Source organism: Platalea leucorodia (assembly GCF_965183815.1).
Source record: "Platalea leucorodia genome assembly, chromosome: 3".
Classification (NCBI taxonomy): Eukaryota; Metazoa; Chordata; class Aves; order Pelecaniformes; family Threskiornithidae; genus Platalea; species Platalea leucorodia.
In genome coordinates, this window is record NC_138825.1 from 88,696,776 (window position 1) to 88,768,864 (window position 72,089).

General features: G+C 42.3%; 2 protein-coding genes across 2 annotated transcripts; both read right to left on the bottom strand.

Moving 5' to 3' along the window:
• Nucleotides 1-3,721: 3,721 nt before the first annotated feature.
• Nucleotides 3,722-4,408, bottom strand: LOC309587366 (uncharacterized protein; the record flags this gene model as incomplete). The annotated part of the gene is made up of 1 exon (XM_082305482.1): nt 3,722-4,408. The coding sequence occupies one exon, from the start codon at nt 4,406-4,408 to the stop codon at nt 3,722-3,724; it is 687 nt and encodes a 228-aa protein (XP_082161608.1).
• Nucleotides 4,409-5,072: 664 nt separating this feature from the next.
• Nucleotides 5,073-27,732, bottom strand: LOC309587367 (hormonally up-regulated neu tumor-associated kinase-like; the record flags this gene model as incomplete). Its single annotated transcript, XM_082305483.1, has 8 exons — nt 5,073-5,303; nt 11,926-12,103; nt 13,659-13,794; nt 15,842-15,969; nt 20,395-20,533; nt 21,674-21,729; nt 26,237-26,529; nt 27,481-27,732. 8 exons carry the CDS (start codon nt 27,730-27,732, stop codon nt 5,073-5,075), a joined length of 1,413 nt encoding a protein of 470 aa, XP_082161609.1.
• Between the last annotated feature and the right edge of the window lie 44,357 nt (nt 27,733-72,089).

Sequence of the window (72,089 nt, forward strand, 5' to 3'; positions counted from 1 at the left end):
CCAGATGTGAGAGAGGAGGTGTGAAAGCCTTGCCATCCCACTTCACCTTGCCTTGCATCTTATTAGCATTGGCTTTTTATCAGGGTTGTAATAAGACTCTAGTGTTAGATATTTTCAACAACCCTTCCTGAAGTAGGATGCTGTGGGATTCCTGTGCAAGGCATTCAGCTCCCTCCTCTCCCCCCACATGAATTGCACTGGTTGAACGCTACTCTGCATGACTCAGTGCATTTCTCGCCAAGTGCATCTTAATGTGTGTTTTCTTGCCAAGCAGCGATGTCCCCTTCCTTAGTTAGAAGGATATTTTTTTCTTTACATTGTTAAATAAAAGGGTGGATTCCAGAGCCACTCACTTCTTTCTGCAGACATCACATCCCCAAAGCATAAATTTATCACCTGCTGAAGGGAAACGTTTTTGTGGGAGCCACTTGTTAAAATACTGGCACCATCTCCCTGCCTAGGCCACCCATGCAGTCTGGCTGCCTGGAGGTGTTTCCATCATCATGCGCTACGTTATCGGCTATACCGCACTGTGCTCCCTGCCCCTTCCCAGCTCAGCACGTGATCCGGGACCCGCGTTTATGGCACTGACCCGTTAACTGCACTCCTCCCATCTCCCCTTCAGGAACGAGGTGGCTTTTATTTCAAAGTGTTAATATATGTGCTAGATGAGAGTTCCTGCTCAGACATTGCTGCTCTGTGCTAGCAGCAGATATGTGGTTCAGTGGTGTTGGAACAGCTCAGGAGAAGGCCAGGTTGAAGTTAGCCCTTAAATAAGTGCATGGAAAGCATAGGTAGAAAAGCTCTTTTCTATCTACATGATGTCTATAAAGCAATACTCAGCTGTGGCATGTTGAAGAAACATTTATTTCAGCACTGTGACCTTTAGGCTGCCAGACAGGGCAGAAGAAGGGGTATTCTCTTGCTTTTTAGTAAACCACTCCTAGAAATAAGAAACCATATTACCTTGAAGATTGAAAGAATAAACAGATGGCAGGGACCCTGCAAAGACTTGATGTTTTCTCCAACCTCTGAGAAGTGTCTCACCCCTTGGAAACCCCCATTCTCTGCCGCAGCCAGAGCAGAGGCTGGGCTGGAGGCAGCTGAGGCCACGGGAGGATGAAGGCATCACAATTCAGAGCTCCTCCAGAAAGAGATGCCTCTTCTGCACTTGGGTCATGGTGCACAGTCACTTAACACTGATCTTTCCAGGCTTCTTTTTAGTGGGGAACAGGTATTCTCCTATGGCTGTCATCTACTTGACACCTACATAGACACACCTGCATTGAGTTGGTAAAGTAGAAGTGTAAGCTCCCCTTGCTCTCTGCTCTCCGAGGGCTTGTGAAGGAGCTAGAAGATGGTGGTAGAGCTGTTTGGAAAATGGAGTTTTGACTCGGTGAAACAAGTTAGAGCATTTTGATGTTATTGTCATCTGGAATTGTGGAGTACAAAGTCAAAATATTAAAAAGTGTCAAGGAAAGAAATTTTTCTCGGAAAAAAATGATGTGGAAGAAAAAGCTTTTAGACATTTATGGTCAGAATGAAGCATTTCAGTATTGTGAAAGGAAACAGTAAATTGAAATGTCAACTTACAGCTGAAACCATTTGTTTCAAACCGTATATTCAAACAAAAAGTGTTTTGTAAGGGCGATTCAAAGCTAAAAATGTTTTTGAGACATAAACATTTTCTCAATTCTAAGGAAATCAGATTTTCCGAGAAAAACATTATCTGGAAATCACTCAGCTACCTCTAGGTTCTGAATTGCATGATGCCAGAATCATAAGCACAGCAAATGGCCCCTGGGCTTCTCATTAGCTCGGGTGTGCATAAGGGAAACTGCTGGGTTTCCGCTTCCTTGCCACCTGCCCGTGTCCAGAGACCAGTGGTCCTTCCTTCCCCTCTGAATGGAAGGGTACAGATGCCGCATGTGTGTCTGCTTCCTGGCTACGTTCTGCCAAATCATGCCAGGGTCACCAAGCATTTTTAATAGTAAGTCTCTTTCCAACCTGGATCGTTCTGACCAACAAGATTTTGAAGTGTGCTGTTATGTTTTGGGGAGACCTCAAGCTTTGAAGAAAAGCAATGGGCAGAGGCACTAGCCTTTCCATGTAGCTCAGCTGCAATCCCAGGTGGCACATCTGACTTGCAGCCACACGCTCACAGGATAAAGTTTCACAGCATGTTTTCTTCGGTGGCAAAGCTGGCGTAATAAATTCCTGCCCATGCGCCCCAGCCTTCATCTCCAGCTCTTCAGCTGCAGCTGTGGACTTGCCCTGTAAGCCTGGTCAGCAAAGATGTACTGAGTTAAAAACAGCTCTATTATTCAGAGGTTGTTTCAGGGCTGGCTGAGAGTAGGGCTCTGCAATAGCTGTTTCAGCCCAGCTGAGGAGACAGCGGAGTGGCTGGCATCCGTATGGGTCTGCATAAGCTGCCCTCACTGAGGCGGCGTGGCAAGCTTGTGCAGGACCTGCATGGACCACGAAGAGCTCACCCTCTGTATGTCATCCCGGCGTGGTGGGGGAGGGTGAGACAGAGTAAAATGGGACTGCAGGTTTGGTCCTGCTCAGTGTGACTAAATGCTTACCGTGGGGCTTGTCAGATAAAAGCTCATAGGATTATCCCTTCTTCTGCTTCGGCTTTTTCTTACTGCTATTCTTTGTATATCTATCTAGTATTACTTAGAAACCCTTTGCACATCTTTTACTTCTGCATGTGAGCTTACAGAGCGTCAAATATGAAGACTCCCATTGTACTCTGTTGAAGTCAATCATCAAGTTCAAATCTGTTGAGATTAAGGGATTTCATAGAATCATAGAATAATAGAATAGTTTGGGTTGGAAGGGACCTTTAAAAGTCATTTCGTCCAGCACCCCTGCAATAAGCAGGGACATGTTCATCTAGATCAGGTTGCTCAGAGCTCCATCCAACTGATATAAAACTGGTTTGAAGACAGAATCAGGCTCAAAGCTTAGTACTATGAAAATCTAGCTAAGAAGCACAAATCATTGAACCTGAAAGCAAATGCATGTTTTCAATAGTAAGGGACAAATGTTGCAAATGCACACAGTTACAAATAAGCAGTCCTAATTAAGCTGTTAAATTTACAAGGAAAATGTGCTGATTTGCTCCTTTCAGGGGAGTTAGGTTTCATGGTCTCCATTAATTAGAATACACACAGTTAAAACTAATAAATAAATAAAGGTCAATGCGATGAGTATTTCATTTATGATGACAATCCCCCAAAATTGATTATTCCATCATTATTACTGCTTGTTTACGTTCTGCATTATGTTCACAGCTTAATGAAAATTGCCTGACCAGGTTTATTTCCCGAATGAAATGCATAAGTACAAGTGACACAAGTTTGGGATAATACATGTATTGATACAAAATATTTAAAATCATGTCTTCTGCCCCCATTGTCCACTCTTTTGCCTAAATATGCTTGATATTGTTCTGTTACAGTGGCATCTGTTTTTCTGCATCTTTGGTGCACTCCACAAAATTTGTAGCCCAATGTTTAATGGATATCAGAGGATACACAGCTTAAATCTTATAATCCTTCTTTGTGTTTGGAGGTGTCTCATTTTAAGATGGGATTAATCTCTTCTGCATTCCTTTTCTCACTCTCTGTTCCTGTCCACTCTCTGTTCCTGTCCATCTTTGTTTCTTTCCTGCCCCTTTGTCCTATTTTCTTCTGATGCTTTGTGGGTGTTTTATTTATGCAAAATTTAATCTTAGAATCTCTGCTTTTTTCCCCAACCTGGTTTGGTGTGGTGGAGATAAAACTGGAAGATTTAGATCTGTAGTTTTAGGTGTGTGTCTGAGTTGGATAAAGTTTTTCTTGGTTTTCTTGTTGAAAAAATGGGTTGGGTTTTCTTTAGGCTGCCTCATACTTCTTATGGTAAATGTTTGCTGTGGGGACATGGGGAAGGCTGGTGGTTTTGAAGCATTGACTAAAACCAGAGGGCAGATATTTGTATGTTGCTGTGATGTCCCCAGCCAGGAAATCTTTCTACCTAGGGCTTCTCTCAGGGCAGCTTGTCGCAGCCTGGGAAAAGGTGACAGCTGGGGACAGTCAGTCATGAGATCAGTGCCCTCTTTTTCAAGGTGCCACCGTGTTGGGATGTAAATATTGTCATCTACTGCCTTCAGAAGGTCTTTAAACCTCATGTCCTGATGAGGCAAAGGACTCTTGGTAATAATTCTGTTTTCCATGAGGGACCGGGGAGGCGCTTTGCTTGTACATGTCATTGCTTGGACGTTTGAAGAGGGAGGTTGGTTATTTGCTAGTGTGGATGGTGATTTCTCATGAAGAAATGGTTTTCCAACTTCAGCCAAGTCTTCAAAATCATTCAGATTCTCCGGAAAGTCCAAAAGTGGCTGATATATAGGCTCACATGGCATAATTTTGCTTGATGACTTAGGAGGTCCAAGGTGGGCCAACTCTCTGCCTACAAACTTGGAAACTAAATAGAATATAGAATAAATCAGATCAGTTTCTGCTGGAATGGTATTTTCAAGAAAAATAACATGTTAATATCAAAACAGCTTCATCCCATAACAAAAAAGTCAGTCCTTGTAAAGGCATAAATAAAAGGAGATCTTGACATAGAATGAAATTTTGCACCGAGGATTGAAAGCAAATGGTGATCTGGAGGTAGGCAATCGGCAATTTTTTTGGTTGGGTGAACAGTCTTAAATGAGCATCTCAGCATGAAGTTACCTGGCTTAATTTTAGTGACTATTATTCATTTATGCTTCTAGGGCTATATATCACATTAATGTAACCATGCCATATATGTGAATAGCTGTGGGTGTGCAATAACTGGAGCAGAAATAAGTCTAAATTCAGATCTGGAGTTTGATTATCCAGTACTGTGTATCTTCTATATTTTTGAAACTATGGAAAAATGACCAAACTTGGGGCTGGGAAACAATTGCTCAAAATACTCGTAATTTCAAAACAAAGTGGAAGGTTATTTCTATAGCATTTTCAGGAATTGTGTTCCCTTTCTTTCCCAGACAGATACCCTAGTACACTTTCAGACTAAGATGCCAAGACTATATTTCAGTACAGTACCTCTGGGAAGTCTTCTTGGTTTTCCAATGTAATTGCGATCTCATCTTCTTGAATAGCACCTGGCACTGCCAGGGCTAGTACAGAAGGAAATGACTTATTGCCATAATTCCTGAGGTTTTCCAGAGTGTCCATTTCAGCCTTCTGAGAAATCTGAATTTCTGAGTCCTTACTCAAATGTTTATCAGGATTAATATTGTGTTTTTCTACTTCATTTTCCCTCTGCAAAATGATCAGACACCATTCGATTAGTATGGAACAAAAAGGCACCTTGAACTTTAAAGGAAATCACAGTATAACATGTGCAATGGGAAATCTTTCCACACAAGCCTTAGTTACACACGTCAACTTTTCATCTGAGCAGACCCCATGCCAGAGGTTCTTCCTGAAACCCAGCTGCACATGGGCTGGCAGACCCTGCCTTTTACCACACAGGCCACAGGGAGCAAGTTTTCATGAAAACCCACTGGAGACTAGAATGCCATCATTGGAGAGCCTGTAGCACTTCCTTTGAGGTTTATGGCTCACAGAGTCTGCTAACAGATGTCTAAGGGAGACCAGGGTACCACAGAGCTCATGCTGCAATGCAAAAACATTACAGGATGCTGTGAACTAACCCCCAATTCAGGAGGAAGATTATCGTGGGACTGTTGCTGTTTGCTGTGAGGGTGGGCAGTCAGCACAGTGCTAGAGCAGTCCTGGGAAGGTTTTACAGTGGCATTGCAGCAGGGAGATGTCCATGGAGCTGTGGTAACAGGACTGAGCATCCTGACACGAACATGGGCTCCAGGACTCCCTCCTGCTGCAGTGCCATCATCCTTACTCCTACATGCATCCTACATGCATGTGGGGGTGTGTTCTCGTATGTAGGACACTTTTCTATCCCATGATTCAAGTTTTCAGAGTCCTCACTGTGGTAGCCTCATGCACGCTGAGTTTCAGGTATCAAAACCTTGTGAAAATGCAAGGGCTGCACAGTGAAATAAATCCCCTTCTACAATACCAAGTCCCATAATGAGCTATCTGTGCTGTGTGCTGCTTCTGGCAAAGACCGTCTTCTCTCAGGTCTGGCGCTCCTGAAAATGAAATTTCTGAAATGTATTGACTATCTGCGTGGATGTTCCAGTTCAATACCAAGCTTTTTTGCATGTTCTCTACATCGTCTTTGACAGACCCACTTTGTCATTATGCAGCTACCACTTCAAGGATTATCTATAGTAAGTTTTGTTCTTTTCACTGCCATCCCCACATAATACAAACTTCTTGCTTCCAGAATCAGAGAAGTCATTCGTTTTACTATGGTATATTTATCTTTCATGGTTTTCTTCTATTCTTTGCATTGCGAAGTACTCCCCTTGTGAAAAGTATGTTTTTAATCTAACATGCCATTATAAAAAGTGGGTGTAATTTGTGGAGAAAAGGCAGTTTTGAAAGCTTACATGTATTTTGTGAGTTAGCAAAAATGTTTGGAAAAGTTTGGAGGGCCCCAAACCTCAAACTTGTGGGGTTATTCCATCCTTCCTACATATTTGCAGTACCCAATCACAATTAAGGAAATTATTTTTAAAGTATTTATAAAAAGAAACACAGTATGTTTAAGTTGACAACATATTGCTAAAACCACACTAGATCAATTGGGAATTTGAGATGTCATAAGCATTTTAGGCTATGCAATCAAATAGTCTCCCAGGATTTTACACACTGCTAGTTAAGAAAACAAATTTTCATCTTACATTTTGCAAGCTGTCACCTTATATACAGTATCTCAGAAAACTTGCCATGACTGGTTTTACTGCCAGACCTCTTAAGAGCTAATTGGTTAAGCACCTGGGCAGGAAGCTTTTTGGCAGAAATGCTATTTTCTGCAAGGACTAGCTATAAAGTTCTGGATGGCAAATTGTAATCATTAAGGCTCCCTCTTCTACAACAGAACACATAAAATGTAAATACATTGCTTGGAGAAATTACGATGCATAAAAGGACAGGCTGTGTTTTAAGTTTATCCAATGACTTATGGCTCAAATTTGAACATGGAAAGGATCTTATACTTTTTTCAGGGTCAAGCTTTCAGCAGACTTCTCTAATTGCACCCAGAAAAATGAGAATCACATCTGTTTGCATCCACCAAAACTATTATTTGCATGTACAAATGTTAACTTGTCTATACAAGGAGGAGTTGCAAATACAATGACTTGCACTGGTCTTTCAAACACAGGGGGTTTTGTACATGAAAAATAATTTCCACAGACTTTTTTGCAGTTGTAGATTAGAAGTTCTGCTGAAAATTTATCTCCAGGAAATTGTATGTTTCTTCGGTATTGTGCGAAAAATCATAGCGTAGTCTGCTGATTGGAATGAGTTGAATGCAGTGGTTTGTGAATATGTGTTTGAATTCCAAACAATGTTTTGGGCTGATTGTGTTGGTGGAATTTTTTATTGCGTATTTTTCATGAGCATTGTCATGAATGCAAATACTTTTTCGTATGTGTTGATATTGGATATGTTTGGTTCTTTTTGGACAGAATTTTCAGAAAGGCTAGATGCCAACTTTCTCTACAATTCAGTGAGGGGAGGTTTTTAGTTTGCTCAAAAATACTGGAGTATTTTTTTACCAGAAATTTACTCCTTTATAACTATTAGCTGTCTGTAAATATCTCTTTTCATAGGCAGACAAGTATATGCAATATCCTTTATGATCCTAGACAGAAATAATGTAAATGAATGGCAATTTGTTTTCAGGGTACTTCATTTTACCTGTGACTGTTACTTGTTACTTATTTGTTTTGCTCATTTAGATTTCAATTTGCACTCATTTAGATGAAAATGCTAATTTTTGTGCTTTAATTTTATGCACACAAGTTGCCTTGTAGAGCTCAGTGAAACTATTCATTAAGTTAAAGCTGATGCATCCATTTGCACGATCTGGAGAGCTAAAAGGAAATTATGTGATTTAATGACGAAACACACACTGCTAGTAATAAACTGCGAATAGTTGGCATGATACAGAATAGAAAGAACATCTATCTATGCATTTTGAAATATCCTTGGCATAATTTGTAATACAAATATCAAATACCCATGCTGTTGTAATTAAGCTCCAGTAACATTATCAAGATCTCAACAAGAAGATGAAGAAAAAGTAGAAAATTTCCCCTTGCACTCTGTTAACAATCTTTAGGCTTCTTCCTCAGTTTCAACTCTCTGTGGCCGGGTGGTTGGAGGAGTGCATTGCAGCCTGCCAAAGAGGTGCTTGAATTTGGCCTCTTTTAGACCAAAGCAGAGAATCTTCCCCCCAAGATAATGCCCTGCCGGCTGCCTCCTCTGAGAGCCACCAGCGCAGCGTGGGCTAGGCTCCAGGGGAGCTGGGGGCTGCTCTCAGCTCTGCCTCTGCCCAAAAACGTCATGCCACCCGTGTGGGGCTCCGCCTTGGGATCCAAGAGATGTATTATTTTCTTTTCCCTATATACTTTGCATACGCTTAGGGCTAAGTTTTGCCATTGTGTAAGCATGTGCATAAAGTAGCTTTTGCTGAAGAATAGGTCAGAGGATACTGGAAAAATAAGGGCATTGAGTAAGAATGCTCAACTTGATTTCTTAGCCAGCCTTCCCCTCTCTCTCCCCTCTTTTTGCCCGAACCCCAGTCTTTCTCCACAATACGAATATTATTGAATATTGAAGAAACTGGCATAAGGTGGTAGCGCTGATAGCGATGATTTAAAAGAGCTCCTGGGGAGGAGTGATTGCACAGGTTAATTGTGTATAAGGCTCAAATAAGAAACAACAAAGATGTGATCATTATTAACTACAAATAGTTGCAGAGCCTAACCACTAGCAAGGGAGAAATAGTAATTTTCATAATACAGAAGAATATAAGAGGGAATAGAGGGACAAAATTAAGAAACAAATGATGTAGAGTGACTATCTGGGGAAAAACCTATGAGTTTCACAAACACTCTTTGATAACAGAATAATCTCTAAATGGTACTATTAGCAGGCTTTGTGTTTATGAGTTCAAAAGTAGCATTTACAAACCTTATGCTAACAAACAAGAGGAAACAAACTTTTAACGACATGGAAAGGTGGTATGAATTGGTCTTTTCTAATTTCCCAATTTCTATGTCTTAGTAACAGATATTAGAAGGTATTATTTATGATAGAAACCACTCTGCCAAATTTAGGCACCTCGCTTGTACCTGTATTTCAGGTTCTCAGCAAAGATGTCCTCTTAAAAGCAAGTCATTTCCCTGCAAAGCCATCAAAGGGAGATTCTGTCTGTCTAAATGCAAATTTAAGAAATCCCCACATTGAACATGTGAAGATTTGCAGATCAGCATTGTTTTGTGGTACAGAAGAAAGAACTGCACACCTGGGAGCTACGTGGAAGGGGACATAGGGAAGGTGTAGAAATGGGGAGCTGTGATATGACACAACCAAACAGACTCCAGAGTGCGTATCCAGTTCCCATGCTAGACATGTCCCCGCCAGGTTTAGTTCAGCAAGACGAAGTGCGAAGTCCTGCACCTGGGGAGGAACAACCCCAGGCACCAGCACATGCCAGGGCCACCCAGCTGGAAAGCAGCTTGGCAGAAAAGGACCTGGGGGTCCTGGTGGACACCAAGTTGATCATGAGCCAGCAATGTGCCCTTGCTGCAAAGAAAACAAATGGTATCCTGGGCAGCATTAGGAGGAGTGTTGCCAGCAGGTAGAGGGAGGTGATCCTTCCCCTCTACTCAGCACTGGTAAGGCCACACCTGGAGTTCTGTGTCCAGGTCTGGGCTCCTCAGTACAAGAAAGACATGGACGTACTGGAGAGAGTCCAGTGAAGGGCCAAAAAGGTGATTAAGGGACAGGAGCATCTCTCCTATGAGGAAAGGCTGAGAGACCTGGGACTGTTCAGCCTGGAGAAGAGAAGGCTCAGGGGGATCTCATCAATATATACAAATAGCTGAAGAGAGGGTGCAAAGAGGACAGAGCCAGGCTCTTTTCAGTGGTGCCCAGTGTCAGGACCAGAGGCAATGGGCACAAACTGAAAGACAGAAGGTTCCCTCTGAACATCAGGAAACACTTTTTCACTGTGAGGGTGACTGAGTACTGGCACAGGTTCCCCAGGGAGGCTGTGGAGTCTCCATCCTTGGAGATACTCAAAAGCCATCTGGGCATGGTCCTGGGAAACCAGCTCTACGTGCCCCTGCTTGAGCAGGGGCGTTGGACCAGATGACCTCCAGAGGTGCCTGCCAACCTCAACTGTTCTGTGTTTCTGTGATTCTGTGAAAGTCACCACTGTTTTGAGCTGGAAGCTGGCTAGGTTATTTTGGGTCAGTACTGGCTTGGGTTTAAACCTTTGACTGGAAAAATATCAACACAGAGAAAGAAAATGTCAGTTATTCCTTTGTTAAACTTCCCCTCTTTTTCTCCTTGCTCTACCCTACCTGGGAAATATATATATACTAAGACTTCAAAAAAATAATTTGTAGTGTTATTACCTTACAATCAAGGCCATTTTTGGGGGTCTGTGCTTGTATTCAGCTTGACTCTCTGCCTTAAGAGGGCATTTTGGATGCCAGGAGTGGCAGGAAGCAACGCAGCCCCTTAATCAGCTTGTAACTTACTTTATGCACACGATCGCTTCCTTCTTCCACCCGGGTAGGATGTTGAAAGAGGTCATAGAGGACGTGAAACACTACCACTTGCCTGGAAGGCTAGATCTCTAGGGGCTGTAAATCAGCTTGATATCCAGAAGAAAGCTGGTCAATAGCCTTCACAATACGGCTCTTTTTGAGTGACTTACGATTTAGCAGATCCAATTTAAAATTATAATATGAAAAAAATCACATATGTGAAGCAAAGCCTCCTCCCACTAAGCATGCACACACACACACACACACTCTCCCCAACTCATATTTTTGAGTTATGGCTCTGCCTGCGAACACTGCACAGGCTGTTGCGACCTTGGGGCTGTGCGCTGGGATGGAGATCTGGATCTGCTCAAGCTCATCTGAATAATTTCTAGAGGAGTCAACTGGACCTTCTCAAAATACAGCTTCTCCGGGGCAAAGGCTTTGAATGGGAGGCTAATCACTGATGTGTGTTGTTTTGTAGCTGAAACTTTTCCCGTTGCACTTGTGTGTTAGAAGCTGGAATTTGGCTTCCTGTCTGCCTAGTTTCTGCCTGAAGCAAAATTTTTATGACTGAGCTGTGAACCCCTTAGTGGAGACGGTTGTAAAAGAAAAGCTTACAGCCTTTTTAACTAATTGTGGCCTTACCAGCGATTACCATAATTTTCTGAATTTATTTTTAAAATTTTTGTCCCCTCTGATCTCACTACATGTCCCTGAGTGAGTCGGAGCTGGAGTGTGAGCATAAGATACAGTGGTAAAAATACAAAAAGATGCTGGGAAAAGATTTTACAACGTTCACAGCTTCCCACTCACCTCCCCAAACTTTGGATCAGGCCCTCACAGACCCATCAGAAAGGGAAGGGATGGCGAGGTCACTGAGATGCTAATCCTCCTTTTCCCAATGGAAAAGTAATCTTTTATGTAAAGCAAAATAATTCTCAATCCCATTACAACCAGCAGCCCGTTTTTTAAATTCATTAGTCATAAAAAAAGGTTAAACTTATCTCTGGGAAAAAGATCTCTTAAAATAATCACCTCTGAGAATGCCAGAACGTAGGTTTCCTGAGACTGCATGCAGATCTGCAATTTCATTACTATTTTTGGTGAGTTTTATCTCCATTCCATGGACAACCACCTTTTTCACATGTGCTGTGTGGCTGTTGCAATGATGTTCCTCATAAGAATCCAGGGAGCACTTTATGCCTGTCATGATCATGATATCTTACCTGGGCTCTTTTGCGGTCTTTCTGGTACCTGAGCAGTTTCTTCAGCAATAAGCAATAAGAAGCCATGGCAGGAGAGGGTCTGTTATTTATTAAAATGTTGATAACTTCTGAAAGACTGAACTCCATCATTTCTGTCATGTAGTTTAAAACAACAGGATTCAATTCACTGGGACAAAGTCTGAAATATTAGGAAAAAGTATTTAAATAAAAGTGATGCGTCCAGGTACAATGTCAGAATTTACAGTAAGTGGACAACACACTTTTCGTGATGTAGCTGGAGTAGGCTAAGTTGATTGTACTGGCAAATTACGATACACAGTTGTGCAAAAATCCTGTCTGGCTATGCTAACTTCACTGCTGGGCTCAGGCTCTCTTACTGCATTATTACATATCCTATTGTTGATATAATTGATTACTCTGCAAGGACACCCAGCAAGATTACGCTTGAAAAATTAAAAGATGGAAAACAGCATTTTCTTGTTTTAATCGAGCGTCCATATTTTCGTTCTTAGTACAGTAGTCTCAAATGGATTAACAGAGAGATAGTGTGTGTGCATATGCATGAGATGACAGGAAGAGCCCCAAAGGCAGGAATACCCCAAAGGACAAAAAAAGAACTAAGGAAAGTACAGGAGGATTTTTATTTCTGTATAAATCAGATTGTGAAATAAAACTGGCTATGTTATAATGATAATTATTTTACTCACAGGCTTCTGTGAGTAGAAAAGTCTAGTAAAGGCATTTTAGAAATATGACAGCCTTGGATTCTGAGACTCCTAATTCATTTTTTCAAACTTGTCGAATTTCAGTATGAATGGGCACAGACACATCTGAGGGGAGGGAAGGACGGCAAAGGTAGGAACGGTCGGCAATTCTCAGAGAAATGAACAAAATGAGCCTAGATTTCTAATAGCCCTGGCTGTGACTGGCAGTGGATCACCTGGATTGTGGTAGGAAAACCTGCCATGTGTCCTGTAGACACCATTGCAGATGGTGCAGATTACATAGGCCAGATTACTCTCTTTTTTGATTAGTGTAAAATGTTGACTTTTACAGAATGATCTGGGCACAAAATGTTTGACCCATGACTAGCTACTTTCAGCTGTGAGGAAGATGTAAAAGGTCCATCACTGAAATTAGGTATTTAAAGACATGCAAAATATACTTTGCAGCCTCTCGATATGAAAGATGAATAACATCTTCAAAGCTGGCAATATTTATATGAAGTGTCATATTGCATATATCTATTTCAAACTTCTATAATAATCTTAAACCGTAAAGTGCCTTGCTAAGAAAAAATGGAGACTGGTTAAGGCCAGTTACAGAGATGCATGAGAATAAAAATTATTAGAATAACAAGAACTTCAGTGTAATATAAAAATGTCATTCCCTCAGTAGGCATATGAAACCTAGTTTTGCAGGAAAGGATTAGAAGCACACTGTCTAGAAATTAGTGGCACCAGTGAGGGATGTTGAGAACAAAATTATTGATACAATGGATATAAGCAGTTCTGTAAGGATGTTTCCTCTTACATAAAATTTATCCATGGTTAGAAAAGTTGATGTAGTGTTTTCTGAAATAAAATTCTGTCATTTTGGAATAGCCCTGAGCAGATAAAAAAAATCTTCTAAAGCAAACAAAACAAAAAAAATTCCTAAAACCCCCAACATTTCCCCCCCCAAATCCCAAATCCTGAAATCCCAAGCTAGAAGAGAGATGTGAAATTTGTTACCTGTTCTCATAGGTAGCAGCATTCAGTATTTTCCTGGTGAAGCCTTCATTCAACCATTTGTCTTTTATTGCTTCTTTGACTCCAGGCCTCTTAGCAGGGTCAGGCTCAAGTAAGGACTGCATGAAGTGTACAGCTCCTGTGCAGCATTCAGATGAAATGGCTTCTTTACTAGCAATATCTGATTATTTGAGCAGTGCAAAATTTTCCTTTTTCAGAAATGTGGCACTTGCCCTGGCTGAGCAGGGTGGGCAGCATGGGGCAAACCATTCCGGGAGGCATGCGATGGACCTATGGATGCTGTTATAGATACAGCACTGGACCTTGCTTCCTAATTTGCTTGATTTACTCAGTGAACACAGCCTGTGGCATCAATAGCAATCTCAGCATTGTGCTCACTCACACACAAGCATTTGTTCAAGGCTCTGAGAAGGGGCACTTCTGTGCCAGCTGACTACCCAGGAGTTACGTTCCTCACACAAAGAAGCTAATCTCATTGATAAAACTCTCTGTATCGAGGGAGGGAGATGGACCCTTGTGCTCAGATGACGTGGTGTGCTTTGGCTTCCTGGATTTGGGACAGAGAAAGCTCAAACATTCCCATATGTCTATTGCTCAGCTCCAACACTGCATAAAGTCCCACTCTTTTTTTTTCTTCTTGGGAAAACTCAACCAAATTCTTCCATATTCCTTGGGGATGTTTTGAAATGAGCAAAATGGCAAGTGAGCATTAAACTGGGAACTTACTGCTCCTTTCACTTGTAATCTCCTTCAGAAGAACTGAGATCTAAAGTATGCAAAGCTTGTTTACTACTGCTCTCTCACTAAATTCCCAATGGGCAAGGAAACAATGGAGTTATCTGCAATCTTCCACTAACTGTGTGGGCTTTGTAGAAAAGCAGAGATAATGCGTTTATTAGTAGAAGCTATAACAATAGCATAAATAAGACAAATTAGAAATATAATAATTGCATCTATGGAGGGCTTGTAGAAAAAATGGAGCTGCTGTCTGGCAACCAATCTCCAAAGAAAGATGAGAGACTAATGTACAAACATTCTGGATATCTATGGTAGATATCCTCACACCATTTACTGGGGGAGAAAAAGGAATTGAATCATCATATTATCTTAATACTGTAACTCCAGACTAGATCCAGCTAGCTTAGTCTGGAACTGTCTGCTGCTTCCCAGCACTTGGCTGCAGGCAGCCACTGCAGCTAATCTTGGTTCCTAGGCTCATTCTTGCCTAATGTCAGAGCAAAGCTGCTCAAAACGACGGGGAGATCTGAACTCATGCTGGTAGATAGCTAGGCAAAACATGTCTCATTCTGCTCTGCTTTCTGACTTGGTCAGTGAAGCTGCACGATAATGGCTGTGAGAAGGGGCCCAAGCCTGTGACGGTCAACAGAGAAGATGCTAGTCCAGGTGGAGAGAAAATAGGGACTAAAGCCAGAGGTGTATAGGAATCATTGTAAAGCAGCAGAATTTTGAGCTTTGAGGAAGTAAATTTTGGACTGCTAACCCAGAGTGTATATACACCAACATGCTGGGTTTTTGAGCCATGGGCTCTACTTCAGGCTAGAGCTTTTGAGAACTATCTTTCCCAGTTGTCCTAAAAGACCGCATAGACTGTACCTCATTAAAGATTGTCAGTAAAATTCATTGAAAAATGTTATATTTCAGTTCTTTCTCATGAAAAATATGAACAGACTTTTCACAAAAATACCCCTCCCATTTCTTTAATTATCTCAATGTCATGTGTTCTGTCTGTAGCCAAAAGATAAGCTCTTCGGGAAAAATTATCTAAGGTTTTGATAACTGATTTTGGGAAAAACAGGAAAGAATGTCTGGCTATGACACGTAGCATGGGACATACTACACATGACAGTATTCTCATTTACTGCACAGCTGCTCCACTTATGTAAAAGTAATGTACATTTTATTCCCCCTGTAAATAAGAACCAAGAATAGTGGTCTTTTGAAGAGACAACAATGTTGTTTTCCTACTAGCCTGAGATAAAGAGATCTTGCCTACAGCACACAAAAGTTATTTGTAAACACAAACAAAGCAACTGGAAAAGGTACCTCTTATTTTCCAGAAGATTACATTATTGCTAAATTCACTTTATTACATGGCATAGGCCTTTTATTTATCAGTATTCTTTATAAAAATTGGAGTGCTTTACCAGGGGAGATATCTGATGGAATAGGGCTGATTTCTCCAATTATCATCTTTTGATGTAGTTGCTTGATATTAAAAGGTTCCACCGTGAAGGGTAATGTGCCCGTTAGCATAGCAAACATGCTTACACCTCTGTCAAAGAAAAAGACAAACATTAGAGCTCCATATAATGCTAATATATATTTTTTTAAAAATCCCACAAAGCTATGAGTCAGGTTTCAGAGATTTGCCTTCAGTATCAAGAACGAGGTTACAAATTACCTGTAAGCAGCAATTTGTACTGAATACACATCTTACGCCTTTTTCCCTCGTGTAAATGCCATTTTATCTAGAAAAGAATGTTGTGGGAAGTGTGTATAAAATAGACTGTACAGTGAGTGACTGGAAAGCCTGCAGTGTTGAAAGTGGAAACCTGCTGTTTATTTTTAATATAAGCTGATTGGAGTGTCGGTATAGTGTACCCAGCCCATCAGAATAAAGCATTTCGGTTTGGAGGCTGAGTGACAACACAGAGCTGGGACTGATGCGATAGATCTTGTTCCAAATAGTAATTCAGTTCTTCTTGCTTTGCTCAGATTGCTAAATTAGGTGTGACTTATGCCTAGAAGGCATTTGTTTGGTAACAGCTTGCTGTTGGCCGAAGACTTAAAACTTTAACTGTTGCGAAAGGCTAACAGTCTGCTAGCAGTGATCAGCAAACTTTGTGAAGGTTTGCCATTCAGTTTGGAGAAGTACCAATGTTTGGAAAACTTGCTTAGCTGTCCCGAGTTTGCGAATGGGGAGGTTTCCTTGAACACTCTCCATGGTACTTCCTTGCTCCAGCTGAGCTGCGCCACCACAACAGCACTTAGCCATCCTTTGCCATTTCTCTATTCAACTCAGTTGAGGCAGTGATTTTAAGAATTCAGGCAATTCTAATTTAATTGATCTGGTTGGTACATTAGTGAAGATGATGATGATGTTATCTGTGAAACAGACTGTTCATGGTGTGCACAACTACAATCTTTTTTTAATGTTGTCAAACAGTTGATGGCACCATTGAAAAACCACGAGAAGATGGTGGCACCTTTTTCTAAATGTTGTATTGGATTGCATTTGAACCAAAGACCTATGGATAAATGCTTTTTATTACTCTCAACTAGGACTTACCTTGTCTCACTTTAACCGTCTAAAACCTAGGTACCAGTAGGTATCAATGGAAAGAGACAGGCCTCTCCAAGAGAGATTAATCACAGCTATGTTATACAGCTCTTTTAGACTACAGTTAAGTGTCTCAGGAGATGAGCTATGTCCCTGCACTAACTATAACAGGACACTAACTGCCTGGTATAACCCAGATGCCTGGTTGTTAAATGGCTAAATTTAGGTGAGATCAATCTCTTCTCACTTTACCAAACCTTCTGATAAATCTAGTCCTTGAATGTAATGCTTTCCAAAACTTTCCTGATGAATCCTTTGAGTAAAAAAAAAAACAAACAGAGATACAAAGGAAACATGCTGCAATGAAATGACATTGAGTTGACTGAAGTAGCAATGATTGTCATTCTGTAATACATAATAGCATGTGGATTAAATGTAGCTGGAGTTGAAGTGAGAGAAGGGCCCCTGAATATTCTCTGGTGAGTGGGAGTAACATGCAGTGCAAATGGATCTCTAATGTCATTACAACATTAAATACATTTTTCTTTTCAACACTGCAAACACTACCTTGCACTTTAAATTGCTGGTGCATGATTGCTTTTGCATGATTGGTGCTTTAAACTGGCACTAGTTCTTTTCATCAGCCTACTGGATGGGGAAATCCCCAAGGTACTGGAATTTGGCGAACGGATGGAGCTGCCATCCTAAAAACCTCTTTTAAAATCTTATGCACAAAATGTAGCTAGTTAACAGTAACACACTTAGTAGTTAATTGTAGCTGGAATCTGATCGCATGTTAAACTTGAAGGTTTATTAGCTATAACAGACTGCTTCTCCTCTGTCCCACTGAACTATCTGGATTTGTTTGAATACAGCAGCTGTTTCCTCAATTCAGCTGGTGCGCGAAAGATAATCACTTTCCAGTCCTCCAAAGAATCTTTAAAATCTTATGCACAAAAGTCATGATTAGGCAAAACAGGCACTGCTGTTCGCTGTTGCCTCATAGGAGCCTTAGCTGTATTGTAGTTGAATCTGGTTCGTTTTCTGAATGTGCTTCTGACTGAATATGGCTTTCTGGTTCCCATTGTAACGTCTTCTTGTCAGTCCTGCTGCATAAAGTCAGTATTTCTCCACCACGCTGGAATCTTTTGCCAGAGTCCAGTCGATCTGTAATCCTATATATATATCTGTAATATTTTGTGACAATAGAAGTAACTTATCTTTCTAATTAATATTTTAGTTCATCAGAATTCCCTTTTCCATGACAATAATGTGAACAATTCAGGTTAAACTGTAAATATGTTTTATGCCTAAAATGTAGAATATGTCTATATTAAATACCAAGGGCCTTATGTAAGTTTTATATAGCCCTTGACTTGTTATGTGATGTTTATTAACAGAGTGAGCTCAGTAAATGGTTCTAAGGTTACTGCTTTGCCCTCATTCAGACATCTGAAATGTGAAATAAGAATAATCCTATTTAAGTGCTGACAGCATCCTCTAGACCTGATTCGTCTGTGTTATGTCTACATAAATTCAGAGTAGCACTCCTGAAACCCAGACTTATACTGAAGTAATTTGGTAGAATTTGTCCCTTCATCCTTAGCTTTGTGTACCATTCATATCCTGTAACTTTAGAGGAAGCTGAGGTATAAGAATCATAGTTAGGTCAAAACCCTAATACATAGTATGATGTCTGCCAGAAGCAGGTCTTGAGAGGAATAATGTGCATTATATATTTATGTGTATATAAATCCTTCTTCTCTTTTGAGCATATAGGAATGCTAAGCTTCTACTTTAGACATCTGAATCAGATGCCTGTATGTAAGTAGGTACCAGCAACCTTGTAGATCAAACTAAACCACTTTGTCCTCTGTAGATACACAGTTTAGTAAAGACTGCTGAGAACTCCTCAAGGAGACTCTGTATCCTTGCAGCTGGATGAGCGGGTGGGACATCCCAGTTCAGAGCAGTTCTGTACATCCAGACCTCCTGTTCCTTCTGGCAGGTGACCAGAGTGAGGTGGCTTGGGTTTGGATCAAATGCAGCATTGTGTGTTGAACAGAAGAAGAACACTAAGATCTGTTAGATCAATACAGTTGTGGGATGGGATGAGATGGGAAGTGGCACTTCTAAGCCCAAAAGTCCAAATACTCTTACAAGCCTTCTGAGCTGTTTGAAATCCATAGGCTTTTATCATTGGCTTCAATAGCACCCTGATTTTTACCCTACCACTTGTTAGTTAAGATACTGCAGGGAATTATGGTTGCAATTGTAAATAGGTGGGAGGAGTCTGGACAAAGGCGCATTTGACCAGCCACTGGGTTTTTGAATCGTAATGCTCTAGATGAAGATTTAGCTTAGTCTATATACACATACTCATCTTCTATGCCCTGAATCATACCTGCTAGAAATGGGCTTAAAACCACGTTCTAGACAGAACACTCAGACCCAGGCATATGGTCACTGTCAAAACAGCTGAGGAGAAGCTGATACATGGGCACATATACTTATAGATAAACATGAACTGCCTTTGGACAAATGATAGACATGGAGAGCCGCTTTCCTATCCGAATCCATGAAGACCAAAGAATACAAAAATGGACTTAGTATACTATCATTTTCTCAGATCCATCGAGAAAAACTGTCAGCTGACTGCTAGAATTGCAAACTGCAAATGCAGTTGAGAAGTCTGAGATGATTTACGTGAAAAATTACTCTTCTGATGGCACCTTCTTTGTTATTCTTTATTATAAGAGACATATCCTATAGATGTGCTGAACAAAGAAAATGGAGTCCATTCAGGTTTGTGCCACCTATGAAGTAAACAACTCCACTTTTTAATCATAATCTGATATAAGGGCCTAGCCAAGGTATGGATGAAGGTCTCCTGGCTCTGCTGTATCCCCATCTTTGTTCTGTGTGTTCCTGAGACTCAATTTTTCTGTTTAGATTTCTTCTTTTAGCAAAGTGGACAGAAATGCCCGTTTGTCAGCCCAGGGTTTCCAGGGCTTCTGATTTTGACAGAAGTTACTCAGATGTCAGCTGTACCTGTGTGCCAGAAGGACAGGAGGGTGGGGGGTTCATCTGACGGGGCTGGTACGTCCAAGCTCTTTCTCTGCCTTTTCAGAACAGGCTCCTAGAGCTGGATACCCTACCTTGCCACAGGCTTACTCCAGAACAGCACATGCATTGCTCATTCAGTTTTTTCTCCAGTGTTCTGCAATGGATACATATTTCAAGATATATTTTTCACAGCCATAATTTTATTTTTTCTGGCAACCCTTCTCTGATATATCTCTGCTTTCCCCACTGATACCCCAAAGCAGAGTGTTGCCAAGCTATTTATATGAGAGTCTTGTCTAAACCATTCAGTGCTGAGAGTGTTTGGATAAGTATATTTTTAGATCTACTTACATGGACCAGACATCCACCTTTGGACCGTATTTCCTATGAGCAAGGAGTTCTGGGGCAGCATAAGCTGGGCTTCCACACTGGGTATGTAACAGCTCCTGAGAGAGACCCTTGAACTTTGCAGTATTGCTCAGTCCGAAATCTGATGGTAACAAAAGAAAGATGAAGAAGTTTTAGTCTCTTCTCAGAATAGTTTAACTTTATGAATTGGTTGAAGATAGGAGAAAGATGAAAACGGCAACTGGCTTTACCATCTGGTGATGTCTCAGCTGTGGATGCCAATTTGGGTTCGAATAAATGTGCCATGAATTAGCAGAGGTAACAGTGAAGTTACCCAGTCATGGGGCTGTATGCCTGGTTTGGTTGATTTTGCTTTAGCTATTTTAGTTTGCCTCAGTTGACTGTATGCTAGTACAAGAGCTTAGCTACACAGCTGCATTAGCATGGCTTAATGAGCTACAGCATTCAGCTCAGCTGGGTGTGCTTTAGCCGGTTGTAAATGTGGGGTAAAATGTGCTAACTTAAGCCTTTTTCTCTGTATATGTCCATGTGTGCAAGGGGGAGGGAAAAGAAAGGTGTGATTGTAAAGGACTGGCTGGCTATAAAACAGGGGTGAGGAGTTGGTACCTTTTTTCTCAGAGGTGTTAAGCTTTTAAAAGTTTGGGAAACACTGGGTTAAACATGTGGCGTCTCTAAGAGTGAGCTTCCCTTGCGGGGATTTTTCTGTGCGGTTTCCATAGAATAAAATTAATGTTTCTCTGAGCTGTGTTAACTGCTTGGTGCAAATTCCCTCATTTTTATAAATGTTTGCTTCACAATCCTAGCAAGGTTTCTGTTAGTGACCAAAAAGTATCTTTTTTTTTACACATACCAAATGAGGAGGTTTCTAGTTGGAGTAATGAATCGACAGAAGCTAATGTGTCTATACCTGCGTTTCACCCCAGAAGATATATTTCTTTGTCTACAAATCACTTCTGCTAGGAACAGCTTTCTACACATAAAAGCTGTAATTGTTTCTTGCTTCTCCAGCAATACACAAGGGAAAACAATAGGCAAAATTGTTTTCCTTGTTCTCTTAAAAATATGTTTTAGTTAAAGCTCAAATAAACAAGCTGTTAAGTTATACTTCATAAGTTTTATTTATTCTAAAAGCTCGAATATGTTTATCAAATAATCACAACCTCACTCATAAAATGTGCTGTTTAAATAGTAGCTGAACTGTCATTGAAAGCCACACAAAATAAAAAGCTGAAAACAAGCTTCACAGATAATGCACACTTACCAACAATTTTGATGTTGTTGTTCTCATCAAGAAGAAAATTTTCAATTTTTAGATCCCTGAAATGAAGACAGAAAGCAAGTTTTAAGATGCCTGATGTCCCAGCTAACCATTTGCAGATAGTTTTTAGCAAAGTTTAATTGAAATAATAACAATAGTTCTGCACAGCTCTGCCTACAATTGTAACGAGATCCTTATTCCTTCCTAAAGTTTTCAGTTGTGAAAATGGAAACGTTCTGTATTTCAGGGAATATTTTATGAGTGCATATTTTAAATAGACCGTTCATTTTAGGAATAATCCATTCTACTTATGTACTTTTTAAAAAAAATGAACAGCATTTATTTCTTCTTTTGAGTAAAAAAGTAAGTTATGCGTACTTGGACGCGGAATGTTTTTGTCTTTGATTGAAGTACTGAGCACTGTTGAGTATTTCTGCTTGCTTTGTGAGTAAATTGTGCCTGAGAGATATGAAGGATGAGAGGGGAACTTGAAATTAAGATCTTACGGAGGAGGGGAGATGCACCAAAGCTGGGTCAGGGACAGATACCCTGAAGGTGGAGACATCTCTGCAGTGATGTTTATGTAAAGAGGGTCAACCAGTATCAGCCGCCCCCACAGGAGGACGTAATTCAGAGCTGCAGGAAAAATGCTGTTAGCTGGGTCTAAGCAAGCAGGCGCTGACTTGCTTACTGTGGAAACATTTATATCCTTACAAATTCAAACCAAAAACCAGAATATTGCTCCATTGTGGGCAGCGCCTGAAGAGGCAGCTGAAATCTTTCGCAGCACGGGGGAATCCTCAGCCAGTGTAATTTGGGTGTTGGGAGGCAGTCCAGGAGCCTGCAATGCTTTGCTGACTCCCATCACGGCCTCCTGCGTGCTGCTGGGGGCTTCCCTCAGCTCTGCAGGGAGCATGGGGGACAGAACAAGTTTCAGAAGTGGCTCTAAGTACGTGGATTTCCCTCCCACCCTCTCTGAAGTTGTGAAGCGCTTTCATCAGCCCAAAGACCTTGGAGAGTACAGGAGGGCAAACCAGAAGGAGGGACAGGAACAAGGACAGGAGCAAGGAGCAAGGGCTGGGAGGACCGGTGCTGCACGAACAGCACTGCACTGCTGCAGGGGATTAGGTCCGGAGGTGTACCCGGTGGTCCCGACGGGTGGTTTTATGGGAGCGTCCTTTAATCTCCGTGGTTCTGGATGGGACACCATTGCACTCAAAACCCTCTGCCACCCCAGGCTGAGAATGGGATGGAGATGGTTTTAATGATAACTTTTTAATCGGTTTTAATTTGAATAGCATGTTTTCTGGAGTGGGAAATAAGCCAGTGCCCAAAAGCTGGGAGGTAGATTTAAGATAACTTTGTTCATAGCCTGTCTCTGTGACATAACTGAGCACTAAAACTGTGTGGTTTAAAACTAGTTGTGTTTCAGGCCACTGCAAATCTGACATTTCTATCAGATTTAGCACCCCACAGTGCACTCTGATGACTTTTACTACACTACAATTAAATAATGTTACATTGGATTGCCACAACTGCTGTTCTATAGGCTGAGTTGAGTGCTCACACAGTTAATAAATATGTATGCTATCTTGCCTGAGAAACCTGATAATGGTCACTATTAAAGTTTACATAGTGTCAGAAGTTATTTTGCATCAAATATACATCTTTTTTATTTTCTTCCAAAGGAAACTTTCCCAGAAATGTCGTAAGTTTAAGCAACATCAAGAATTTTTTCTCATTCCCATGGGGACTTCAGAGAGAGTGCCTAGGGGGCAGCTTGTGATGCTTCTCCAGGTCTTTGGTCCAGTAGTGATTCAAAAGGATATATGACATTTTTATATGGGAGAAGGGAAAATATCCAGGAAAAATTAGGAACTGTATGTACAAGCAAGTTACTGTCACTTAGCGAGCGCCAGCTTTAGGAGTTGGTAGCTGACTGTGTGCATGCGCTAGCCCAATCCAATTGCGAGGTAATGTGATTTAGTTTACATATCTCTATTTGAGGTTTTTAAGCTCAGATGCATTACCTCACCACTTGGCCATGTCTAGAGCAGGCATAGGGATAGTTAGCAGAGCTCAGTTGATGAGTGTTAGCTTGTGAAGCTGTTGAACCTAATCTTGTGCCTGAGCCTTCTTATATTTGGCACAGTAAAATGCTGTGTGCTGCATGAATAGGCAAGTGAGTCAATCCTCCAACTTCTTGATCATTTTGGCAACTGTGGCATCAAAATCAGCCGTGATCTTGTGTGGACAAGAAAGGTACTACCTTTACTGTGAAAAGTAGACTCAACCTTAATTTAAGCCATAAGGATTTGTTGGATCAGTGCTGATTTTAGTGCTGAATAGGAAAAGTAAAGCTCGGGAAACAAAATAGCTGTCAAAACATAGCACAGGGTTTCTGATGAGCGGTATTAATTTGGACTAAAAATAGTTACAAAACTGGCCAGTTTTTCATCAAGTATATTATTAAGACAATAGAAAATACCATTTTTCCAAGGTATATCCCAGGGTTAAAAATCAGGAATGCCCATAAGACACTTTTGAGCAATAGGAAATTAGATTAGCAAATTCTTAAGCTCATCACTTAGGAATGAGACCTTGCAATCACCAGGCACCTCCATTCTAGTAAAATAAAGAAGCCCAGGGCATAGACCCAAACGTTGACTCACAATTATCCATCTCATGAAATTATTACCGTGATACCTGGTGTGATTTTACCAGCACCCTCCACAGCAATGCCCTGACACCCGTGGGGTGCTGGGATAGCGTGGAGCAGCAGCCGTTCCCACCAGGCAGCTTGGGAACCCTCCTTTCCTTGTGTTAAAGCAATGTGAAGAGTTGAGCTTTGCTCAGTGCTTAGATGAGAAAATCAGATTGACTTTGTGAGGTAACTTTCCTATTGCTGTGCTCATCTTTCTGGAAACATTGATGCCTTCTTTTCAGAAGAGGATACACCCACAATTATCCTCATCAGTTTAACCTCCACGGTGAGTTGCTGTAAATCACTGCAGCTGGAGCTGAGTGGGGAAGCCCTTCCAGATCCTTCCCAGTCTGCTTCTGGTATGAGGTCAAGCTCTGAATCTCAAAGCTAGCAGCAGGTCGTGAGTTGAGGTGCTGCTGACCGAACCTATGCCCACAACCCAGCAAGACAACTGGGCTCCTGCTGGACCATGCAATTTCATAAACCCTATCACAAGGTGCTTGAGAGCCAAGGATGAATTTTCCTTTGGTTAAGTGGGGTTTAATAGTAAAGCAAGTCTCTGAAGACACTCACACCACTTTGTACGTGGCTGCTCTCAGGGCGTGCTGCAAAATTCTTCTCTCTCACAAAGCTCTCCCAGCAAAACAATATGAAAAAGAAGAAGAAGAGAAAAGTAGGAGAAGAAGTCAGGCTACTCCCCTCCTCACTGGGAAGAGTTGTTTCCAAACAAAAAGAAGGGAAGAGGGCTTGAGAAATTCATGAGGAATGTTGTCATGGGAAGAACATAAATGTTATGATCATGGGCACTGAAGAAATGCAGTAAAATACATTAGTTAGGGAACCAGCAAGGCAGGGATGTCAGCCTGGACTAAATGTGTGAAGACCCTTGGGTTTATTTTCTGGTGGGTTTTTTTTGTTTGTTTAAATTCTCTAAGTCTGATACTGACTATTTCTTTCTTGTCCATTCCTTACTAATTAACATATCCAATATAATTAAGTGCTGGATTGCAAGCATTTCAAGTCACAAAGCACTTGTAAATGCTGAGCCATCACATTCACAGCTTATTTGTTTCATGGTTGCTGTAACGATACAGTCAACTGGATTACTTGCTAGGTCCTGGGAGCTTTCTTGATGAGTGCATTTACCATTTAAAATTAAGGATCTGATTGACTGTGAATTATTAAGTAAAACAGAATACCAGTGGGAAAAACTGCTTCTTGCCTATTCTCCCACCTAAAATGGAAGTCTTTATTCTACTGCTCTTGGAATATGTGCTGAGATCCCTGGTGGGGTAAGAAGATCAGTTTTCCTTGCATGGGCTGCTCAGGTTCCTCTAGCAGTGGCTGAAGTCATGATCTGTCCCCGTAATGCAAAAGCCAACATGGAAGGTCAGTGACCTGCCACAGACCTGGACCCTCAGGACCATGTCCTCTGCACAGCCAGTGAGCTGTGATTCCTCAATCTTCTGTCCTGAATGATGTGTGGCTATTTCAATATGTTGTGGCTAACCAAATGAAATCAATATTTATATGCATATAGCCAGACTGAAGTATTGGGATTAGATACACGTTTGTCACCAGCTAATTCTGAGATAATCATGGTAAAGTATTAATTTGTTGTGCTTATCAGCTCTTATCCTTGGACTTTGTTACTTTACTCCCCAAGGAATGTGTAACAGCTTATCTTCTATCACCACTGAGAATAAAATGCTTTATTAAGATGGGCTGAGAGAACATAGTCTTCTTTGCAATCCCTGTTTTTAAAAGGGAAAATTAAAGAAATGCTCTTGGTGAAGAATAGCACTCTATGTTCTTGCACACTTGCTTTTCTTACTGTTCTTTGGAAGGGCTGAACATCTTACCTGTGAACAATCCCCTGGCAATGCAGGTGCTCTACTGCAGACAGAATTTGTCTGGTGTATCTCCTTACTTCCCTTTCCGCCAGCCTCTTTTTGTCACAAATTCTGTCCAGGAGGTCCCCGCCGAGGCACAGCTCCATCACCATGTAATAGGAGTTGTCAGTCTCCAAGGTCTCATATAGCCGAACAACATTGGGGTGCTTAATCATCTGGTGTATCCGTGGCTCACGCTTCATATTTTTTAAAACGTAGGAATCCTGCTTGGCTTTTCTCTTGTCGATGACCTTTATGGCTACCTAAATTGCAGGATATATGCAAATTGGCAACAAGCTTTGCAACCTAGATTAATTTTCAAAAGGATGGGGAGAAAGCTGACATGTAGGAGAAGCTGTTTTTGACGTGGTGTTGATAATCAGTATCACAGAGGGAGACATTCTCAATGGAAGAATACACTTTTTCTTTCTCTTGAAAGCCAAAACAAGAAGGCTGAACTGTCATATCTATCCATCTGATTACATTAATAAATACACATATATGAAATGTTCTCAAGTTCAAAAAATCCCTACATGACTGTTAACTGCATCTGTACTGTACCACATTTTTTTTCTAGCATGCTCCCTTCTGACTTGGTCTAAAAGCCATTCAAGATACTGGCTATAATGGACTGGGATTAGGCCCTTTGCAGTTTGGGCAGCTAGTCAGCTGGTGAAGCTACGGAAGCCATAAGAAAAATAAAAGTAAAACAGCCACTTGATAGTAATCCATATTTCCACAGTTACATCTAGTGGTGCATTATTTTAGCCCAACTGAGCTAGAGATAACAGATGTTATCTGTATCCTGCCATATGAACGATTGCTGTTGGAGTGGCTTTTCAATAAGTGTTGGCCATAGCTTTAAAGGCCAGATATGTGGCACTAATTACTCAATAAGGATTATCGGGGAAAGCAGATTTGAAATTGTCCTTATGCCATTATCCTATTCTCTTTCAGTGGGAGGATATCTTTGTTGTCTATATTGTTTTATAATTGTGAAAACAGTTGCACTCAGTATATATTCACACATGTGACTGATTATACATGAGCAATAAACTCAATTTATGAGGTTAATTTATGAGGATAAGGTTCAGAGGATAATTCACTGAGTAGATTGTGGTTTGTGGATTAAATGGTCTGAAATTCTCTGACATAAGTTAGTGTGAGGTTACTTGTGATTCCTAGTGCGTGGTAGCCTCTCATTAGGAGCTTACCTTCTCCCCCGTGGGGATGTGCAGCCCCTCCATCACCTTGGCAAAGGAGCCCTTGTTGATCATTTTGCCTACTAGGTAATTCCCAACTTGTTTGGAGTGAGGGAAAGTCTTCCCAGTCTCTTGGGGCATCTTGCTAAAACAAGCAGGTATTTTTATATCCTTTAAGTTTTTCTCCCATTCTGGTAACATCCCATCCAAGTTGCCAGTGTCTGTCATTTTGTCATCCAAGCCTGCTTTCATTGCTGTGGGCATCCCTGGAGAGTCAGGTTTGGATTGCTACTTTCCAGATGTAGCTTCTGATTCACAGCAGATCCAGGCATTAAGTCCGTACATCTTGTGGTGCAAGTGCCATCCCGCTGATCACACAGCAACTAATCCTTTCCCTCCGAGACTCCGTGTTTTCACTGATCTCTATCCTGGGCACACAGATCTGCTCAAGCAGAACCAAGTGGTAGATTATTAACCTAACCTGATACGCGATGTCAGTTAATGCCCCAGAGCTGCAGAGTCAGATGACACATAATCCCAGCATTAGCCTGGAATATGCGGCTCTCTTCCTCCTACAATAGTTCCCTGAACAAGTTGCACCAAACTAAACTGAGCCCCAGTTTTCCTTGCATGCATATTGCTGGTGTGCAAGGACACAATTTGTTCTAAAAACACCATGCACGCATGAATGCAGAGCTGAGTTATGTAGCTGATGCTGTGCAAGCATTTACACATTTGCTGTGTAAAGCATATAAATATAGATGCACATTTAAGTCCCAGGGTCCTGGCCTGATTCCAGGTCAGGTATCTTGCATTTTCTGGGACTTTATTCCTGTTCCATAAAATGTAGCAGTGGGGACACAGAGAGAGAGTGTTTGTATGTGAGCTTTTTCCTCCTTACAGCAATGACTGTTAAAAAGAAGAAAAGAGGGTTTTTTCTACAGCTGTTGTCTATCTGTATCTGTCTTCATTATCTGGGTTCTTTCCAAAGTCACAGAGAGAGAAAAGAGCCTTTCCAGAGAGTGCTTTCACATACCTGCAATTTGAGCTGGGAGTTGCCATCTCTCTCCGCTGACTACAGTGGAATCTTAGGGAATCAAAGCCCTTCCCATAACTTAGTGCAATGACGAATCCTTTCTCCACCCTTTGTCCCTTGGAGTTGAACAATAAGTGGCACCCTCCTTGCCTCATTTGACTTGTGAAGCTCACGAAGGGTAAAAATTTGCCAGGATGAGTGAAAATGAGAAGGCATTTTTTAAAAAAGTGTTTAAAATTCAAAATGGATTTACTGTATGCTTTACAGTTCAAACTCTTGTGGGCAAGTTCAATGCATGACCATCTGCATGCAGCTGCTTGCAGGCACAGGGCAACCCCTTGGTTTTACTGTCTAAGTAAAAGATAAAGTCCCACTAAGCTGAGCAGGTTTCATCTTCATATCATACTCAGTTGTCACACTTTGAGCTATATCAGTTGCCCAGCTGGAATAGGACTTCGTTTGCTAACTTAAGTGTCTTTTTTCTGTTCCTTACAGAAAGCCAAAAACAAAGGAGACATGGTTTTCTGAGCAAAGAATGAGGCAATGCTCATTGGCTTGTGCTTACTGTTTGTTCTGCCTCCTTCCCATCTTCCTAAACCACTGTTCATCAACTTTCCCACTAAAAACAAGAAAATAAAAGTGAGGGGAACAACTGTATGGAACAGAAACCCCATATTTCTGGCACATTTCAGAAGAAAGGAAAAACCTTCTTTAAAAATATAACAAATATTTAAAATGGGCTGATACAGTTGGGATTGATCAGCCTGGAGAAGAGAAGGCTCTGGGGAGACCTGAAGGGGGCCTACAATAAAGCTGGAGAGGGACTTTTTATGAGGGCATGAAGTGATAGGACAAGGGGTAATGGCTTTAAACTGAAAGAGGGTAGATTTAGATTAGATATTAGGAAGAAATTCTTCACTCTGAGGGTGGTGAGGCCCTGGAACAGGTTGCCCAGAGAAGCTGTGGATGCGCCATCCCTGGAAGTGTTCAAGGCCAGTTTGCATGGGGCTTTGAGCAACCTGGTCTAGTGGAAGGTGTCCCTGCCCATGGCAGGGGGGGTGGAACTAGATGATCTCTAAGGTCCCTTCCAACCCAAACCATTCTATGATTCTATGATAGCTAGCTAAGTTAACTATTGCTATTTTTGGGGAAAGTCCCAGCCTCACACCTTGAAAAATGTCGACGTCGAAAAGCTTCCAAATACCTTTCAAAGTAATTTTTTTGGCACAGTGGAGGATTAAAAAAAGGAGACAGGGCAAAGGAGCAAAAGAAAATCTACCTCTGTGTTAGGGAGTCGATGGCTACTGATCACAAGCCAAATGAAGCTGAAATCCTGTATGATAAGGGAGCCGTTTGCCAGTGCTAGTAGTGTCTCTGCTCTGCGATATGGCTGCTATGTGATGTGCTGCATTGCAATGTGAAAAAAGTGTGAGAAGAGACCTAATAAAGCAGATCTTTGATAGAAGAGAGATGCCAATAAGCAATAATCTCTGGCAAGGAGGAAGGGTTAGCACCATAGAAGGAATGACCACCTTAATTGCTTCAAAAAACTAACAGCCCTCTTCCCAAACAAGCCCTGGGCTAAACCATGACATATTTTTACCACTTTGCACTCATTTGGTGGGGTGGGAGGTGAGGCGGTTCTGCTGCCTTGAGAAATAAAAAAACTCAAACCAACAAAACCCCAGATCTGAAGAAGGTATATAGTTTTCCTATTAGCAAGTGAAAAGAAGGTTTTTATATAAATTGGAGACTAACTCCTGGTTTGAGAAGACAAATTTTGCTTTATCGCTCCCTTTTCTTAGTACCCTTCTAGGGAAACTGAAATGAAAAGTGTTTCTCACGATATCCGCGCTACCGATCCAGAAAATATGAGGCTGTGTGTATGTGGGAATTAACTTTATGCAAAGGCCAGGCTAGTTAAACAACCCCATTATGTCCAGCAGATATAAAACAGCACGAGCAGGAATTTGTCACTTCGCAGCCACCATCTTGGATTTCCTCCTGTGAAGCAAAATCCTGACTGTAGCTGTATCCAAAGCTTTTCTTGTCTCACATTAGAGATGAGGCAACGTGGTCCTGGTTTCTGGGTTTTGCCATTGCAGGATGAAGCCTTTGCTTAATGAAAGGCTGGGTTTTGCTCCTTGGACTAATTCTTTTTGAAGTCCTGATTTATACTCCTGTGAATACTGCCAGTTTTGTAAGATCTAGTGTGAGATTTTTCAAAAGGGCCAAAAAGTCAGATTCTTAGAGCTGTGAAGTCCGACTGATTTGACTCAAGCGTTCCCCTGAAGCCTGGCTCTTTGTGGTCGCAGCACACATGCCCTATCTAAAGATGTGCTTTCCACAGGCACCAAATGCATGCTGACCTGGTGGGGGGCCGTGTTGCTGTGTGGGAGCAATGCTGCGGTGGGCTGGGAGACAAGGCTTGTTAGTCAGGAGGCAGCATCCTACCAGAGACAGGTCTTGTTAGTTGGGAGGCAGCATCCTACTCTCAGGACAAAAGTCAGCCTCTCCTCCTGCATTGACATTGTCGTTGTCATAGGGATGTACCGGCACACACAGAACAAGTGCAAACATCTCTTTTCCAAGAGTAGTGCTTTAATGCACACATATTCTTAGGTGTTTTGGCAACTCTGCCCACTCCCTTGACTTTTGACTTTCCCACTAACTGCTGCTGTCTGCTGCTTGAGGTACTAATGATGCTGGCTTAGGTCCTGAGCTTGGCCCGCTTTGGAGGACTTGAAGGTTGTGAACAGCTCATATTTCCACATGGCTTAGGTTACCTGGGTGTAGGATGTAGGCTCAGCAGCTCCTTTTAAGACTGAAAGCTTTTCAAGTTTCATGCTGAGAAGTGGGGATTTCCTTTTCAGAGAAGGAAATCCAAGATGGTGGCATCTAAATGTGGTGAACAGAGCAAATAAGGGGAAAAAATGGTTTGAAGACATGGTAGGAGGAATTTCATCTATATAGCAACCTCACAGTCTGTGTTGTAATAACTCTCAGATCCTGGAACCACTTCAGTCTGTGTTTTATAATGTACGTAAGACATGCCCTTATTGCACTGTAACACCTGCCATATTGTAAGTTATTTCTGACTTCTCATACACTTTTTGGCAGCTATGGAGTTTACTTTAGAAGGTACTGCATGTGCAAGGTCAGCAGCTTTTCTGCAGGATTTACTTACTGCCATGTGTTAAGGGGTTAAGAAGGCATGCACTCAAGGGTGGGTCAGACTCTTCTCCCAGAATGGTGTAAATCAGGGATTGCTCTCTTTTGAAAGTCGTAGTACTTCCTTAGCCACAGAGGTGACTATGCTTTATCACCAAGAGACCAGTGGAATCAGAAGCATATGGGTTGTTATTTTCTTGGTATTGATCTGGTCCAGCACTCACACAAGTGAATGGGAATATTTCTTTTGTCTTCATAAAGAGTTGGATCAGGCTGTAAAAGCGCAAAAGACTTTGTTCTCCATAATATATTAAATTTTAATTCATGTAAGTGTGTTTCCAAGATGTCACTCATGAACATGTTTTACTCACACCATCCATATCACCACTAAATTTATATCTGATTCTGCACTGATTCCTTAGGCTACCTGTTAAATTAAAAGAAAGATGAATAGGTTTACTTTGCAGATAGTCTTTGTCTTTCTGCCATGCAATATATGCTTATCAGGTTTGCAAAAATTTTCTCATGCATGTGGATATTTATTTTCAGATTATTTTCCATTTCTAGAAAAGAAATCTTGCACCTTTATTAATTGTCCATGAGTACTGATTCATGCTATATTTTAGTGGAGTATTTATGTCAGACCTGTATTTCCTTCAAATGAGGGTCTTTGTTTCTAATGCATATTGGCAACTTTGATCTACTAACCCTTACTTGACTCCTTGAGGTAGCCTATATAGTTTCTTTCATGTTTCAATTTTGTGTCTGGCTCTTGAATGTATATAAGAATATCAAAACCAAAAATCATCCACATTGGGTCAGACTGAAAGTCTGTCTAGCCAGTGTCCAGTCTTTGAGCGTGGCCAAAATGAGATACCTGGAGTCAAGCATGTCAGGTGAAGCCTATATGATACCTCCCAGTAATACATTCCAGCTCCAACCGCTTGCTACTCAAGGGTTTCATAAGCTTCATAAGGTGGCTTCTGTGGACTCCATAAATTTCCAACAATATCTTTCAAACCCTATAGATACGCATAACTTTTATCTTTAAACCCAACATATTCTTAACTGTTATGCTATGATGAGATGTAATAGTCCTTCATGTATGTGTGGACCAGACACAGGAATGGCAGAAGTATCTCAGTAACCTATTTCCAATTTGGCTTGAATGAAACAGTGATGGAAGAAGCAACAGTAATTTCCACAACCCAAATCATATTTGGCATCTACCCCCAAAACCGCCCACAGATTATGTTTATACTCATCTTTTGGAAACTGAGCTCAAATGTTCAGCTCATTACATAAAGGCACTAAGGATATATGGTCAGAAATGTGAGGTGGATTCAGATTTCTGATAAAAGTGGAGAGTTTCAAAGCTTTTTGCTGCAACTGGAGTTCTTTTTCTCTTATACCACTTTACTTTTTTCTGTTTAAAAATTGCTCTAAATATTTTGCATTAAAAAAACATACATGCTGGGCAGCAAATCTGTAAATATCTGAACTTGCATTGTCACAACAAGACTGATCTGTTACTGGATTGTTAAAGGAGAACAATTGCAAGCAGAAAAAATTACAAATCTGCAGGGGATAGACAAAAGTTATTTCAGAAAAGAAAAAAATGGAGTAGCTGCATGGACCATCATAGTTCAAGAGAGCGTGGAAATTATTGAGCTGGTTAGTATCATATAGAAAGCAGTAAGGAACAGATAGTCAGAAATAAACAATGCAGTAAACCAAAACATTTTGCATTGCCACATATGGAAAAACGTGGACAGACAAAAGGTATTGTGCTTCATCACCTCCGGGATGGATGAGGGTGCAAATGGAGAGAAAGAAGGGAAGCAGACCTCTAGGAATGCACCACTAGACAATGCCATGCTGATTTCCAACATTACCTGACTTTGCCCAGCTTAACTTTCAAGGCCAAAAATAACACCTTCAGCTTTACTCCCCAAACCTTAAGCATCCAGTGCAGATTGTGAAGAGTTGGATTTGGTTTTCTTTTTCTTGTGACTGGGGCAAGATACTCATCAAGGTGACTGCAAAGACCACATCATCTGGATTGTTTTATTTGTTTACCTATAGCCTGATGAAGGACCCAACTGTTATGCATTCATGAAAGGGGGCATTGCTATGGGTATTTATTTACTTTTTGACCTCTTTGGCATCTCCAGCTGTCTTTGGTGGGGTTAAGTTCAAAAATAAGACACCTTAACTTAGTAATTTACAATTAGGTGTCCTCATGTGGGACAGTAAAGGGGCTCAGTTGCCTAAACTTAGGCACCGAGTGGCATTTGAACTGCTCACAGGTATCCTGTCAGCTTTCAGCTTCTGCTCAAGACAGTCACGGGTATTCCCAGGGTCCCATGGCAGATCTGCCAACCCCATGAGGGTGTCTTGGATACCATGGAGCATCTCAAATGGCACTAGACATCTACGTTAGTTAATTGGACTGAGCTCTCAGTGGCAAGCTAAGGACGAGATGAATCACTGCCAAGGCTTCTCCAGCTGTACTAGGAGTGGGAGTACAGTGGGAGCTTTGACCCTTCTCTTGCCCATAGACACTGGCATGTAGATCCTTCCATGTAGGAGTTTTGATCTTAGACAGAAACCACTCCTAAGTGTGCTGAGCGTGTGTGTGTAGATAATTCTGTGCCCTTGATAACCTGTTGATTTAGAAACAGCTTTTATCACTGCATCATCATAAAGTTTTACATGTAACACTGATTCTCAGCAGCTTGATGACTTCAGGAGACAAAGTTGTATTGCTGGAGCTATTCATTGATTAGATAAAGTCAGATCTCATTATTACCTTTCTTCATTAATGCCTTTTGGAAAAGGAGAGATATGCTTGTTTTTTTGTGAGTTTGTCTTTATTGAACTCAGGGGAAATCAACAGTATCAAACTGTAATTCTTAATGGACTGAACTTAGAATGAACTCCCTTTTTTGACAATTTTTTGTTGTTTGTTTTATATTTGCTTTACTGCTCTGAATATAAGAAAGCGATACTGTTATTGTTTGGAGCCAGTTGTAATAGGCAATTTTTTTCTCCCCTAAAACTCTCAGTATAGGCCTAACACTGTCCTTGCTCAAGTCAATGAAAAACTACCTCTCACTGAAATGGGAGCAGAATCATGCCGATAAATAGTCCTGAAATCCCACTGAAGATGGGTGGAGACCATACCATTTCCTAATACACTTTAATGCAAACATATGTTGGACCTTCAATTAGTAATGATCACTGGAGACCAAAAGAAGGGTGGACAATTACAGAAAAAATAGTTTCTTAGACATTTTTCTTGTGTTCACAGGTTTAATATACTGCTGGTGGCAAAGAGGCAAATGGGAGCCGTTAGTTTGTATGATTATGAGATTTCTCCTTATTTTAATTCTCTCTTTCAGCCCTCACCATCCAGAGTTTCCAAGCATGCAGTACCATGTAGGAGTGGTACGCTCTGTCCAGCACCCAGGATCACTGACATACTGAACACATAAAGGTCCCAAATTGTACAAGATCAATGCTTGTTTTTGTTAAGTCAAGAATATAAATCATTACTTTATATTACAGTATCCATGTTCTTGCTTGTCCATCTACCAGCTGAAGTACTAGAGTTCTGTATTGAATTGCATCTACTGTTTGCTGAATTATCTTTTGCAAACAATGTAATATGCTGTTTACAGGTTATTTTTTTACAGTGGCATTGTTTTGAGGCCAGCTGGCCACCGTGTGTATGGTCATTTACCACAGAGAAAAATGAAAGCTGAAGAGATCTTTATCTTTGCAAGCCCCACAATTTCTGAGTGGGTGAATTCCCTGTTGCGGTCTTGCAAATTGATAGCCAGGGCTTTGGTGATAGCCAAGCTTCTCCAGTGGTACGATTGTTCAGGCAAGCTGGAGTCTAGTCACTTGTACCTGGCTGAAGTATAAGAAGGCAGGAGAAAGCATGAATCCTTGATCTTACTGACACCTGGTTCCTGCAGTGGGAAAAGAGTGTGCACCTTTGGGATTTCCTTCTTATTGAGGGGTTAATCAGCCTTGAGGGAGACAGCTCTTCTTGTCCTTCCTCCCAGATGAGAAAAGGAGAGATGTCAATACTGTCTGGGTGATTTAGTGAAAACATAATACCCCAAATAAGCAGCATGCAACTTTCATAGCATAAACTAAGTTCTCTATGAAAGTTGTGGAGGAATTTATATAACATGTTTTTTTTCCACCCCCAAAAGCTAGAGTTTAATAGTCTGCTCTTGACTATCCCTGTTTTCCACTGCTTTCTTGATGACAAGTTTACAGATGTGAATCTTTTGCACAGCCGCGCTTTCCTTCCCTTGGGATGCTCAGCGTGGTTTGCCCAAAGCTGCAGTGTCAGCTGAGAATCCAGTGTCATATATCACAGAATCATGAAATATATGAGTTTGGAAGGGACCTCTGAAGGTCATCTCATCCAACCTCCCTGGTCAAGCAGGGTCAGCCAGAGCAGGTTGCTGAGGATTGTGTTCAGTGGGGTTTTGAATATCTCCAAGGATGGAAACTCCACAAGCTTGCTGGGCAACCTGTGCCAGTGCTCAGTCACCTTCACAGTAAAAGAGCGTTTCCTGATGCTCAGAGGGAACCTCCTGTGTTTCAGTTTGTGCCCATTTGCTTTGTCACTGGATACCACTGGGAAGAGTCTGGGGACCCCAGAACTTGAGTCAGCACTCCAGATGTGCCTCACCAGAGCTGAGCAGAGAGGAAGGATCACCTCCCTCGACCTGCTGGTAACGCTCCGACTCACGCAGCCCAGGAGGCTGTTGGCAGTCCTTGCTTCAAAGGTGCATTGCTGGCTCATGGTCAAATATACATCATGGCTGCCTCAAGGGTAGGATCAAGAGGCACCATTCTGGTTTTGTCTTCATTGCTTTTGTAAATATTTTTTCAGTGTCCTAAAAAGGGATGAGGTAGGCAAAGAGGATAAAAAACAACATCAGAGGAGTAAGTGTGCAACCCCAGTTTACTCTGAGCTGTAGACGCGCAAGGATAGCTTTGACGCTACTGATTCTGAGTGCCGATAAAGGAAGGCACTCATTGCCAACTCTCCGCTCAATTGCCACTTGAGGAATAACTCCATTAAGGGACTAAACCAGAACAAAAATTGTGCTTGACCATTTAAAAAGGAAATGAAAGGCATTAAAAAATGTAAACTCCCACAGCAGACATGTGAAGACCAGTAAATAGGTTAGGAAACACTGTAGGATGCATGGTCATGACTTTAATAATAATAAGCTGAAGAATCTAGACAAGAATTTAAACAGGGTATATTCAAGAAACATACCCTTCTACTTGTGTATTTGGGGGATTTTATAGTTTTGCTTATATAGTTTCTTAAGGCAGTCACAAAATCTAATGTGGTAAATCTGAGAGAAAAATTCCTTTGGTAGGAAATAAGGTAAACAAAAATAATGGGGCTCTTTCAGTGGGTAGCAACTTTTAAGAAGTATTTCTACTTTTTAATTCGTTAGCCAGTATTTTTATTACTAAAGAGTTCAAGTTTTTGAGCAGTACTGTGGAAAGAAGTTCTAGACCTGTCAGAACTGCAAATGTTTGGCATAATTTCTTCAGCCTTCATATTAATTTCTCAGCAGCTGCTAAATCAAGGATATCCACATGATATCTAGACAATGTGAAAGCAGTAAATCTCTGATCAAATGGAGCCCCAATTGGAAGACTTTGAACTGAGGAAAGAAATGTCTTGCAGGGTAGTGCTGATGACATCCCACTGTCTGATAGCATGTATTCCTACAGGGGGAGTTGCTGAAATTAAGGAGGGTGAAATAGGGGTCACAAGCTTCAGTATGGTGGAACCCTGCACAACACGTAAGAGCTGGGAGCACTGTGAGCCCCCAGAATAAACCTGAAATCCTGGTCCTACTGTGCCAATAACTGAAATGGGCATTAAGAAGAATGTAAATAGCAGCAGACTTGATGCAAATAGTAATCCGGTGCAACGTGTCCGAGACTGTGCAATTCTTCTTTCTTGGTTATTGTGTGAGATTTCTTTGTGTCTTGGTTATTATGTGAGATTTCACCAAACCAACTGCAGTTAGCAGTTCCCAACAGCAGTTACAGATCCCAACCTGAGTAGCCACCATCAGCTGTCATTTGTAAGACTGGAACGAGCTGGGATTTTCTAAATGAAACAATTTTTCACTAGTAAATACTAAACTGTTGTTTCCTGGGAATGTACCAATTGCAATGAAAATAACTCCTCTGCTCCAAGGTAGAATTTGATTTGAAAATGAAAGAGAGATTACAGGACCAAGCAAATAACAATTTGGTGGCTAAAGCTTTCCTATGGATTGTTGGAGACACCTACCTCTCGAGCCCTCCAAAGTCCTCTGGCACCTAGATAAATGCTTTAACAGCAACCATGGGGAAGCTGTCCCACTTCTGTAAATGAAGGAAGGTTCATTAAGGCAGAAAAGGTGAAACTGGACTACTGACTCATAGACTAAAGCATTGTCTTGGCTATAAAAGTAGCTGGAAATGGAAGTATTTGAACTTCAGTTTCTCTTGTCCCAGCCCAACTAGTGGCTATTGTGTTGGTCTTCTCCTTGAGCTCCATTCTTGTCATGGACAAGATTGCAGGGATTTGGTGGCATTCTAATGAGAGACTTTTGTTTTCCACTGTCTTGAAAAAGTCTTATGAGGTGAGAAAAAACATCGCCTGCTCAGTTCTGATGACCCCAAGCCCAATATTGGCAAGATCTTACTCCTCTGAAATTAGACATAAGCCTCCCATTGACTCCACTGGGAGAGGGTAATTTCTTAGGAATCTACTGCTCTGTAGAAAAATTACATTATTTTATTTTTTTCTAATTATCTGGGGTTCAGGAAAGCAGGCTGTTCTAGGGTGATGTGCCTTCCTGAAAAGAGATTCCACAAATGCATCAAGAAATGCAACTGGAGTGAAAGGGATACAAACGTTAGATGTCAGGGAAAGGGTCCCGCTGCATTGAGGCTAAGTCAGGCTGTGCTGTCCTTCACTCCTTCCTAACCAAGGTCTGTAGAATGTGGCCTCAGTAGAGCCTTTACCCTCTCTTGGTATGTCTTTTTTACAGGCTCCTTTGTAGCCTACTGTAGCTTTCACATGCATGCTGAAATCTCTGAGCAGCACTAAAATGGTAAAAAAATAAATGGGAAAATATTAACCCATTCTCTGTGTATCTTATTTGGGCTGCCTCCTTACCACCTTTCCATTAAACTGAATGCTTTTTGAATTTGAAAGGAAGAATAAGGATTAAAGAGCATGTTTCCATACAAGTTATTTTATTTATTTATTTTATTTATTTATTTAAATTGACAGCTGCAGAGTTTGTACTGACAAAGTGAGCAACGGGAATGAACTGGAGAGCAAGGCCTATTGTGCAGCCCTATTGACAAGCTGTCAGATTTAACTGACCTGAATTTTTTTGTACCATGACAATATACTGAGACCATGACAGGGGTGTCGATTTTCAGAAATAATTATAAGAAGGAAGAGGAGATAAAACCTTTTTCTCCCTAAGAACCTATGCGGAATGCAGTTTGTACTGCCTTTGGATTCTCATTCCTCTCTGGATCAATAAATTGAGTAACACATCAATACCAGATAGCGAATGAATCTCTGCAAAAGAGAGCTCCCCCCTGTGGGTTTCTCTATTGCCATGGAAAGTGTTTGATCTGGTTGTGCTGTCACAAAAGATAAGAGCTACTTCTTCATCTTTGCAGATTTTGATTGACTAACTAAAACTGATGAGGTACCTGTTTCTCAGCGTTAATCTGAGATGGTATGTTTTTATTTGTTTATTCCTTTGTTAAAGGGTTTGCTTCTTGGTGAAGAACAACAAACTGAGAAGTAAATAGTTGGAGCGTTTGTAGCGACTGGTCTTTGAACAAGCACTGCGATGGGCAGTGCTATGCTAGCAGGCAAAAGGCAAAGGAGGGCAGAACAATCACTCCTGAAAGCCTTCCTTGTGCTAACAGAGTTTGCCAGGGCCAGACTTTGTTAAATCAATACCAAATGCAGGATTTTGGAAATGGTTAATGCTCCTCATCCCCCATCAAACGAACCCCTGTGCACGGCCTCCAGAAAGAGCCGGGGAGTTCTGCCGGGTGCGTGCGGGGCTGCCTGTGGAGCGATGGGCAGCAGTGTCTCCTCCGTTAAACTACAGCGTGGGATTTCTTACACTCAGCAAGGTAATTCCCTGCTGATTTATATTAGGAATACAGTTTGGGAAATATCTGGTGCGGGTTGGGGGTGCCCAGACTTTTGTGCATATGCAAGTGGTTTTGCCTCCTGAAACGCTTTCTCTCAGTATAGCTGGAGCTGCATATTATTCCCGGCCCTTCACGGGGAATAAATCCCCTGCGCTCCGGGGTTTCCTCGGGGTCGGTGCTGCCACGAGAGGGAGCGCAGCTGCTGGGAGGGCGCGGGGACACCGCCGGGCGCCCACAGCCCCGCGGCCTCGGCGGCAGGCGTCCTTCGAAAACCGCCCAGCAGCGAAGGCAAACCATTCGGCAGGTTTGTGAAAACGTGAAGGCCTGCTTGAGAAGAGGATGAGGCAGGAATATGTTTTGTTTTTACAGTGGGAAAGGAATTTTTTCCCCTATTCACCGACTCAAGGGTGAGGCAGGGGTAGGTTAAGCCCACAACCCTTTCTAGAAGGATAATTTTGCACACTACATCTGCCAGGTAAACAGCATGTGTGTGTAACACATGCAACAGTGCTGGCGAGTTGCTTATAAATCAGATAATTAAAGATGTAGCTGACTATAATGTCTTGAAGGAGGCTCAGCATTGGGCAGTGACTTTTATTTACATTTTAACAGTCAAACATATTATACTGCATAAACCTTGAAATGGCTTGATTATAAAATGTGTTTTGGAAAGTCCGTGTGCCTTCCCCACAGAGTGCTAAACCTGGTGAAAAATGGGTAGCATCAATAAACACCAAACCTTGTACCAATAAATGTGTTCCCTTCATTACTCAAAGAGCCCAGAGCTATGGAGGTATAAAAGGCCCCATTCTCCCCTACAGGGGAATAACACATGTAGGGTAGAGGAAACTCAATGAATTTCAGCATGCAGTTTCCTGCTCATTTCTCCATGGGAGGGGGATGGTTAAGGGCTTAGGGCTTGCTTTCTCCACAGGACAAAAAAAATAGCTGCCTCCCTAATTTACAGATGCGGGGAAACCCAGAGAGTTAGGAACATCTTTTCTAGTTAACTGTCCTACAGACTGCTTTTGCAGTGGTCATTAGGTATCCCTCACAAGTGCATTTTTAAAAAAAGTCAGGGAAATAAGTTGTGTGTCCCAGTCCTGTCATTTGCACGAGAGGGGTGGGAGCTGTGTGTCCATGCAGCACTCCAGGCACCCTGACAGACCTTCACACTGGCACAGTGTTTGCCCAAAAATTGCAGCCTTTGAGTTGCTGCAGTCCTAACAGGCAGTGGGAGACCTGCTGTGTTTTTAGAATAAATTAAAATTGCACTGTTGTCATGAAATTATGCAGGATGTTTATAATGCTCCCTATATTACCTGTGGTTTATGTATATATGTATATAAATATACAAAGAGAGGGCATGTGTAATTTCTCTTAAGTCTCTAAAGAAACCCCTTCATCTGATGCAGATGGTGTATAGTAGCATTTGTTGATTCATGTCACTACAGCAGCCTTTTCATCAGCCCAGGAACTGAACCTGGGGACTGCCCGAGACCCAACTCTGTGCACATGAAGGTGTCTGGTGGGAGGCAGATGCTGGCCCTGTGGGGGACACGGAGAAGACTTTGACAATCTGGTGCACGGTTTTCTCTCCTGGTTGGGGGGGTGGTTGGGTCTTTTCCACCCTCTCCTCCTTCCTCTTGCACTCTGCAGAGCTGGATTCCAGTCAGATCAGGGTAAAATTGGGGTACACTGCAGTGACTGAGTTCCCAAAATGTCATTTTTTTGCAGTAAGATTTCTCCCTTCAGTTGGCCCAGATCTCAGTTTGAGCCTAAAGGACGTCTTTTCCCAGACTTTGAATCAGATCCAGGGATGGGTCTATACATTGTCTGTGTATGCGTGTTGTATGCTTTTAAGTATCTGCGAAGTTATGACAACCTTAGTCTTTGTAGAAGATTATTCTCTTAGTCTTAAGTGACTTTTTTACCTGAATTGTAACTTGAATAAGGATTCTTCCATGCAGCTTTACCCTTGGTCTGGAAAAAAAGGTTGAATTTGCTTCATTTTTTTTTTAATAAGCTTTCTCTTTTTCACCTGACTTTCTCAAACATAAATCCTAAACAAAGCGTGTTGGCAGAAGTGTCCCCCACCATGCCTCTGTGCAATCTCTGAAAACGCGAAGCAGGAGCCTCCCCAAACATGATAGTTGTTGCAGATGCATTGCCCCTGTGTGGCAGATGAGAGAATAAACAACATATGGGAGATGCTAAGTGCTGCTCCAATGCTATAGCAAAGAGCGCAGGATAAGAGCCCCTGTAAAAAAAATAGACTTTTTGCCTTAAACTGTTTTAAAGTGCCATAAAATTACATTTATTTCAGGCACATTTCCTTAGCCCTTGTTTTCATTATGTAGTTCTCAAAGATGTAAGTTGGTGTATCTGAGCACAGACCCCATGCAGTTCCTTGGATAATCAGAAAGATGCTTATCCTGAAAATTCCCTTGCACTGCTGAATTTCACAAATCAGCTTTTCCTTTTCCATACCAGGGATTGCTTTCCCTGTACCTCAGCAGCAGCCTGCAACTCCTAGCCATAGCTCATATTTGCCCCCAAATATGCTAGGAGCTGCTCTGCAGACCCCTGCACTGACAGTGCACTGACACACACCCCCCCCGCCCCCCCGCCCAGGCCTGGAGGCTGCTCAGTCCAGGGCACGTCATGGTGGCTGTTTTACCCAGGCAGGAGAGACCCTCTCCTGTAAACCCTTCAGCACCAGTGTGTTACCTTCAGGAAAGGTGCTTTTGTTGCTAAATATCTGACAAAGTTTTAAGAACTTGTTATTTTGGACTCCTAACTCACTCTGGTAGTGAATGCATGAGTCAGTAGTGGGGATATTTATTTGTTATTTGCCCATCGCTGTAGACAGTTGTAACAGTTACAATAACTTTGATCTTCTGTTTTCCCCACTTGGAGAAGTCCTTATTACCAAAACGTCACCTCTGACCTTCTTTTATATTTTCAGCGTGTGTTTTATTAACTCCTTTTTCATATGGGACATGTGGTGTCTGCCACTTGGTACAAAGGAGACAAAGTGTGCATTTCTGATGCAAAGAGCAGCAGTGAGGAAGCTGGCTCCTTGCCAACAATTTATGCAAAAAATATCTATATGTTATGGGGAAGGGCGAATTAAATCTGTGCATATAGGGTCAGACTTTCTTTAGGCTCAGTGCTGGGACAAGCCTATTGCACTTAACAGGGTTCAGCTAGGGAAAGCGGAGCGCATCCTTATCCCACCCTGTTGCATGCACTTTACGCAAAGATGATAAATTTCAACCAATTGCCCGAGGAATTTATTTCCACAGCACCTCTTTCTTTACTTCCCAGGCTAAGAAACAAGGCATCCAGCCCTTCCCTGCCAGTAACACTGGAGGTTTTGCACTTATACATTTGGTGAAACAGTATGCAACAGTGAAAATTTACTAGATGTTGCAGAAAGCAGCAAGGGAAAGTTAAAGCACAGCCTAGAAAAATAAAATGAGTACTGTTTGCATGTACTTTTATTGATTTCTGACAGCCATGTTATTTTCAGGGACAACAGAAGGGAAAAGAATTTCAGTCTTTGAATGGATGAGTGATATACTAACCCCCCCTTTTTAACTAGTCTTTTTTTTTTTTTTTTTTTTTTTTTTTTTTGTGCTGGTGTGTGCATGTGCAGAAGGGTGTCTACCTAATTGGCCTCAAGAGGGGATTAAACCAAATAAAATCACGGTCCACAGGGGGCCTTTAAATATGGCTTTTTAATTTGAAAATTTTTGTGGGTTCCAGTGTAATTCAAGCTTTTCAAGCTTTATTAGTGCACAGTCGTTCGTGCAGCTTGCAAAGCTCCCATCTCGGCAAGTTTGATATGCCCGCCCCTGCTCAAGTAGAAGACAGAGCGCTCTCTTCAGCTGCAAAACACACTCTGTGACATAACAAAAGCCCTACTGTAAATAAAACACATGTTAATAACAGTGACAGGAGGCGGCAGAAACCAGCCACGCGCATCCAGGCAGCGACGCTGCTTGAAAGTGGTACTAAACGGAGGTAATGACAGTCAGCAAGCATCTCTCTGCTCTGCCTGCGACAGAGGCGCTGGGAACAGATAGGAGTAAATACCAGCAATTTTACATGTTCGCTTGTAATAAAAGTCAAAATATGCAGCTTGGTGTAACTAATTGCTGTGGAAGGAGAATGAACCAATAGTGCTCGTTGCTGTGAAACTGTTAATGGAGAACTTATGGAGAGAAAGTCCAAGTTCTCTTGTCCAAATTGGAATGTGAAAGAAATCTGTTGGAAGGTGATGACAGAAATGAAGTAAAACAGTTGTTTCCTGATCCATGTGCCAGATGTGTCACATACTGTGATAAATAAGATCTGCATCTTACACTCCAGAAATTGGGGAATATTACAAGCGTTTATTATAGTGAGGTACAAAAAAATGTACTTGAAATGCTTTGTTTCTCCTGGCACCAAGCAGTGAGAAGTTATTGCACAATGCCTGGAGCTGCTAATTCTTTTGTTTAGGTTCAATCCAACACAGCCTATTAAAAGCTTAAATTCAATTTTATTGTTAAGGTATTTATTAACTGATTATGAAAAGACATTAAAGGGCTCATAATTAAACTACTAAATTGTTCCTTACCTTGATGAATCCCCCATTTTCCAAGACTGACTTCCATAGTATAAAATATCAGGGTTTTAATTTAGAGAAGAATGCTGCTCACAGGCAAAGACCAGCTTTTGCTTCAGCTCTTGAGTCGATCCCAGGCTGCCTTGCTGCTGTTCATAAGCCCAGAATATCATGGCAGAAAGCCTAATGCATTGGTGGCATTTCTTGGGAAGACTGCTCTGCAGGTTTGTGGCATGTTGTCACACATTTGCAGAAATAGCTGTGTGTTGATGTTGGATAACCCAGTCTTATTGCTCAGGAAAAAAGTCTCATTGACTTTTGGCCCATATGCTTTTGAAAATGTGTATTGTGAACAGCTTGCTAGCCCTGCTGAGACTGAAGACACATGCTTCCAGGCAAAGCAGATTCCCAGAGTAAGATGCAGTTCCTGAAGATTTGCTATCTGAAAACTCCCCCAAATTCAAAACCTGGGAAGACAGTGGGAGCTGAGTGACTGGATCTCCCACACCAGGTCAGCGTAGGACCTCAAAGATTCTGCTGACCCTCCAAGCCAGTGATTTTGTACAGGCAACTGCATCGTGCCTTCATCCAGATGACTGATGTTTGGGGAGGGTGGGATGGGTACAGGAGGCAGCCAAGGGGGATTGACACTTTTTGTGTTTTCCCTTTGAAAATTGCTCTGTTCATCAGAAGGGTCATGTGTCCAGCACCTGCACCAAGGTTAATGGGGAGACTGGGTTGTCTACCCAGAGGTCTTATGGCTCTCAGCTGGCTCTGGCTGTCTGCATCCTCGCAGAGCTCACCTGCAGGGCTGTAATACTTGGTGGCCTTCCATGCCGACTTCATCAGAAGGTTATTTCTGTCAGAACAGACAGAAAGTACACATCTGATTACCACAGGTAGAGATGAAAGCATGAAACCCCTGATAAGCATGATTTGGGTGAACTTCTGCAGCCCCAGGACCCTGATGGTGAACAGCAATTCCCTGAATATGTGAGCTGTCTTTAAAAAAGAAAACCAATCCCATGGTTGCTATGCCCATGATGACCCAGGGAAGAGGTAGGTCCTTTTACTGTGGTGCTGCGCCCAGCAGTTCAAGAAGCCTTCCCAGCCTGGCTGGGGCATTAGGCCACTGTTGTGTTCACTCCGCATGCTTGCTCAGAGCTGGGGTGGGTGTCTAACATGGCACTGCACCATACCATGGGGGCATTCTGGTCAGGATTCATCTCACCTGACCCTAAGCACCTAATGTAGGCTGAAGTGAACTGCACCCTCCAAGTGTCTCTGTCTCTCCTTTGACGACGAAGGGATAATGCCTCGCTGCGTGTATATGAAGCCCACCCTGGTTGCCACTCATATTTTCCAGGGTTACTTCGGAGAGATTGGCTTCAGATGCATTTCAAAAACTGAGATTTACAAAAGTGTTGCTTTGGGGAGGTGCCGGTATCCTGTCTCAGCATGTAAGACCTGTAGGCGAGTCCCAGCTGGGGACATTTCCTAAATCACATTCTCTCTTGCTGCCCAGTTTCCCCACACAGATCCTCTCAGGACAGTTTTTAACCTTTGCAGTGTAAGTTAGTCTGTCCCGCCCTGAAGATGTGACATCATCTATGGTCTTCATCAGTATCCCACCAGCCTTTACTCAGATTTCAGAGGAAAAGACCTCCTTATGAGTTTTAAAATTCTTGGAAACAAGTTTGTCTTAGGCTACGTCTTCACTGCTGGAAGAGTGTTTGATTACCTCATGGTAGATATCTCACTCTAAAACCCTAATTCAGAGCAGTACAGGTAGCTTTTACTTTGAGATAGGTCTTTCACTACTCCTGGGATTTGCCTTCATTAGTCATATGGAAGTAAAAGTTCTCTTGCCCTCCCCTCTATTGATGTTTCCCAGTGAGATACTGAATTTAGCAACCCCACTGGAAAAACCACCCTTTTTTTTTGGCAGAGAAGCTGCAGCTGTAAGTGTTTATGGGAAATAAAGATATCTGATTAGGTTTTTTTTACACACTAAGCTGCATACCCTCTGGTAACCTTATTATTTGTTATACTGTTGGAGGCTGTGGAAGAATGGAAAGACTGCAGTTTCCCAGCGGCGCAGCTAGAGCTGGCCCACCTTCCAAAATACGGAGCTGCTGTTGCTGTTCAAAGATATTTTATTGAAGAAAGTGATACTGCTTTTGACAAAACCAGGCACAGCCTTACAGTAAGGGCTAGTTAGGAGCCCCAGGAAAATGTTATTGTCATCTGGAACCATGTTTATCCTTAAGGGACACATTAGAAAAAACAATGGACAATGGGCCATACTGACAGCTTATGGGAGGAAATAAATGAAAGAAATAAAGCTTACTATGCTTTTGTGAAGCTGACATGAAGACAGCTGACAAAGGTCAGTACGTTACGGCTTTGCAAATGGCAAAAATATCGGTTGTCCATCTTGTCATAGAAAGTGAAAACACCTATCATGCATGCCAAGTATATGAAAAAAAATAGGCGATACTTACTGCAGTGAATATCCAGTGATGAATGTGGTGAATAATGAATGTGTGATGCACATCGCCTAAGCCAGTGAGTGGATCCCCCTGAGGCAAGGAATATTTTTATGTTGCCTCTTTATACAGTGTGGGATTTGTTTCTCCTAAATGGAGACTCCAGAACCTAAGACCTAAAGAAGAGCCCAGCAACTTTCCTAACCTCACAGGTACCTAAATTCATTAGGTGCTTCCCTCCTTAGGCTAAAGAATCCTGGAGCAATGAATCTTAGTGGCCAGAAGTACCTGTTCTGGGAAGGGGATACCCATCTGCCCCCACACACCCTCCCAGAAGTCTGATGTGACCCAGAAGTGGTTGGAGAGGAGCCTCGGCTCCACCTGGGGTCTTGGCAAAGCCGAAGCATGGAGATGCAGTGGGGGTGAGGGGAGCAGGCTGAGGACTCCATCTGCTCGCTGAGACAGGGACCAAAACTTGAAACTAGAACTCACTCAAGTCAGGCATCCAAAGGACTGGATGGACTGGATCCCTCCCAGTGTTACCAGTGACACTGAGATTCCAGTCAGGTTCACCGAAAGTCTGTGCAACAGGAGTCATCGGCAATAACTTGAGATTATTTGAACCAGTGCAGGTCTCAAAGTTTACACTGTGGATTTCTTGGTCTAACACAGATAAGTATTGCCAAAAAAAGTACATTCCTAACTCTGGTTAGATAATCCAAGTTTGCTATTTCAATCTGAATTCACTGTGAAAACAAGATAACTTGGGTTTTAGGCAATGCCTGTATGTCAACTCCAGGTTCATACAGGAGCCTGGAGCAGCTCACTCAGGTTCCTGTGTCTTTTGGGCTGTTTTCACCTAAGTCAGATAAATTGGAGCAGCAAACTTTAGAGTCTGGAAAGCTCTTAAGATCTCCCCAGGGATCTGTCCTTCACACAGAGCTGCACATGGCTCAGTGGCTGTACAGTCGGGGCTGTCCCTCTGGCTATGAGAGGTGCCCAGTGTGGCATGGGGGTGGACACAGGACCCCTGCCAGCCTGAGGGCAGCTTTCCTTTGTAACCCCTGCTGAGGACTGTCAATTCATATTTCACAGTTTGTACTGCTCTTTGCATTTAGAAAATAAAAACTTGTCCTGTCTTTGCAAATATAGCACCGAATATGGTTTGGGTGACCCCTTGGTGAGAGGAGGGCAGTGCGTGGTGCATGAAAAGCCCAGTGTCTCCAGTGCAAACCTGGCTCTGCCATCAGCCTAACTGAAGAAATGTGCACTGGCAGTTCCCGTCCGTAGGTGTTACTGACTGACAGATAGCGATGGAGGCAGAAAAATGTCAAAGTGTTAGAAAAGTCAATATTATTAAGACCTTGCTCCCCTCGCTTCCCTGTTCTGAGTAGTTTCTTGAGTATGACCAATTACATTCTTTTTTTATGACCAGTCACAAATGCAGTTTTTATTAGCTGGTTTGCTCAATGATTCAAATGTATAGACTTTATTTCAGTCTCATTTGAGTTGGAGGAAAGCATACAAGGATTTTTGCTGGCTTAAATTAGTGGAACTGCCCCTTTGGCTGAATGACAGGGCCCTCGCCTTGCAGAGCAGAGCTCCAGCCCGTCTCTGACTTTTGCCTGTAAATTAGTTTGTGAAGTGGTGTTTATTGCTACATTGGGAGGTTAAGACAGCCTAATTGTATGTTTGTACAGGAGAAAACATCACGCCAGAGCCTTAAGCAATTATTCTTTCCATGTCCTTTCACTGTTTAATCTTGACACTGTTCAGAGGGGAAAGGAGACAATTTGTCTTCACCCTACAGCCAATTAGCAGTAAAAGTGCAGAATGGCTAATGCAATATCCACTGAAGTGCCATTGTCCATTCATCAAGATAAGATCCTGAACTAGCATGCATCTAGAACCTCTCGTTGGGAATAGTTCTGGGCCCATGCCTGATCTCAGCCAAGGATATCTCCATGATTTATAACTGTGATGGTTTTGGCTGGGATAGAGTTAATTTTCTTCACAGTAGCTAGTATGGGGCTATGTTTTGGGTTTGTGCTGAAAACAGTGTTGATAACACAGGGGTGTTTTAGTTACTGCTGAGCAGTGCTTACACAGAGTCAAGGCCTTTTCTGCTTCTCACCCCACCCCACCAGCGAGTGGGCTGGGGGTGCACAAGAAGCTGGGAGGGGACACGGCTGGGACAGCTGACGCCAACTGACCAAAGGGATATCCCATACCATATGATGTCATGCTCAGCATATAAAGCTGGAGGAAGAAGGAAGGGGGGACATTCAGAATGATGGCATTTGTCTTCCCAAGTAACCGTTACGCGTGATGGAGCCCTGCTTTCCTGGAGGTGGCTGAACACCTGCCTGCCAATGGGAAGTAGTGAATGAATTCCTTGCTTTGCTTTGCTTGTGTGTGTGGCTTTTGCTTTCCCTGTTAAACTGTCTTCATCTCAACCCACGAGTCTTCTCACTTTTACTCTTCTGCTTCTCTCCTCCATCCCACCGGGGGGGAGAGTGAGCAAGTGGCTGTGTGGTGCTGAGTTGCCCGCTGGAGTTAAACCGTGCTGGTTAACCCAGTGCGTGGTTCCAATGCGTGACAGTGCTCAGCAACTCTCCTCCCACTTCTCTCCAGTGGCCATCTTCTCTTTATGGAAGAGTTATTCTCCAGAGGATCAGTCTTTTTAACAGGTTATTACTGACTGAAATGTCTTTTCTAAACAGCTAAGATGAATCGCAGGAAAATACTTTTCTTTCCAAAGGAGGACATGCCAAATATGAGCCAGCTGAGTAGTGTCTTCTCTGAGTTGGCTAAAAGGTATGGCACAGCAAAGGTAGTCCTTTGATATGACAGCCACCATGTTAAAAAGAAATCTCCCTTTCAGTCCATATCTCATTCATGGAAGTGGCAAATCTTTTAAGACCATCCAGGTCTTGTGCCCCACATTTACATGCAATAAACCTACCGAGCCACAGTCAGACCCAGGGTAAATGACTGACAACTGTGGAGCTCTGGTCGTGTACACGTGATCAGTATTTGGTTCTGGGTGTCCAGAATTCGGTTTCCTTGAAAGTGTCTGCAGGCAGATTCTCTCAATGTTTTTCTTGTCCACAAAATACTTCTCTTAAAAGAGCTATATAAAACCCAGAAGGATCTATCTTCCTTGGGGCCAACAAGGCCCCAACTATTTTTTACTGGATGCTTAAATATATGCAGTAAGAACAAGCTCATGCTCAAATTTTGTTTTCGACTGGCAGGGTAGAAGTTTTCCAGGCTCCTCCCCAGGAGTGATCTAGTCCTATGTGTTTTAAGAGGTTAAATTCAGCCCCTGACTGTTGGTACAGACAATTGCATTGCATCAGGAATGGGCATGACCCCTAATTTCTATGATAAATAGTACAGGAGGAGACCTACCCAGAAATGATCATTAAATCCTTAGTGTGCTTCTTCATCATCCAGACCGATTTGGGTGGAGTAAATGAAGCTTTCCCTCAAAGATGCTGAGTTTTGATACAGGAAAACTAGACATTTTAAAAGAGGTTTTATTTGCTGGATGGAATAAAAGGGAGGTGCCAAGAACATTTTAATCAAATGCTCATTGCTGAGGATCCAAGAAAAAAACACTGGCTGCCCTGCAAGCCAACAGACCATTTTGAAGGTTTCAGCATCTATATAGCTATATATACATACAAAAGATGTTCTTACAATTCCAACAAAGGATAAGGTGGAGGAGGACTAGTGGTTAGCAAGACGGGAAAAGGACTGTGTGTGAGACAGGTCTGGGAAACATGTTAGATTATTCCAAAGCTTCAATTTTGACCTTTCTTCAGGAAAAAAAGAAAAAGTGCTTTATGTAAAAACCCTCAGATCTTTAGCTTCTCAGAGAAATTGTCTTTTGCCAAGTAACACAGTCACTTACTTACATTCCATACGTCTCTGCCAGAGGGTATGTCCCAGGCAGGCCTGATGTGCTAGTAAAACAAGGAGTGTAAATCTGGTAGGGTGCTCACGCCAAGCTTAGGGATGTGAGAGGACAGGAGAGAGGCTTTAAAAGCTTCACTGCCTTAAAATGCACCTAGGACGGCGGTTACAGGTGCTGCAGTGTATGTGGAAGCTCTGCTTCCCAGGTACCTCAGGGACAGGAGGAATGATGTCACAATGACGTCATGCTCGTCCTGAGCTTCCCTAATGTTAATCACAGCAGCATCTGCCGCAGGGAAGAATTTCTGGGAGAAAGGTGTCAAAAACATGACACTTTCCAACCATAGCTGGAGTGCGGAGTTTCAAGCAGCCGAGCGCTGACGCCGTGTCCCCTGGGGCCTGAACCACTTCTCTTCTAGGTGTCTGACTGTCAAATGTGCTGCAGTGCGTGTTTTTCCTCTCTTTCGTTTGCTTTATTGAGGACGGCATCGGTTACAGCTGTTTGAAAAATATCTGAGCAGGTTATTATGGGAAAGGACAGAAGTTCTTGCTGCACAAATGCAAAACTCAGATGATTTTCTTTGCAAGGGTGAAGATCATTAGTGGTTTTTCTTCCTGGGCTGTTTTTGGGGAGGGGAAGCATCTTTGGTGTGAGAGAGCTAGCAGAATGGGCAGTTGGGGATTTTGGAGAGCTGACTGCAGCTCTGGCACTGATTCCCGCTGAAACTTAGCTAAAAATTTCAAATTGGAGTCTCTGAAAGGTCGATAATAATAAGTAATAGGGCTGGCCGGAAAACAAGAATTCTGTTTTGTGAAAAATGTTGCGGTTTCAAAATTTGTTTTCATTCCAGTGAAGAAAGAATATGAGATCTTTCTTCCTTTTTTTCTTTTTCAAGGGAGAGGGGAGAAAATAAAAAATAGGCAGATTTAAAAAAGCCTTAATAGTCTAGTAGGTTAGGGCAATGGTTCAGATGAGGAACTTGACCTGACATCTCCCCATCCAAGGTGAGATGGGGGATCTCGGCTATCCAAAGTTGTTTTTCCCACACAGTAATTCTATACCAGAGATTAAAAATTTTCTTGACAACTTTTTCATTGAAGCATTTGTGTTTCTTTAAAAGTTTTAATACTATGACTTTATTTTTTTTTATTTAGAAGGGAGTTGGGACATTCCTTGATCATTTCTAATACCCATCTGTGTATATATTTTTATTACTTATAGCAAAAAGCAGGTGCAGAGACAGTCCTTCATCTCATAGATGCTCTCCAACCGCTCGCTGAAATTGGGGGAGATACAGAATGGCAGCTTATATTTGGCCATTTCCAGATAAGGTTGTTTAAAATTGTGTGTTTCATTCTGCAACTTCAGGCAGACATGTTAGAAATAGAGGTCTTAGCACTTCTGACTTCACCTCTGCCACCTCTGAAATGTTGATGATAATACTAGGATCTTTTCTCAGGTGGCAGGGATGTTGAAAAGTTTAATTAGAGCTGCACAGCTCTTTGAATATGACAGTCTTAAGTGCAGTGTTGAATGCCTCACCTTGAATACCTTGTATAGACAAGACAGAAGTGTAATCAAAGATACATACGTGGTGCAAAACATCAGCAATAGCACTCCAGACTATCTAAACTGAATCAGCCCAACAAAGGTCTGGTCAACAGGCCAGCTGATGGCTGTTCTCAGTTTTGGCCATGGCACAAGAACATGAGATCATTTATAAATAAACAATTTTTGTTTACCCAAATGTTTTATGTGAAAGCTTTGGAGGGTTCTTCTAGGTAAAGTGAGCCAATATGCAGTACAATGGGGATGAGGTGCAGCTGTAGCTACTACTTTGCTTGTTATAGCTAATATCCAGTGCTTAAGTGGTGCTACAGGAGATGAGATTGCAATTGCAGGGAATTCACACAAGAAAAAGACTTCTCTGCAGAGTGCTGCAGACATTAGACCTACAGGTGCAGCCTGTGAACTTGTAAAGCCTTTTCAAAAATCAGCTGGGGCTTTTCCAAAGCAAAATACAATTTCTGTAGGCAAAATAGATTTAGCACCTATTCTTGCATAGCTGCAAGTCTCCTTAGCTACCACTGAAATCAATTAAATCTAAAAATGTAATATTGGACTCCTGGTATATAATAGTTCTGTGCTGACTAGTTCTCAGATTGCCATCTTTTAGCCAAGCAGAAAAAAAATACTCAAGCAGGCCTGTCAATTCCCTTTCTAGCCTTTCCTCATCAGCGTGCATCAAGCCATGGCGACTCTTTCAGCTGAGCTGGCTGGTGTGTGATCTTGGGAGCTTTGTGGAGGAATACAGAAAGCTTCGGGGCACTGGGAAGTAACTGTTTTCCCCTCTGCATTGGTGACATCTCTGGCAAGTTCAATAACATTCAGCAGCAGCAGCAACAGTAAGAACAAACTGTGAGATGCCACCTTGTATTTTCATAATATAGCAGAGACTCTAGTGAGTTAAGCCTTGTGAAACAGCCTCTGAAGTGGCTGAAATGGGTTGAAGTGGGAAGCTGGGGTTAAAACAGTCAAATTTGGGTGTCTATAATAAGGCAGCTAAATATAGAATCATAGAATAGAATAGAATCATAGAATCGTTAAGGTTGGAAAAGACCCTTAAGGTCATCGAGTCCAACCGTTAACCTAGCACTGAGAAGTCCATCACTATACCATGTCCTCGAGCACCACGTCTACCCTTCTTTTAAATACCTCCAGGGATGGAGACTCAACCACTTCCCTGGGTAGCCTGTTCCAATGCCTGACTACCCTTTCGGTGAAGAAGTTTTTCCTAATATCCAACCTAAACTTCCCCTGGAGCAGCTTGAGGCCGTTTCCTCTCATCCTATTGCTTGTTACTTGGGAGAAGAGACCGACCCCCACCAATATGAGCATCTATTTTTTTTCCACTTGAAAGGCAGAGTGCTTTGGCTGAACTGCTTTACTTGTTGATGTCTGGGTTCAGAATGGGTTTGCAGGACACAGGATTTACCTTTTGATCTTTCTCAAGGAGGCTTAAAGTCTGCTTCCCCTAATGTGAGCATTTCCCCAGCTGCTTGAGGATGGGGGTTGTTTCAGCCCTTCATTTAGACCTGAGCACAGAAACACACGTCTCTCCTTTCCCTGGCTAAGAAAGCAGCTATGGGTAAAATTCAGTGAAAATCCATCAGTTAAATAACAGTTTTTAGACTGTAAATGTGATTATTTTATAACATAAAAGATTCTGGGAAAAAAGTCCATGTCTATCTTCTACATTTGGAAAGCCCTTAACATTTTATGGGTATTACAGGAAATAAAGACAGGAACAAGAGTAGCTGGTCCATGATGCAGGACACAAAATTCTGCTGTTGAGTAAGGGAATTACACAGAAAAATGCCTTGGCCACAAACAATAATTTTTATACTAATACTGTGCTGTACTGAATTCATCCTATTTAGCAGCTGAAGCTGGTCTAGCTGGCATTTAGACTGTGCTGCTAGGTTAGGTTTGAGTGCACATCTTAACTGCAACTTTAGTACCATCGTTGGCCCGGAAATCCAACAAGCAGATGATTTGAACTGTTTGTGCTGCAAGAATTAAGCCAATGAGCTATGAAAGCTCACTAGATTTAAGGCAACAAAGCCCAAAATAGCTATTTTAAGGCCTGGAAATCCATACTCTTGGTTTTGATGGCTCTGTGTTGCCATATGGAAGCTGAGCGTAACTGAGAGAATGGGAGGGAGCTACAGGGGATGGATGGCCTCAGGCAAAGAGCTCTCACAAACTTCTTGTGACATTTTTTTTCTGCCGCTCTCAGAAATATGGTCAGCAATGACAAACAAATAAATATATGTATTCATGTGATAGTAGAACTATGCCTTGGGCCATATCTTAAAGGTTTGACAAAGATCTCAGAGATAAGCAACAAAATCAGTGGCAATCCTTTTCATAAACACAGGAAAGTAACTGAAAGTTCCCTGCAGGGGTAGGGATCTACTGGGGGAGGACACTTACCCCAGGAAACAAAAGATTTGGCTGCTGCCACAGATCCATTTTCCCAAGATTAAAAATAACACAAGGGAAGAGTTTGTGGAACCAACTCCTGAGACATCAGGTTTTTGGAATTTGGAATCAAAAATTGATTCTTTTGGCCCACGTTTGGTGAAAACAGTGGAAAGACTAGATTTATTTGAAAGAGAAATTAAAAAAACATGAGCAGTAATAAAAAATAGTACTGACTATGACAGTAGGACAATTTATAATTGGGGGTCAAGTATCCTATTAGTTTGGGGCTATTTCTCTTTAAATAGAAGACCAGTCACAAAGGATTCCTGAGAGATGATATAATCTGAAACTATATTGGAAAAAAGTTTGCTTCTCTCTTAAATTACCAGGGCCTTTTGTATCCTAGTAAAATACTTTATTACTTGATCTGGCTCTAGAGAAACAGTGATTCCATAACAAACCTTTCCCAGGACTTTAATTATTTCCTTTATTATATCCTGAAAAAGGACCAGGTCACTTCTGAAGGCCACAGCAAGAGTATATTATATTTTTTTTTCCTGGGCAAACAAACAAAAACCAAAGGAATGTTTCTTTATATCGCAATCCTAAATTTAAGTTAGGTTGCTAAGTACTGAGAGTGCAATATTTCTGTTCCCAGCAACATGTCTCAGAATATATTTCAAAGAATGATCTGATGATCTTCCAGTGAATCCCTTAAAAACTAGCCCTGCCCCAATACAACTGTGAATGTTCTTTGTCACTACAGGTATAAGGAGGGTTTTCAAATGAAAGCCAATGTGGCATGCGAATCATTTAGGTGCTTCTATAAAGGCTCTGACATTTGATGTTTCAGTGACTGACCCAGCTGTGCATCACAGGGCATGTTCATGCTTTCAATGGCTATAAATTTCTGACGGTGCTTGACCAGTTCCCCATATGATGGCCCATTATGGCTATTGTCCCTCTGAAATTTGGCTGCTGAGGCGGCCACTCAACACAGAGTAGCCAGTGAAAACTAGAAAGATGTGCAAAAGTGTTTGTCACCTTTCAGGAAAAACAGGTAACACAGGGCCCTCCTGTGTGTAATTCTGCTGAGAATTTTTTGTAACAGAAAGCTATAGCTTAATTCACAGTTAAATTGCTAATTTTTCCTTCCTTCCTTCCTTCCTTCCTTCCTTCCTTCCTTCCTTCCTTCCTTCCTTCCTTCCTTCCTTCCTCCCTCCCTCCCTCCCTCCCTCCTTCCCTCCCCATCTCCTTCCCTCCCTCCCTCTCTTCCTTCCTCCCACCATCCTTTCTTCATTCCTTTCTTCCTTCCTTCCCCCCCATTGTCTTTCTTGATAGTGAACCGAAAAGCATTTGCTTATCTACAATATATGATTTCATATATGTGCAGGTCATGATTTACTTCCCCAAGAAGGAGAAAAGGAAAAAAGAAAAACCACAAGCCATGCCACAGTCTCATTAAGTATATAAAAAATAAACTGTCCTCATTATGACTAACATCCTACTTCCTCTAGCATTGCCTTATATTTCAGGGCATTCAAAACCTGTCATTTATAGAAATACCCCAAGTGAGTAATATGTGGTCCCTGATTGACTGCATGGGTAGAATTCAATCATGGGCTTCTACTGACACTGGGAACCACCAGGGTACAACTTGAGGGTTTATGAATGGCGGGAAAGCTCCCGGATTGAATTATAACTTTGTTATTTAATCTGAGAAGATATTTTGTTATTTATAGCATATAGAAAACTCATATGGACTTTTTTTCAGGTGGAAAATGATAAATCAGAGAAACAAAACAATCACCGCTAATTTCAAATGTAAAGTCTGTGAGGTGGGCAGGGAGAGAAGGATTAATGTGCACATGATGCAAGGTTATCGAGGTGTGATGGGGAGGGCCGAGGATGGTTTATGGGGAAATCAAAGGGAGAATTTCACTGGAAAGTAAGCACTTTCTGTGGAAGTTATTAGATGGCCAACTACTATAACTAGTCCTAAAACCATAGTAACAAAATCCAAACAGAAAGATGAACTTCACCAACAGCTTCTGCCTCCCAAAACACCTCAGGTCTATCTTTACTTTACAAGTGTGTTGTTTATATAATTGTCAGTGGCAGTACATTTCAGTATCTCCTGTGCTTGTTGCTCTGGGAGTATCTGCAAATCTGTTTGTGCCAATGGGTCCAGCATTTCAAAGGAAAACCAACAAAGCACTGGTCTGGCATGCAGTAACTCTTATAGATTTCTGACAATAGGAACGCAAATGTATTTTTTTCTCTGTTTCTTTCTGGATGTTTTATGGTGGAAAAAAAAAGAGGCAAATGGTCATTACTGGTTATTATTGGTTAGTTGTGAGTACTTTTATAGCCGGTGGTGATTCTTGGTTATTGACTCTCAGGCATGTGAAGCCTGGTTCTTCAATGGACCAATTTAAACTTGTCTGTGGTGGTTTTGCAATCTCTTTACCTGATCCTTCTCCCCCACCATCTTTTCAATACTTTGAGCCTCATTTCCTATATAGCACTTAATAAAAACAAACTGGCAAGAAACCGTCTTTCCAAATTTATGAAACTGTTGTCTTGCTGTTATTTCACTTTTTTCTTTTTTCTTTTTTCTTTTTTCTTTCTTTTATTTTTGCCCCAGGTTTTACTTGCCTGTCAAACTCATTGAGTTCAAACTTTTTTGAATTTTAGAAACCTAAGTTCACACAGTAATTGGAAGAACAGTCCCATAATTTCCAACTCCAGGGGGAAACTATCTTGGAACACAACAGCAAAAAGAAACCCTCGGGTGAAAGAAGAAACCTGGTCAAAATAAAATCACAGATCATTGATTGAAAATGTAGATGTGATTATTTCTAATAAGCAATGAAGGAAGGCAATTAGAAGAAACTGTGTACATTTCTGGAGCCTAGCTGAGTAGTCATTTTTAGATTGATGAAGATTTATAGAAGACCCAGTTTAAAGAAATAAATGCAAATATTATGGGGCCTTATTCTGGAAGTTATCCTTTAGGCATGTGCTTAATGTTGCATCAGTGGAGTTTAACTAGTGAGTAGCACTGAAGGGCTCCCGGGTGCCTCTGCTTTTACTCCTTCCACGCCGCCCTGGAGAACTGCATCTTTCTGAGCAGGAGCGTTGCTTTCAAAGAGAGCCCCACCAACCTTATCAGCAGGTGTTGGCTTTATTGCTCTGACCAGAGAAGCTGAAAAAACATGTGTGGTCCAGTGTTTCCCTTAACAGAGCCTTGCTATGAATACTGACATTATTTATTCATAACCTGTCAGGCTAACATCAGTGCTCTTCTCTGCACTTGAAGTGGCTTCTCAGTCATCTCTGCTGCAGATTACTGGTCTCTTGGGAATAAAATGGGCATAACTAGTTGAATAGAAACTCAACCGTTTGCAGTAAAAAGCGCTCTCACCCTCCACTAAATTCTCTGCTAGTGCTGTAATCGCTATGAAAAATCCTGAGAACTCACACCCAGCTGGGAGAGGTAGCCAGCACCAAAAATGTTCGGGATTTATTTATCACATCTAACACTTTGGATTCTGCCTAATGGCAACAGCAAGTTGGTGTGGCCTTCAGGGAAGTGGTAGAGTTGCCCCACACTGCTTCTTCTGTACCAGGGGCAGATCTGACTCCCCTCCTCCCTGCCAGCTGTGGGTGTGCAGTGCAAGCACCACTGCAGAGCATTGCTGCTGAGCACTGCTGGCAGCACCCCTGAGTGCGGCAAGAGCCACCTAAAAGGCAAAAAGGTGCAAACACTTTTCCAGGTGTTGCCAAGATAAAGGACTCCCTGCCGCTGGTGCTGGCATGGGAGATGTAGGAATATAAAATACCCCTATGTTTGGTATTTTTGGAGCAGGTGACTTTCAGCATTGTGGATGGTCAATATTGCCATCACATCTTGTAAGATAGAATAGGCAGCTTGTCGTTGAAGCACTGGCTGGTGCCCTGGGGCTTTCTGCACTGCCCAGGCTGCTCCTGTGAGACTCCAGGTACCACCTTGCTGCCTCTCTCCTTCACGGCCTCCTGTGTCGTCTGCATTGTGGTTGCCTCTGCTGCCCGAGGACATGGTACAGTGAGGAGAAAGGCTGGGTCTCTCCTCACATCCTAGAGGCAAGGTGGCCAGGTACGGGTCTGGCCAGGGTGCCAGTGGCTTGGGGTCTCTGCTCCCAAGGTGTGATGTGTGGGATTGTACCCACCATGTCTTTAATTTTTTCCCAATCCAGGCTGTGATGTTTGAGGATACCTGAAAGGGGTAGGAAGTGTTAAGGCTCACTCTGTATCATCTGTGCTCAGAAAGGGTGGGGATGTTTTATCCCACATCATCTCTGCTTTTGCCATATGCAGCTTCTCGTCCCCAGTCCCTGCTCTGCAGCAGGCGGTGACGAGGTGCTTCCCTGCCTGCAGGCAGTTCTGGATATATTTTCTCTAGCAGAAATAGGCAACGAAGGCAGTTCCTGGCTGCTCTCTTCTGCTCAGCAATTATTCAGCAATAATAATCCAGGTTAAAAAAACCCAACACATCTTTCCCAGGAAAAGGTCATTTTTGTTTTCAACCTAGAACACCCATGGCCCCCACATGCATACTTGCTTCTTCAGGTAAGGGCTGGTAAACAGGATGCAGAAATGAACAGTCGCACATAGAGGGGAGCAGGAAAAATGTGACTTCACTGCCAAAGGAAGCATATCATGCATCGGCTTGGCTACTGAAATTAGGCAGAGCAAGTCCTAGCCAGTGTGCTCTCCAGGTCTGACTCAAGCCCAAACAAAGGCAGCAGCCCTGGCTGTCCCTGGTCTAGGCTCTATTTTCATACCCCTGAAAAATAAATAACATAACACATACTTCCTACAGAAGGTAGCCAAGTACTTGTCCACACTGCATTGCACAATGTCATATAATCTTCACATCCAAGGGAGGTTATTCTTCTTTTTTCAATATGTGAAATATATCTAGCATATTCATAGATGGGGGCAACAATTAGGAAGTGTATTCCTCTTCATGAATTACCCTGAGATCTAGTCACACCAGCTGTCATATATAAAGAAAAAGTATGGAAATTCAATCATAAACTCTGAGTTTAATCATTGGCATAATTCCCCTCCTGCTTGGCGGGACCAGGATTTCACCCAAAGCATCGCTAATACCCAATTAATCAGTTGACACAAAGTCAACAAATGCAGAACTTTCCAAGCATGGGAAAGCAAAATGCCATAAGAATAAAACTTTATAGCGGTCGAGCTCTCTGTGGAGCGGAGCAGGAGGGTCGCTGCATTCCCCATTGCAATTAGGATCATGTCGCTGTTCCCTGTCAAAGGAATGGACCTTGCCACGGCTCTTTCATTTCACAGAGCTATTCCTGGGGATGCAGGAGCCGCTAGCAGGCTTTGCTCCAGGTGTTCTCTCCTATTAAGCTGGTCTTAATCTCTGCTCTCTGTCTTGAGCTAAACAGGCAGCTGCAAACTAGAAGAAAGGAAGTGGTTACTCCAATGCCTATGGGAAAGGCATTGATGTTGCAAGAGGGCTTATCAACAACTTCTATGTGTACAAAATTCATGGAGTGGCTCCCGCCCCAGGGGCCGGCAAAAGCGAGTTCCCACTTCTGCTGCTTCTGAGACTGACTCTGTGCAGAGGCTTCTGCTGATGCAGTAATGTTGGTCTGTGGTACGGTAGTTTTTAGGAAAGTTCTATATTGATAAAACCTTTAATGGAGGTACAGCTTGCAACAGCACAGACAGACATTCATTTTATAAATGCCTTTGCCAGCATGGACTGCTTTCTTATTTCGTTTCCACCTTTCAGGACCAGTAAAAGATACAGGGGTGCGGAGATGTTTCTGCATTAATAACTTCTGCAAACTGGGAAGTTTGCAAAGGGGCAGCTACCCTGACAGCACTAACTGCTGTGTATCTGCTGCTAGTCTATAGACTATCATAAGCTCATAAGTAATACTGGAATGTGAGTACTAGAAAAAGACAGAGGAAAAAATGAGGAGGAAAAACTTCTCTCAAGCTTTGGATAATTTTTGCTGCTTTTAAGTAATTTTTTCCCCCACAGCACAATTTTCCGGGGTCACTGAAAAAACCCAGCTGAATATTGGAATATGCAACATTACATTTTCCCTGCAGCAGCGCTGGACATGGCCTTTCCCTTTTCAGATAAGAAGCCTGACCACATCTACCCCTTATGGCTAAGAGACTCGAGGAGCTGGGAGCTGGGAGTTCAACCGCTCAGACCAATGAGAGGCCATACATGGGCTCCTGACACTGGGGCTGCCTGCTCTGCCTGCTCTGCCTGCTCTGCCTGCTCTGCCTGCCAGGCTGCCGTGTTAGTGAGAAACATTGCTGCCTTCTACTCATACAACAGCTTAGATGAGGAGATCTGTATCCCCACACAGAGACGGATGGGAAATCTTTTATGGATGGGGAGAGACTTGCTGACTAGTAGCAGAACAGGGACTGTTCTTACTTAGCTCCAGCCTCTCTTAGCAGCAGGCACTTGGATGCGCAGTGGTTTTAACTGCAGGAAATATTGGTACACAGAGATGGTACGCAGAGACTTCAGCGTCTCCAGGGGGATGGGTGACAGCCAAGTTCAGTTCAGAGGAAAAGAATTTTGGGTTCAGACCTCCAGGGGCACAGAGTTGTGTACCTAAGCTATTGTGTGGCTCTGGCCTTTTGATGCATTTGCACATAAAAACATGCCAGAGTCAACAATATGGCATGTCCTAGGGACCGCTAGAGACGTGCCTGTGAATACTCTGCCCCCAGCACAGTCATGGGGCTTTGACTCTGCACTCTCAAAGCCAGTAGGAATTGTGCAGTTCAGTCCTACGGCGTCAGGGTCAGATTGCAGGAGACTTGGTACCTTTCCTGGTAGTATCCCAAAGTTATCCCAGAGACATGACTGATCAGCTGCATTTTTGGCACACAAGTCAGAAGATACAGGGCTTCTTCAATGTAAAGAAATATGTCTGCAGGCGAATTTGGGCAGAGCGCTGTTAGGCAATCTTGCTGGCCTCTCACCTGTTGGTAAATCACAAATAACCTGGTAAAAATTGTTTCTGGAGTGGTAAAGTGCAGGTAACAAGGGCACAAATGATTGCTGGCTTGGTGTTTTCTCGCAGGGCAGGTAGCACAGTTTTGCTGGTGCAAGGTTGGGTCCTGTGACTGCCAGGCGATGGGGAAAAGGCTAAAGGGACCACTTCGGCTGGCAGCCAGCTGTCCTGTCACCCACCCCACCACATCCCACAGAGGGTGTGGGCACAGCTGGACAGGTGGCAGGGCCATGGCCAATTTGCCATTACAGTGGTTTGACCACTTTTCTGTGCCTGCACCTTCCTCTCCTTTCTGTTTGTCTTATGCCAGGATATTCATTGTCAATGAAGAAACACAAAGAACTATTTGAAGGATGCAGATCTGCTCTAGCAACCAGCTCACTGCAATTATACCAGTTCTTGCTTATCCAAAACTGGATCCATTAACTGCAGATTAATAGGGTCAGCTGTATTACACATCGAGTCTGTCAGCTGCCAGGGTGGGATGCACACAGAGATAAAGAACTGAATGAAGAGACTGGCAGGTTCGGAAGAGACTCCTGCAGCCCTGCCGAGTTCAACAGATACTGTGTGAGAAAGAGTTTTCTTACAACCAATTGCACAGGGGAAGAATATGGGAACGTTATGGTGTTAATGCCAAGGAACTTATCTTTGTGGCTTCTGTCTCCTCTGTTCTAAATCACCCTATACAAAGTATCTCTATTAACAAAAAGGTATTCATTTTTTCAGTTCCAGAGTCCTTTAATCAGAAGAAAAGCATACCACGTTTGTCCAATTTCGGAGTATTTTCTCAGGGATGAAATCCTGTCACTCTGGAAGTCAACAGGAGTTTCCAAAAGGGAAACTCCTACTGATTTCAGTAGGGCCAAGGTTTCACTCTATGAACTGTTTGATTTATTCCACAATACACAAATATTTAAAAATATGTTAGAATTTTATTCTTTGAAATTTGATTAGAACCTGCTAAAGCAGACAGTTCAGTAAAATACTTAATCAATCAAAATAATCTAAACCCATGTGTTTTTCAAATCACCCTGAAAAGGGTCAGATCTGCATACAGTTTCCAATATGTTTAGACTGTAAAATGTTTCTTAATTTATGTTCTTTGGCTTGTATCCAGCAGCTTGAGCCTTCAGTATTGTATTGATGCCATCCTCAAGACATTCAGTGCTTTGGCTCCACAGGGATAGCTGTGGTCTGAGGTTACAAGCGGGCATGGTTCTGGGTACACACGGCTATGCTAAGGTACAGGAAATTAATCTATAGTTCTAACAACAACAGTTTCAGTGCTATGAGGCAGATTGTACCTTGTGTCTGAATGCAACATCCTATGTCCATTACTATAAATAATCCTTGAACCTGCTTTAGCTCTACTTTGGGAAACAGGTTCAGGTTGATTTTATCTATTAAAGGTCTTAGGCCTTGTCTGGGCATGCAGAATTGGCTAGCCTAAAATAGCAGTTCTGCTTGGGCACTTCCAGTATAATTGAACCATACCAGGATAACTCCCTTATTTTCTCATGGGATAAAACTAACTTATAGGATAAACGTACTTATCTTGTAGGATAAGACTAACTTTGTTAAAAAATATTCTGGGACAGGGAAATTTTTATTTTGGAAGAGAGGGTCCACTTGAGGAGTTGGAAACTGCAATGCCAGGAAGCTTCTGGCAGGGAGAGATGGGGAGGGAAGATGGGGTGATTTTCTGACCCTGTTCTGTGTGAATGCACTAAGTGCAGGTTTCCCTCCTCATGCTCCCAGGATGACATGAGTATCCTGCTCTTGGTGAAAGAGGTTGAGCACTGAGGAACTGGCACACCAAACACCTCGCTGTGAGGGCACCAGGTAAGTCAGGGGGTCAGGAAGACACAGGTACACCTGAATCTCTCATGACTGGGGTGAGTAAAGAAACTGCCAACATTTAAGAGGTTTAAAAGGTTTTGAAGCCTTTGGAGATGGAAGACCAATGGGCACTGCTGTCTGCCTGATGGTGTTCTTGACTGTGATTCCCAAGACATGAGCACTGAGGGCTCATCAGGACAATCCTATACCTGCAGATCAGGGCAATCCTATACCTGTTCTTCAGGCACACTTCTTCACGCTCTTCTCTGTGTCATTTCCAGCAGCTCAGCCTGTTTATGCAGCGTTTTGTTTTTTTTTTTTTTTGTGGGACCCATCCCAGCTTGTTCTCCAGGTGCATTTGCTGAAGATGTTGGCTCCCTGGCTGCGGTGTGTGAAAGTTTAGGCACCCCAGCACTGAGGCTAGCCCCATGTCATTTCACATTCAGCTTATGCTGGTTTAATATCAGCTTGCTCTCCTTTAATATCCCGAAGCTCTGCTCCCGGTGCCCTTCGGGAACCCATTCCTCAGTACTCCATCTGAACATCTGCATCTGCAAACCTGCCCTCTTGCACAAAACCTAATAACGTGTGAGACACATAAGAAAAAGAAGTCCAGAGAAGTTTTTCTGCTTCAATACTGAGAGAGGACCACCACCCCCACAGCTGAAGGATTGAGTAAAAATGAGCATTTTTTACTTTTCTGCTAGATTGAGAGATCAAAAGAATGACTAATTGACCAAACCTGAGTGGGTCTAATTGACTTCAGCCCTTCACTGTTCTGCACCTGTTTTGGAGAGCTGATTCAGGGCTTGATCCAAAGCTCTCTATTGACTTTAGTTTTCATCAGGACTCACAATTCCAAATGAAATTAAGCACTTCTTGCTGATTTTGGTGAACTTCATTGCCGTGCCTTGGCACTTTGATAGTGTTTTAAGTAATTTCTGAAACTTAATAACAAAGTTGATATAAAGCATTACTGAGTACATCTGAGTGCTAGCAAGACACTAAAGAATATACTGTAGGCCATATGGAGAACATGGGTATCGCACAGTACAAGGCTACTCTGAAGTAAACAAAAATCTGAATATCTGAAATTCCCATTTTACTATATTATTTTGTTTTACTCAATGTGGGGAAAACAGCTGCATTAGATGCTCTGCTTTAGAAGTGTTCAGTTTTCAGTAGTCAAATAATTTTATCAACCTTTTTTATTTTAATATTTCTAGCCTTGTGGCTGAAAATGAGAAACTATTTTCAGCTTATGATGATATCATAGGATGTACTGATAGCCTGAGAGCTTTCATCAACAATTTCTTCTCTTAACCTCATTCTGCATGATGCATCCCAGTCTTATTTAACATGTAGGTTCTGCAGTAGGTGGAGAGGCTTTGGAGTCCAGCCTCACAAGAAGTATCTGACTGATTTTAGGGAAACTCAGATTTTTTTGTCTTGCCATCATTCACTTGAACCTGCTGTTCTCTCCTCCAGGTTTGGATGCAACAGGAGGTCTGCAGCATCCCTCAGGTGGGCAGTGTGCCTTGTGGGAGGAGGTCCTCCCCTCATCTGCTAGCATACCACGGTCCCACAAGGTCTCAAGGGTCCCATTTCCTGCTGAATCCCAGGGTCAGAGAGCCTTAGTCTTACAGGGAAAACAGCTTCTGTCTGAGGCAGATGATCTTTATACCACTCAAAGTCTTTGTAAAATCCCCACATACAGTTGTGTCAAGCCCCTGCATATATGGGACCCTTTCTTTTCTTTTGTCTCTTCTCCTCTTCTCTTCTCTTCTCTTCTCTTCTCTTCTCTTCTCTTCTCTTCTCTTCTCTTCTCTTCTCTTCTCTTCTCTTCTCTTCTCTTCTCTTCTCTTCTCTTCTCTTCTCTTCTTTCTCCTTTTTTCCTCTTCTTCTTTCTCCTCTTTTTTTTTTTCCTTTTCCTCTTTTTTCTTTTTCTTTTTCCCATCAGTGCAGTATTTTAACACTTCTGTGCACTCACAGAAAAACAAGTCACGGTCTGGTCTTTAAGATTTTGTGAGAACTGACAAATTTGGTCAAGGGTGAGATTTTGCAAATGCTGTTAAAAATGCAGCTTTTCATGTGGCAACATGTTCTTTTATACTGGAACACATCCTAAATTTTCACACATGTGCAGGAAGTGAAATCACACCTTTTTATGGCAGAAACAGCTTAGCACAGTGAAATGACAGCTTTTCCCTATAAAAAATGCCTTTAGTTTTTGTGGAAACCAGTGAATTACTTGAGGCAAAACCACAAAGTGTTTCATCAGCAGCACAATGGTTTTTAATGCAGCTCTGCCTTGAAAAGAGCTTGAGGAAGACGGAGATTAGGGGATGACACCACTGGATGTATCAGCCTTGCAGCCCAAATATGCCGTACAAGGTTTGAGTGCTTTTTCAAAAGACTTTTAATTTAATGGTGTCTTCTAAGTCTTCCTTTTCCCTCCTCCCCCATCTTCAAAGTCTATTATTTCCTCTCCTTTGATCCCAAAATTTCATCCCATGGTATTTTTAACTCTCCCTGCCCCCACCAGACTTACTCCCATCCCCCTCCCCTCCACATGTGGCTGCCCTGCTGCTCTGGCTGCCTCTCCCTACCATGGAGGAAAGCCGAGGGCCACGCAGGCTGTAGATATAACTGGAGCTCTCTGACTTGCTTTAGCTGTACTTGCATGTCCTGAGTTAAAGACATCCTGGTCTGTGTCCTGGCCAGCAGGACATTTGATAGCCCTGCGGTCATAATTTTATTGCCTTCAGTGGGAACAAGCACTGCAGTATCTGGAGGACCAAGCAATTACTTTTTGCTGGGAAATTCATTCTGTAGAGATCATAGCTGGATATACAACTGGGAAGAAGATAGATACATTTTATTTCTAAGTTTGCTGCTTCACAGGACAGAAGTTGCAGTGAGGTAAGATGGGTTGCCATGAGTTGCTCTGTTCTCTCCCAAGCTACACCATTCTCAAATGTAATTTCCTTTTCCTCTCCCTCCTCTTTAACATCTGTGTGTGCTTCTCTTCCCTTAGGCCACGGAGAAACCTGTAGATTTGGAGGAAACTTACCATTGTCGCTCATGGAGGAGCTCTCAAAGCAGACTCTGGGAAGCCCTCCAGATGCTTTCAGCATGTGGGTGCTCGGCAGGAGTCAAGAAGAGTTGCTGCATGCCCTCAATGTGATGCAGAGTAATTTCGGTTTCTGTGCTGTCATTGAGGGCCTAAACTGTGGTACAGGAGCACTGAGGAGAAGCATAATTTGCAGTAGTTGAAATACAAAAGTAAACCAGTAAGTAGTAAGCAAAATGTGTGCATGGTCTGTCCTGCATTTGCAGGTACATCCATGTGTGGGGGAAACGCTAAAAGGGAGAAAGGCATTTGTACAAGTTTCCGAGCAGGTTGTATGCGCTGGAGCTGAACTGCCTCCTTGTTGAAGGAGATATTTTAAACCTGCCTGTAAGTCCAATAACCAGCTTTCTAACCACACACATCCCACACCTACATTTTTGTGTTCTGCAGCTTTCATGTTGGTCAAATAAAAAGCATCAGCACCACATCTACTTGTTTGCATTGAGGACCAATATGTTTTCTTTGCACTTTAAATACTGTTTAGAGCTCTCTTTATGAGCTTCAATTAGGAGTTTGCTATGGAGGGCTTATTAGAGCAGTTTTATTGGTACTTTAACACATTTTCTTTGTTAAAAGCTAGTTTAGAAGCTAGTTTAAGAAGCTTGTAAATGGGAGCCACAGTGAGCTGTCTGTTCCACTGACAAACACGTATCAACAGGCCTCCCAGAGGGTTCCTCAAGTCAGCTGGTCCACCCTTGTGTGAGCATCTGCAGTGAGCCCCCGCATCTGCCGGGTTCTCAGGAAAAGGAGTTGGGTGGGGACATCAGGGAATAAATATTAATTCTGGAACTCTGAGGAAAAAACAGCCTCCAAACTGGAAGTTTTACAGTTGATATAAACTTAAGATGTATGAGACAACCAGTCAATTTTGTATCCAGAGCAGTCAGGCCAATAAACCACAAAGAGATCACCCAGACTGGTTTCACCAGAAGAAGCAGAGGTCAGGACTGGGAGTGAAGAAACTTTCCTGTTACCCAGGTTTTCCATCCAGGGCATAGGCTGGACAAAGCCACAGTGTTGGGCCCCCTTCTCTTCTGGCCGTGACCCAAGGAAAGCTTCCCTCTTGCCTCTGGAGACTCCACACCATACATGGACATAGCTGAGAAGACCCCATACCTGGACAAGGCGCTGCAGAGAGCACCCAAGGGGCTGTGGCCGTCCTCATGTCCCGTGTCTGTCTGCTTGCCTCCGGAGCAGAAACCATGTGTGCTGGTTTCTGTTTTCTCTTTCAGTACAATTCTTGTTTTAAAGGCACCTAGAGGTGAATTGTGGCTACTGAGGAGTGGCCTCCGGGAACAAGAAAAGCCGCTGCAGCAGAGGAAGGAGTGTGAAGGTCTGCCCAAGAGCGCTGCCCACCCTGAGAGGCACCTACAGCCCCTCTCAGGTGGCAGGACAATTTAAATTAATTCATGTTTTGGATTCCTTCTCATATGCTATAGCTCTTTTCGGATGTGGCTGCCCCATCCCCACCAGCTCCCTGTCCCCACTGCGGCCAGACTCCCAGCTGGGCAGCTGCCCCACCAAACACCCACGGCTACCACGTCGGCACGGCTGCCATCCTCTGGCCCAAAAGGCACCATCAATCCCCCACACCTGTCTTTCTGCAAATGCCTGCAAAGCCCATGCCCACGAGGGTCCCATCGCAGAAACCCGGGCCGTGACTGCTGAAGCAAGCTTAGGAGGAGGTGGAAAGTATCTCCTCCAGATCCCTCGGGGAGTGCTACAGAGTATCTAAACAAGTCTGTTTCATTAGCCACATTTATATTTTCCTAGGAAAAGTATGCAAGTAAATATTTTCTCCAGGCTTTTTTCTTTCCTCTCCTCTTTTTCTTGGCTCCTTTTTTTCCTCTAAACCTACAGTACATCACTCACAACGACTTAAATAGTGAAAACTGTCTACAGTTTATCTAAGGATCAAACAGCTGTTGTCTTCACAAGCCTTTTTTATTAATATGAATTAATGTTTTCCAACTTATTTCCTACATTTCTGCTGGGAAGAATAACCCTTCCCAGAAGCATTCTTTGGCAGATACCAAAATAATTTGAGTAGCAGATATATGATCTCATTTTTTTCTGGACAGATTACAAATTGGAGATTGGCTAAAAGTGGATGAACACAATAAGTATTTTAATCTTGCAGTGATTTCATGTGCCTAAATGCTTCAGCTGCCTACACTTTCCAAGCTATGAGCTGCATCCTTAAGCACTTAAACTGTCTCTACTTGTGGAGGATGCCGTGGCCCAGACCTACTGTAATGGAAGTGGGAGTGGGTTGTTTCCATTTGTCTGTCACTGCAGAGGTCTCTGAGCATTAACTACTTGCCTGACCAGTGTTTCTCAGATGAAGTGCTTTGGAAATACCAATGTTTGAGTCCTACTGCAGCCCGACATTCACAGAAATATGTTGCTTTTGACATAGCTGGACTGCTCCTTCTCTGCAGCTGGATCCTGCATAGTGGGTCTGGAGGTAAAGGCCTAAAAGTGCTGCCTTAGAAATGTTCTAATATTTTCTTCCATGGAGAGTCTGCAGCACTTTAAATGCTTTAAACAGCTTTATGGAGAGTCAGGCCTTCTAAAAGATTGCTGTTGAGCCTGAGAGCATTCCTGGATTTATTCATATGAGGTTTATAATCTACACATACGTCACAGAGACTTTTGCCACTTGATGTAAGTGCTCTAGGAGCTCTTGCTGAGCCTACCTAGTTATGGCAGTGACATGTGAACCAGCACACTCCCACATCTCACCATTTCTGAAATAAGTAATTGTACACATCTCTTCCACTGAGAGCTGAAGGTGTCTGTGCTTTGCACCCAAGGGAAGGATGGATGTTCATCAGAGACGCAGCAGATGGAAGAGTAACTGTTGACTCTCAACTCCGACTATTTCTCCTTTTGGAGGAGGTTTAGAATTAATTTCCAATTGCATTTATTCAGTGTAAATATGTCATTGGCTATAAGGAGTCTTTCCATGTAAGTACTGCGTTCCTTAATAGTCTTTGCTTTTTCACTGCTCCGCTCTAGCCAAGTCAGGAATGATAAGTAACTAGGAATCCAGTCTCCTCTGCATCTCAAATTACATTCCAGTATAATTTTTGGAAATCCTGGAGCAGGTAGTTCGTTTTGCTTCTGTGATGTTTGATAATCAGTGTATATGAAATGATAAGTTGTCGGGAAAACTCTCAGTGATCTCTTGGAGCTTTGCACCAGATCTCTGCTCTGTCAAGCTGCGTGGAAAGGACTGAGTGTGGTGATAAAATAATGGGAAGATTGCCCTCTTCCTTCTGAAAAACGACTGAATTGAGGATCCTGCTCAGCTATAACAGTCACTGGTACAACCGGGAGGCGCTGACACTTGTATTAGGTCTGTTACCTATGTCAATTGAACCAAAGCTGGACACGGTGCATGTCCTGACCAGCACCGCACTGTGATAATTTAAGCTGGAGTGATTTATTTAAATCTGTACCAATTTTGCACCTCAGTTCCTGTTTCTTTCTTTGCATTTCATGTAATTCTCTCTGTTTTCCTACTTGCCTCCTTGATGATTTTCTTCCTTCAAGAGGGCTTTTCTGTATGTAAGTGATAGGAGCAGCCAAACAAAACAATACAGGATTTTATGTTGTATGAGACACTTCATATTAGAGTGACCTTCACAAAAATGATTTCTTGGCGCCTCAATCTCCTTTAGGCCTTGCACATAGCTGCAAACTAGTGGGCAGGTTTTCATCAGTATCTTTAATCAGGTTTCAAGACACTATAAAAACACAACAAAAATCATAAAAATTCCTTTTGTCTCAAACACATACCTTAGCAGTAAGGGATGTATCCCTAAATATTTCCTCAGGAAAAATTAATAAAGCAAATTAAAAGAAAAATTCTTTCAAGCTGTTCCAAACAAACTCATTTCACAGTCTTTTATCATGCTTCCTTGCCGTTTGGGAAATTTATTTAAGTTATTAAAAAATTCCCTAAAATTCTCAGCTGAAAAGTTGGCTTCTGTTTTTTCTACAAAGCTAACTCACCTGATTTGTCAGAACAGCTCGAAAATGAAGTGCTAACTGGTGGGTTTTATTGAAAGGAAACCAAGTGGAACAACATATGTATTTTCTTAGGAAACTAAAAAGCTCACAGTCCTGTGGTGTTCCTTGGGGTAAATTCTTTGTTATGAATTACAACCTGCTTACTGATGAGTTGTTAATAAAAAGTAGACCTGCTGGGCCATTATTTTTTTCCACACAGTATACCCAGTTTAGCTTTTTTTTAACGTTTTCATTAATGCACTGAGTGTGAATAAATCTGTTTCCAATTTGTAATTGTTTTCCCTTCATCTGGACATTAATTTATTGCCAAATCTAACACTCTTCTATTTTTAATATCCCTCCAAACTGAAGAGCTGTTTTAAAAAGAAAGAGATTAGAAGAATGCAGGATAGTGGGAAGGAGATCGCTCTCTTTCTTTCCTCTTTCTTTCTTCTTTCTTTCTTTCTCTCTCTCCCTCTTTCATCTTTTGCTCTTTCACTCTCTCATTCTCTATTTCCTTCTTTCTCCCTTGCTCTCCTAGATCATATCCCAGTATCTGGGACCAGGAGGAAGGGGCACCGGGGCTCTCCTGGGGCCCCACTGTGTTTAGAAACAACAGCCGCCAGCTGAACTCATACATAGTTGACAAAATGGTCTGAAAGAAACACTGGAATCAAAGTAGAAACAGATGGTAACCTGAGGTGGCAGTACAACTTCATTTAATGTGGGATGGCTTTTTATTTATTTGATTTATTTGTTTATTTTCTAGCTAAGCATCTCTTTGCATGGGGGAGCCTCCTTCCTCACTCATTACTGCACTGTAAACTGGGCAATAGCAGCAAATCTCATTTGTTGAAGAAAATGAAGGGATTAAGCAGAAGGCAGTCAAATGCCAGTGTGTTTCAATGGATATTCTTAGCAAGTGGCTCTCTTGCTATTTTGGTTCAACACATTTTCATGTATTCACATGAACTGGTGGCATGAATTCAGCCCCTAATGATGGAACATTACTATCACGGTCAGGAAAATCTGTGGAATCAGCAGCGAAAAATGTGTCTGTTTTTCTGGCCTGTTACTTGCCACGAGGAGGAGGAAGATGTATGGAGG